The sequence below is a fragment of the Eleutherodactylus coqui genome, chromosome 11 (genome assembly GCF_035609145.1).
Source record: "Eleutherodactylus coqui strain aEleCoq1 chromosome 11, aEleCoq1.hap1, whole genome shotgun sequence".
Classification (NCBI taxonomy): Eukaryota; Metazoa; Chordata; class Amphibia; order Anura; family Eleutherodactylidae; genus Eleutherodactylus; species Eleutherodactylus coqui.
The window spans coordinates 15,506,407-15,567,354 of NC_089847.1; the positions used below are offsets into that span (position 1 = coordinate 15,506,407).

Sequence of the window (60,948 nt, forward strand, 5' to 3'; positions counted from 1 at the left end):
TATCGCAGTGAAAAAGAACTGTAGTGGGCAGTCACCCTAAGGCCGCTCTCACACACACCGCTTTTTACCGCTATTAGTGCAGCATCCAGAGCGCTGCGCTAACCATGGTACAACGCTCCTATTGATTTTAATGGGGTTTCTCAGACCTGCGCCCGAACGCAAACATCAACCATAACATTTATGGGATGTGTTCAAAAACGCTGTTCTAAATCACAGTAAAATGCCGCAATTCCGAGTGGCATTTACCTGAAGGCATATGTGAGAGTGGCCTATGGCTGTATTAACATGGGCAATGCGAGTTGCGGGACACATTATATATTGTATTAGCACGCAAAACTCACACAAAAGTGGGACATGAAGCAATTTTTTTCACATTTTGACTATTTGTCCGAGTGAAAGATTGCTTGTTTTCACGAACCTACGTATTCAAATAGATGGGTTCCTAAGGCAGCTCCATCCATATCGTATTAGTCGCATGAGTTTCTCCCCCGTGTTAATACAGCCTGAAGCGATTTACCTTGGAAGAACAAAAAACTAGGATGGAACCCCTGCGACTCCCGCCGAACACCAAAATGAAGGGGCTGCATTCATCTGGGCCGAGTACTGAGGCTTCAACAACATTTATTTGGTGGTCCCAGGGATAGGGCCCCCTCCAATCACTCATTGATGGCCCCATAATAGGCTATCAATCTGGATTTCCTGTTGTGTCTCCCATCTTCAGGGCACCTACCCACTAGTGATATTTTTTCTTGCGATGCGAGAGTGAGTGAAAACGCATTTTATGAAACCAATGATTTTTAATGGTTTCATACTTATGTGCGATTTTTACTTTCATGCGTCACAGCGCAGAGAAAAAAATCCGCAATATCGCTCAGTGTTTTCAATGGGGCCGGCAACGGCAGCGCCAGCCCCATTGATAAGATAGGGAGTACATTGCAGACTTCTGCCACAGCTGTGGCAGAGGATTCCTTCATCCCCGCAAGTGCGGGGATGTCCGTAATGCTATGCCATAGCTTTCAATGGGGTCGACACTGCTGCGGCCCCATTGAAAGCAGTGGGTTGCAGGCAAGCCCCGCAGCGATGATTTTTGGGGGAGGGGCTTTACATATAATCCCTTCCCTGAAAATTATCCCTAGCATGTGTAAAAAAATAAAAAAAATATATACTCCCCTCTCTGCCGCTGCCGGGGCTCAGCCGCGTCTTCTCCCTGTACTGCTATGTCTTTCTTTAATCAGGCGCCTGTGTAAAGAGCTGTATCTGATTGGCTGAGCGCTCTTTCAGCAATTTTTGCCATATATACAGACTGAGATTGCCCGTTACTGTCTATATGAGGCCTCTTTCACACAAGCCTTCTATCGTGGCTATTTTGTGCCCGCCGAAAATCGCAACGATCTGAAGCATTACATTCCAATGCATTTATTCAGATCGGGGATTTTCCGGTGCGTAAAATCAGCCGGCCTGAAAAGATAGCACACACAGTGCGCATTCCGGCCGGCCGCTGGTACGCGACACCGGAAAAGATAGGATTATTTTTTGCGGGAATGCGCCGTCCATTCCCATAGACTCCTATGGGAGCCTGTCAAAAAAAGAGAAGGGGGTGGGAGTTTAGCAGCGGCTCACGTTGCTAACGTCTCTCCCCCTCCCTTTGCCGGCAGCTCCCATAGGCTGGGGTGAGAGTTTAGCTCCCGCCCCGTCCCGCCCCCTCCCCTTGCTCGCAGGCGGCAAGGGATGGAGAGGGGCAGGCAGTTTAGCACACTAGCACTGCTAAGCTACTGCCTCCTCTCTTTGCTGGAAATGGGCGGAGAAGGAAAGGGGGAGGGAGTTTAGCAGAGCTGAACTCTCTCCCCCTAGCTGATGGTATTCCCGGGCTGCAGCGTATATACGCCACAGCCTGGCCATCTGAATGAGCGAGAAAACGTCATGGCTGCCTCTCATTCATATGATTTTCGTCCGCAATGTGGGCAGCTGAAAATCACAGCGCCCGTGTAAAAGAGGCCTGATTGCGTAAAAACACAGCAAATACGCAGCTGCTTGATGCTTTCACTGAGTTTTTACATGTCGGCAGGAGACGAGTTAAAAGAATAGCGGTTAAAATGAAAGACATAAGCACCATATATATATATATATATGTATAAGTGTATATATATATATATATATAATATATATATGTGTGTGTGTGTATATTATATATATATATATATATATATGTGTGTGTGTGTATATATTATATATAATGACCCGGTGCCGCTATTTATGAGTGTTTTGCTTACAGTGAATAAATGTGAAATGCTGCAGCACAGATGCAAAGTTTAACTTGGACTTGATAATGTACTTTTTTGTTGGGATGACAGAACGAGCGCGGACATCACCGCTAGGTTGTTAGCGCTCTTGCAGAGTGTTTAGAAAATATAATTCACAGAGGCAGAGGGATATAGAAGAAAGGCTTTCTCAAAATATTCACTGGGTATATCCCTTAAAATATAACTTTTATTAATCAATAAATATAAAATGATTGGGCCTCACAAAAAACAGACAAACTGGAACTAACAAACACAGAGCAAGAATTTTAAACCCTGGAAAAGGACCAGAGAAAATACATGCAATTGACACCTCTATTACAATGCAGAAGTATCCTGCAACATGAGACACTCTAATGCACTCTTTTTCAGTCACCATTGGGGATGGATGTCACCCAATAAAGATTAGAGGACCATATTAGGATGCGTCCTTCACAAAAAGATGAAAGGAGGATGATCGTTCCATCAAGGTTAGTGGTTTACGGAACACCTCCAATGGTGACGTACATTCGGGCTCCTATTGTGTCTCATCAACAAGGATCAGAATTATTAGAGGTGAAATGACAAGAGGCCACCAGGCCTATGTCTTCTTAGTACACAAACCCTCTTAAATAAGAGATAAAATCTGGTTCTTGACCAGGTAACTGCCCTATCTGGATAATAGCACCGGGCTAAAGATGCTGAAACAGTAGGACACCAGCAGCAGCCTATGATAGGTCCTTGTCCGTGATGAAAAAAAGAACTGTATATAGTTTCGTTTAGATTAGAATGGACAAACCACAAGCAAAGCTTCTGCTGATGCCCCCCGAGAAAAAATACACAAGTGGCTGATAGATTATCAACCACAGGTTATCAATCAATGAAGAATCAAATTCTGCTAGAAATATCCAGAGAACCACCATTAAGGTACTGATGCGTTCTACCATCAAGACAGGAGCTGCTGTTCTCACTCTTTTCTTCCAACTTTTTGCTCTGTCTCCTACCGGATTAGGGTTTACCTTTGTGTTAGAAGCTTTCTCCACATATCGTGGGGTTGCTGGTTTTCTGTGGATATTGTTCCCAGTTTGTCATTTCTATCCCAAAACTCCCCTTTTTTAGGGGTTTAATCAATTTTTGGGTTATGTGGGACGCGTTATCTTCTATTTTAGTGTCCCGTTTTAATCTGGTTAGGTTTATCTAGAGGAGCGAATTCCTCCTTTTCTCATCTAGGAGGACTTAATTACTTAGGGAAGTTCAGGGTAGCATATTCATTGCCTGATAACAGCATTATTTTCAGTGTATGGCACCTTTGTATCATAGATTAGAGATACGTTATAACTACCAAGGACAATTTCGTGTTTGATGACACCATCATAGATTACGGTTCCTGATGAGTCTGTGTATGACAGAAACGCGTTGAACCAGTACGAACCATTTCTGCATTAATAATTCTCTCAGAAGGTTTTTCTGAATCTCGTCCTGAATGGTTATTGAAGCTATATTCTGCATGAGAACGCATCAGTACCTTAATGGTGGTTCTCTGGATATTTCTAGCAGAATTTGATTCTTCATTGATTGATAACCTGTGGTTGATAATCTATCAGCCACTTGTGTATTTTTTCTCGGGGGGCATCAGCAGAAGCTTTGCTTGTGGTTTGTCCATTCTAATCTAAACGAAACTATATACAGTTCTTTTTTTTCATCACGGACAAGGACCTATCATAGGCTGCTGCTGGTGTCCTACTGTTTCAGCATCTTTAGCCCGGTGCTATTATCCAGATAGGGCAGTTACCTGGTCAAGAACCAGATTTTATCTCTTATTTAAGAGGGTTTGTGTACTAAGAAGACATAGGCCTGGTGGCCTCTTGTCATTTCACCTCTAATAATTCTGATCCTTGTTGATGAGACACAATAGGAGCCCGAATGTACGTCACCATTGGAGGTGTTCCGTAAACCACTAACCTTGATGGAACGATCATCCTCCTTTCATCTTTTTGTGGAGGACGCATCCTAATATGGTCCTCTAATCTTTATTGGGTGACATCCATCCCCAATGGTGACTGAAAAAGAGTGCATTAGAGTGTCTCATGTTGCAGGATACTTCTGCATTGTAATAGAGGTGTCAATTGCATGTATTTTCTCTGGTCCTTTTCCAGGGTTTAAAATTCTTGCTCTGTGTTTGTTAGTTCCAGTTTGTCTGTTTTTTGTGAGGCCCAATCATTTTATATTTATTGATTAATAAAAGTTATATTTTAAGGGATATACCCAGTGAATATGCAGAGTGTTTAGACAGGCAGATCACCGCTGGGTTCTCGCTCATTCTATAAAAGTGAGCGACCAGCGAACTGTAAACGAATAGCGCGCGATGGTTCTGACGCGACAATTGGCTTGCAGATTCATTCTTTAGAACAAATTTTGTGCGATAATCGTTGCGTGTAATTGGCCGTTCACATTCTGACAAGTCATCCAATCTCAAGCCATTGAAAAGCTATTGTTCTCTTATTCTAACAGAACAAAGAGCAGTTGTAAAATTACTGAAAGGGCGAACAAACCGAGTCACAGAAACGTATCAATGCATTAGGGTCAAGTTTAACTTCGCTACATCTGTGCATTTACTTTATTGCTTTATTTTAATCTCCAGTGTAGATAAATGAACAGACTACAATGGAGAACGTTCATCAATGCAATTACTCCAATTTTCTGTTCATCTGCTGCACTATATCTATCCATCTATCAAGCCTTTCCAGGAAAACACATGGGTTGTCTCTACAGCTAAGCTTCACTGAAGTCAATGTAACTGAGCTGCAGGTTTGAGACACAGCATCCATGTTTTCCTAATCCTGAATGTCCCCTTTAACCTTTAAGTGACCGCCCAAACGTATTTTGATGGCTGCCCTTAAGGGGCTTTATTCTGCAGCACCGACTTTCAACGGCAGTTACATTAGAAGCACGGTGCGGGTCTCCCGTGTCGGTATTTAACCGTTTACACGACACGTTTACGCTGCGTGTAAAAGGCTGACAGGGAGGAGATCCCTCTTTGGCCCATCGGACTCCCGCCATATGAACATGGGGTCCCAATGGATTCCTATGGCACCCGGATAGCTTCTGGGTCTGCCAGCTACAGTGGCCTATTGTATGACAAGACTGATAAAAGATGCTGATAATCAAGGAGCCTAGTGGGCCAAAATAAAAAGTTAAAAAAGTATTAAAAAAGTAAAAATCACATATGTGGTATCGCTGCTTTTGTAATGACCGAGAGAAAACCCGCGCAATGCACGTCATGGACAAAAAAGCAAGGAACATGCCGAAAATAGTTAATATTGTCTATCTCGCCTTACAAAAAACATAATAGAAAGTGATCAAAACATCACATGGATCAACAAATGGTACTAATAAAAAGTGCAACTCATCCCCCAAGAAAAAAAACAACTTACACAGCACAAAAAAACAAAAATGTCTTGGAATACATTTTTTTTTAAAGTGTGAAAAAGTGGCAAGAAAAAAAAACGATATAAATTTGGTAATGACATAATCGTACCGGCTTACAGAATTAATTTACATATGATTTATACTACACGGTGAACGCTGTTAAAAATAAAAAAAAACTGTGCTAGAGCTGCAGGTTTTGTTTATCTTGTTTCTAGAAAAAAAATGGAATAAAAAGCAATCAAAATGTTCTAAGTTCCCCAAAATTGGATAAATGAAGACTAGAGTTCATACCGCAAAAAACAAGTCCTTATAGAGCTCCGTTGCTGGAAAAAACAAAAATGTTCTGGCTCTTGGAATGCAGCAACACAAAAGCAAATTTTTAAAAACGAAAAGTTTTTTAACTACAAAAACAGCAAAACATTAAAAAAACTGTGACTACCCCCTACAGTTTTTTTTTTCACTGTAAAATTCGCAGCGTTTTTTTTTTCTGCAGGGGTCTATGGGACTTGTAATGTTAAAATCGCGATCGCGCAAAATCGCGATTTCGCGGTAGCATTACAAGTCCCATAGACACATGCAGAAAAAAAACGTTGCGAATTTCGCAGTGAAAAAAAAACTGTAGTGGGTAGTCACCCTAAGGCCTTAGTCAGACGGGCGTTTTTTCGCGCGATTTGCGCATGCGCATGCGTCCGGCGATTTTTTAAAACCATTGCTTTGCAATGGTATCGGACACATGAGCGCTTTTTATGCGCTCGTCCGATAAATTATAGAACAAAAAATCGCAGATCGCACCTATCTGCGATCTGCGATTCCTGTTCTCTTCTCTATATGCGCTCAATGGGGCCGGCGGCAGCAGCGCCGACCCCATTGAGAACATATAGAAGACAAATCATTCTTCTCTGCCACAGCTGTAACAGCTGTGGCAGAGAAGAACGATGTTTGCCCATTGAATTCAATGGAGCGGCAATACAGCCGCTCCATTGAAAGCAATGGGCTGCCGGCATGCGCGGGGTGAATTGTCGGGAAGGGGTTAAATATATAAGCCCTTCCCTGCAATTCATCCTAAAATGTGTTAAAATAAAAAAAAATTGTATACTCACCTTTCCGCTGCAGCCGGAGTCCAGCCGCGGCCGGCCGGCAGTTCTCCTGAACTGCTTCTCGGCACTATTCAGCCAGCGGGGCTTTAAAATCCCCGCCTGCTGAATGATCTGCCTCTGATTGGTCACAGCCCTGACCAATCAGAGGCAGGTTTCACTCACACACCCATTCATGAATTCATGAATGGGTGAGTGACTGCTGCCTCTCAGTGCTGAGCCAATCAGGGGCAGGTCTGACTCACATCCATTCATGAATTCATGAATGGGTGTGAGTGAGGCATGCCTCTGATTGGCTCAGCGCTGAGCCAATCAGGGGGCAGGTCTGGCTCACACCCCCTTCACACCCACTGCAGGACGGCCGCGCGGAGCTCCGGCTGCGGGGAGAAGGTGAGTATACAATTTTTTTTTATTTTAACACATTTTAGGATGAATTGCAGGGAAGGGCTTATATATTTAAGCCCTTACCGACAATTCATCCAGGGCTCGCCCGCAGCGCATTGCTTTAAATGGAGCCGACTCTATTGCCGTCTCCATTGAATGCAATGCGCTGGACAGCTCCGGCCCGTTTCTAATGAAACACGGCTAGGAGCAGATTTTCGGGCGATTTGCGGGCGACTTGCGCGCACCGGTCACGCGATTTGCGGATGCGCATCCGTCATGCGATCCGCAAATCGTGCGAAAAAACGCCCGTCTGACTAAGGCCTAAGGGCTTATTTACAGGAGTGTATATCGGCCACCGTTTTCACGACCAGCCTATATACGCTACCATCTGAGCTGTCTATTCCCTTCCACCCCCCACCCCCACCCTCGATGACTCTCTGCCTCTTTCCTCCCCTCCAGCTGTTTGCAATGAGAGGGGGCGGGGCAGGTGGAGCTTAGCCCCGCCCTGTCCCGCCCCCTCCCATTGCAAATAGCTGGAGGTGAGGAGAGAGGCAGAGAGTCGGCAAGGGGGAGGGAAGACAGCTCACATTGCAGCGTATATCGGCTGGCCGTGAAAACGGAGGCTGATATACGCTCCTAATAATAAACTGACGCCTCAGGGCCCTGTTATATAAGGAGCCCATTGTTTAAGGGGTTTTTCAGGGAGAATACTACTGATGACGTATCCTCAGAATAGGTCATCAATAGTTGATCGGCTGGGGTCCGTCGCTTGGGACCCCGACCGATCAGTTGAGCGAGCATATGTTGTGCGCCCCACAAATACACAGAGGTTGGAGAAGAAGCAGTGGAAGCCTCTGCGTCAACCTCTTAGTAGTGGCCGGCACTTGTAACTGCAGGCGCGGCTCTCATTGAAATCAATGCAAGCTGTGCCTGCAGTTACAAGCACCGACCACTACCCAGAGGTCAGTGCGGAGACTTCCGCTGCCTCTTGTCCAACCTCTGTTTATTTGCAACACTGATAGCATGCGCTTGCTAATCTGATCGATCGGGGTCCCGAGCGACGGACCCCAGCCGATCAACTATTGATGACCTATCCTTAGGATGGGTCATCAATAGTATTCTCCCTGGAAAACCCCTTTAAGAGCCCCATCAGCCCTCTAGATGATCCTGTGATGGACCAAAGCCCAGCTCCATGCTTGTAAAACGTAAGGGCCAATTCACACGGCCGTGTTTTCAGGCTGTGTGGTGTCCATGTATTCCACCGATAGCGCATGGCTCCGTTATTGCGACGGACCGAGGGTCCACGCGAAAAAAGTTGCTGCATATCCTTTTCTCTCTTTTTAGTGATGAGAATAGTGTAGTGGTCCAGCACAGCATCCTGGTCCGCTCCATAGTTGTCATACATGTTTGTCTTATGTAGATGCACTGTGCAAAGCTTGTCTTGTCATTTCTAGAGTGTGTGTTGCACTGCTGCAGCGAGAGGTTAACTTCAATAAAATCATTGCCTCCATGTACATGTATCAGTTTTTCATGTCATGTTGTATAAGTGAGTGTATAAATAGGAGTGCTTGGGAGCGGGAAAGGAGTTCCATCTTCAGAGAGTTCCAGCTGGTCTACCACCTAACACAGAGCCACATGGAAGCACCTTCAGCTTCCTTGTGGTGAAGATGGAAGAAAAAGAAAGATTTCCCGTAGCGACTGCATTTTGGATCTGAGCGGAGTGAGTCCCAAGTCGAAGAGCGAGAGCCTTCGTAAGTAATCCTGTAAGACGGACCCAGTGCAAAGGTACTAATCTAAGTCCCCAAGTTTTCCTACGCAGCCGTCCAAAGCTAGGATCACCGCGTAGAAGTACGCTCCAAGTCACACGACGCATCCCCAGTGCGGGGTGTAAATCCTAACAAGTTAATAATTACTACCAGAGAGTCTGCGGGGTGACCCCTACCCCCTCCCTCCTCCAGAGTGCTCCTTGTCCAGGAGTGGTACCTGACAGATAACTTGGAATGCAGTACCAGTTTCATCCTGTATATCCTCCCTGACTTCTGACTTCTGACTTCCCTCGTTACCTGCACTGTGAAGATTGTACCTGAGTTACTGTGTAATAATTGTTTCAAGTAAAGTTCATACCGGGCCCTAACCATTCCTAAGGACCCGATGTACTGGATATCCGTGTCTGTGGTTATTCTCCGTCGTGTAACATATCGGTGTGTAGGAATGGTGGCGTCACCCGTGACAACTACTACCCCCATCATCCTGTTTATTAGCATTCCCTATCCTAGGGGTGTTAACGGTGGCCTGCAGTTATACCCTGGCCTTGGCTACGTGTCATCCCTCTGGGAAAGGAGCCTGGTAAGTGCCGACGTGGTAAGCTATCGCTTAACCCTCCCAGCTCACCACATCTGTCCGGGGTACCCCCCTGGGGTGATGCTATAGGTCGTGCACCATGTAGTGTCCAAGCAGAATGGAAAACACACAGACAGGAGCAACTCCCAGTATAGCCTTAGGGCTCTTTCACACTGGTGCAATTGTCCACATTCTGCACCGCACGTTACGGAAAATTCCACACCAAAGTCCACATAGTTCTGTTTGGATATTGATGTGGAATGAAAATGGCTTAAATTGTTTTATAATCCCACACCAAAATCCACAGTTAGTCCTGCAGGTTTTGATGCGGCATTCCACAGCTGCAGATATCGATGCACAGAGTGTTTTCATGCACTGCGTTTGATGCATTTCTGCTGCGGTTTGTGCAAAATTTTGGCAAAAAATTTGCAGTTATGCAAAAGTACAGTACAGATGCTGCATTTTTTTACATCATACCTTCTACTTTGCCAATTCGCTGACGGGGCTTGTAATGAGGAGGGCAATATGTGGCATTTGCAACTTCTTAAAAAATATTTTTGAAAAATCACATTCTAATTGAAAGTTGAATTTGAAGTTTTAACCCTGTGAAGCCGATGAATGTGCAGGGTGTCTCAAAAGTGTGGAAACACCTATAGAGAATGAAAAAGGTTTGGCAGGCAGTGATGCAAAACTGCAGAGAAAGGGGGACACCTTCAAGGCCATGTCATCAAGACGATGCCCATTTTGAATGCCGCTACCTTGGATTCAACTCTGCTTTTTCTGGTAGGAAGATAGGTGTGTGATATATCAAACTGAAAGAAAATTTTACCAGAAATACAATGGTTTGTGTCATTTTAACATAACTTTATTTGTTCTCATGTTAAGACAGTTATTTTTCTTCATTGAATGATGGCGTTCTCTCAAGCAGAACCTGTTGAGATGTCAGGTGAAAAAGCACATGTGCTATTGCAGATTTCAATCTCTTGGTCATTAAGATTTTAGTTTATCAGTTACAGAACCCCTTTCTTTGAACTTGGGAAGAAGTTTGGCTAATGCACTGTGGATAACGGGAGGTCTGGTTGGGTGGCGTTGACTGAAATCTGCAGTGATGGCACATGTGTTTCATTCACTTGATATAAGGGGTGATTGCATCACGTTCTGCCTGAGATAAGGCCATCATTCACCTTGCCTGTATTGATGTAAAATCACTGTGTTAACATGACAAATAAAGTTGCGTTAAAGTGTAGCACACCATTGTTTATCAGTACAGATGAGCGAGTATACTCGCTAAGGCACATTACTCGAGCGAGTAGTGCCTTAGCCGAGTATCTCCCCGCTTGTTCCTAAAGATGCGGGGGGCGGGAAGCGGCGGGGGAGAGCGGGGAGGAACGGAGGGGAGATCTCTCTCTCCCTCTCTCCCCCTTCGCTCCCCGCCGCAACTCACCTCTCACCCGCGCCGGCCCTCAAATCTTTAGAGACGAGCGGGGAGATACTCGGCTAAGGCACTACTCGCTCAAGTAATGTGCCTTAGCGAGTATACTCGCTCATCTCTAGTTATCAGGTGAAATTCTCTACTAGTCTGATATATCACACACCGACCTTTCCAGTGGAAAAATCAAAATCCCAGATAGCGACATTCAAAATGTCCGTCATCTTGATGACATGGTGTAATAATTTGACCCTTTCCCCCACAGCTTGTATGCAAATCCGCCAAACGTTTTTCACTCTATATGGGTGTTTCCACACTTTTGAAACACCCTGTAGATTCCATAGAATAAGTTGTATATGACCAACCGAGGAGAATATCCCCCTAGCATACGAGCTCCCAATTGAATCCCGGAATTAGTGCCATGCGGTGGCTTCCTGTGGCTTTACCATCTGATGGCAATACATTTTATAAAATTGTAAATGTGCTAAATAAGTGCTAGACTGGAGGTGCTGACAGAATGAGGGCGATCTCTGGGGAGAACCAGCGCCGAATGGATATTAATAATTCTGAAGCTAATGCAGAAATCTCTGAATGAAAAACATCATCTATAAATAATAAATAATAGCGAAAAGATCCATTTAAAAGGCAGAATAAAGGGGCTTTCATCCCGGTGTGAGATGCTGGGAAATCAATCCCATTGAATTGAAAAATATAAAAATGTTCTAACTAAATAAATCCGCATTATTATTAAAATAAATGATGCTCCTATAAGGCCATAAGACCCCCCGATCAGCCACAGCAGAGAGCCAAAACAAAGGCCTCCCCTCCGGCTGACCTGCCCCTTCCCTGCATTACATGGGAAGCCATTCCTTTTCCTGTGCTGGACAGCGAGGGGGATTATATAGTTAGACGCGGCTTCCCCTTACAATAACCGCTGATCACGGGGGTCAACGCTGATCAACTGAATTTAAAAGGTGTTCTCAATGTAAAACATCCCAATTAAGGCCTTTTTCACATGATCGTTGTTTTAATGCTCCGATACCCGTGCTAAAAATCGCGACTATTTGCACTTAAAATCGCGTGAACGTAGAATAGGTGCGACCAAGACACGGCTATTCTCCGCGATTTTATCGTCCATTCACATGCCTGGCTGCGGTGACATAACGGCGCCGCCCCAAAATCCCTCGGTCAGCAAAACAGTCGACTAGAGTCACATGCCATTATTTAGCAGCGTTCGCCACTGCAAAGCTCTCTTTTAGTGTTTTTGGTGTCATTTTTAATTCTGTTACATTTGTAATGCGCATTCTTCAAGTCCTACAGAAAAGCCCATGGAAGAAAATGACGGAAAAAATGCCGGAGCGTAAAAGTGGTAAAAACAACACAGAAACGAAAAGATCAAAAATTCAGTACACTTTATATTTCACTCAAAACTAAATAACATCCGGTCGCAACGTTGTTGCCCCCCCAGCACAAAAAACGTAAGGCTGCCTTCACATGGGGGCTAAAATCATGAACCTCATCTTATGATACAGGAAAGATATCGCAGCATGTAATATCTTGTGCATGCTTTCGCGTCGCACCGCCCATTGCTTTCAATGGGGCCAGTGGCAGCAGCTGTGGGCCCGTTAAAAGCAATTGGAGGAACTCCACGAACCTCCGGCTCGTCTGTTAGTCACGTCTGTTAGATTCCTCCTTCCCCGAAGTGTTGCTAGGCTGTTTTGCTATAAAATGCCTCACATCCCTAGGGATTTCACATGGTGAGAAGCGCATTATGGGAGTGGGATTTATGGCGCCATATCATACTCACCTGCGTGAAGTTAACCTATGAGTATGTTTGCACGGTGCAATCACTGCGGAGCTTTACATAGCGATTTCCACCTCATAAACTGCATCAAAATCTGTGGCTTTCTGCTGAGGGTTTTTTGTGCAGATCAGTTTGCAGAATTTGCCCTCCAAGGAGAAACAAGCGTTTCCAGGTCAAGAAGTGGCATGTCACTTCTTGGCCTGGAAATGTGATTTTCCGTGTTGGAATTCCACACACAGATTTTGCCCACTGACAGGGCAAATTCCACGTGCGCTCCATGCCAAAAACCGCGGCAAAAAGCTGTGGATTTTGACACAATTTTTTAGGTGAAAGTCGCCACTAAAAAATTCTGCACCAATTATGCCGTGTGAACATACCCTAGGGAATGCCAACACAGGGGGATTTGCCATGGATTTTTTGTGCATACCCTTTTCACAGAAAATCTGTGGTATTTACGGCAAGGTGGACTAGATCTTCAAAATCTCGTTCAAATGCTGCGCAAAAAATCCACAGTGGAAATTGACCCGGAGAGCAGATTTTCGACCTGCAACATGTCAATTTTAGTGCCGAAAATAAGTGCATTCCCGCCTTTTTAAATTGAGTGATTTCTGCACCAAAATCCGTGTTGTAATTCTGCACATGATTGTGCCCATTGCCAGAGCAAAACTCTGCATGCAGATCCAAGCTAAAAGCTGCGGCTTCTTCACACGCGTGTATTTGGGAGCGGATTTGCATGTACAGAGAATAAAACTCATTGATTTCAATTGCTTCTTCTTCATCACTGGAGATGAGCGAGCGTACTCAGTTCGGGTGTTTTTGCACTCGAGCACCGCTTTTTCTGAGTGACTGACTACTCAGACAAAAAGATTCGGGGGGCGGCGTGGTGGAGCGGGGGGTAGCAGTGGGGAACAGGGGGGAGCTCTCTCTCTCCCCCCTCCCCACTCCCCTCTGCAACCCCCCGCTCACCCCCGGCGCCCCTCGAATCTTTTCATCCGAGTAATCAGTTACTCGGAAAAAGCGGTGCTCGAGTGCAAAAACACCCAAAAAGAGTACGTTCGCTCATCTCTATTCATCACCTTTTTTTGCGCGCTAATTTTGCACACACTAAATAAATGTTGCAGGTTCTACTTTTGTGTACATTTTGTGCACCAAAGGTCCCCATAGAAGTCTACGCAATGGGATGTGCAATACTCTGCGCAATTCTGCAGGAAAAAGAACACATCTGGAAGTCATTAGGCTAAATAGTAAATTAAGTTGGGATGTGGTTGTGTCCCGTGCGCAAAAACATGGCCTGCGAGCGCAAAACGTACAGTAAAATACCCCGTTACACGTGCAAAAACGCCTCGCACATAACGCAAATTTGTTGCTCAGGGGCATGCAAAAAAAACACTTACACCTGTGTAAAAAATTCCATGCTGAATTCCGCTGTCTGGACGCACCCCGAGGACTTACATGACCGCGGTATCTTAACGTTTTATGGTCGTGAAAATCACAGCTGTAAAAACGTAACAAAACCATTGATTTCCATAGTTTTGTTTTGGCTGGCGGGATTCTCGCACGATATTACTACACTTGAGAACAGATGGGACTTGTCCTATCTTCCTGCTTTTTTTTTTGCTGCGCGCAATAGCGTGAAATTTAAACGGTTAAAAAAAAAAAGAATTGTGACTTGTCTTTGCCCATGCGCTCGCCTGTTTAAGCTTCTTACAGAATCCGGTATGCAAATCTGAGTCTGTGTTACATGCAGAAAAAATAAGTCTTGCCCTATCTTTCGGCCACGATCAGCTGGGGGCTCCCATAGGCTTCTATTGGAGCTGCCGGCAAAGGGAGGGGGAGGGAGTTTAGTAGCGGCTGGCGCTGCTAAACCATGTCAGCTGGCTCTATTTAAATAATAGAAGCCATGCTGAGGATTTATGCCAGCTGAAGAAATTTTGGGCTGCGGCGTCTATATGCCACACCCGGCCGTATGAATGGACAAGAAAACGCAAATTTTAGCCGCGGCTTTGCCTCGTCCACGTGTTTTTCAGTTGCGATGTGGCTGGCTGAAAAACTCATCGCTCGTATGAAAGAGGCCTTAAGGTTAAGTTTTCTGTTTGAATGGATTGTAGAATTAATTAATTATGCAAATCTGAATTAGGGGTCATTCACATCAGAAGCCTTGCTAGAAACCAAACAGACCCCATTCTAGTCAATGGGGTCTGTTCAGCGTTGTTCAGTTCCATCAAAAGATGTATCCATTCAGCCAGGGGGGGCATTTTCCTGCTTCCCAAATGAAAGGGGAGAACGGAACCCGCGAGCGCTGAAGTGAGAGAGCCCTTAAGGCCGGTTTCACACGGTAGAAAAAAATCGCGCAAGATTTGTGCATTGCGAGACGCACAAATCTCACACGAATATGAACCCCATTCTTTTGAAGGACCGATGTTTACCCGCACTGCGGTATGGCCTATCTTTTGGCGTACACTCACATTGTCTTCAATGGGGCCGGCGGCAGCATGGCTACACATGCTAGGTATATGTGAGTGTGATGCAAGGTTTCCCCTTGATACAAAAACACCTTCCATCCACATGTTCCAATTACATGTTGGCAAGCGTGGTATCAGGATGAGTTTCACAGTACAGAGTCACGGTCAGCGGTGGTCGTCCATTGGTAAGGGCTGTTTGCCTCTCTTCAAAGTTGACGAGTATATTCTGCAATTATTGTGTTTTGCAAACTAGGCACTTATATTATAAATACTGTTATACATAGTAAGGCCTCATTCACACAAGCCTGTTTATGTGCGTACATAGGTGTGCACAAGACCGCGTGCCCACGTACGTGCAAACACATGGGTAAATGCAGCTCTGTGCACCATTGCTTTCAATGGGGCCATTGCTGCTGCCGGTGGCCCCATTGAAAGCAATGGACTGCCGGCAACCCTTGCAATGATTTTCGGGGAAGGGCTTAAAATATAAGCCCTTCCCTGAAAATCATCCCTGGTGGGTGTAAAAAATAAGAAATATATATACTCACCTCTCCACCGCTGTCAGGGCGTCTAGCCGCTTGCTCTCCCGGCAGTGTAGTGAAGTTCTTTCAGCAAGTGGGGATTTTAAATCCCCGCCTGCTGAAAGGGCTGTATCTGATTGGCTGAGCACTCAGGCAATCACAGGCAGCGCTCAGCCATTCATTGAACCAAACAGAGAAGACACGCCTGAGCCTCGACAGCAGCGGAGAGGTGATGTATATATTTTTTTATTTTTTACACCAACCAGGGATGATTTTCAGGGAAGGACTTATATTTAAAGCCCTTCCCCGAAAATCACTGCAGTGGTTGCCGGCAGCCCATTGCAGCAGCAGCGGCCCCATTGAAAGCAATGGGAGGACGTTGTGATCCTATGCCACAGCTGTGACAGCTTTGGCAAGGGATTTTTTTACTCCCCGTGGGGAGTCCCCTTGTCATTGAACACTGTGACAGTGCACCCGTGTCCTATGTTTTGCAGGTACGTGCATTTGCAGACCTGTAAAACATAGACATGTAAACACAATAGGGAACCAATGGTTCTAAATAGATGCGTGGCTTTGTGGCGCGTATGTGCGCACCTAAACACACTCGTGTGAATGAAGCCTAACATAGTGTGTAAGGCTGAAGAAAAGACATATGTCCATCTAGTTTAGCCTTTTACCCCTAATGTTGATCCAGAGGAAGGCAAAAAAAAAACTCATGAGGTAGAAGCCAATTTTAATTTTAGGGGGAAAACATTCCTTCCTGACTCCAATCTGGCAATCAGAATAATCCGCGGATCACCGACCCTTTGTACCGGCTCAACCTCTGATATGTTCTTCTTGAGTACCGGTGCCCAAAACTGTCCACAATCCATGTGTGGTCTGACCGGTGACTTGTAGAGAAGAAGAACAATGTTCACATCATGTGCTGCTAGACTTCTTTTAATTCCCCCATGATCCGGTATGCCTTGGCAGCAGCTACTTGACACTGGTTGCTCCAGTTAAAGGGGTTGTCCCGCGCCGAAACGGGTTTTTTTTTTTTTCAACCCCCCCCCGGGGTAAGCTTACCGGAGCGCTTACCTGAATCTCCGCGCTCCGGTGACTTCTATACTTACCGGTGAAGATGGCCGCCGGGATCCTCTTCCTCCGTGGACCGCAGCTCTTCTGTGCGGTCCATTGCCGATTCCAGCCTCCTGATTGGCTGGAATCGGCACGTGACGGGGCGGAGCTACACGGAGCCGGCATTCTGCACGAGCGGCTCCATTGAAGAGAGCAGAAGACCCGGACTGCGCAAGCGCGGCTAATTTGGCCATCGGAGGGCGAAAATTAGTCGGCTCCATGGGAACGAGGACGCCAGCAACGGAGCAGGTAAGTAAAAAACTTTTTATAACTTCTGTATGGCTCATAATTAATGCACAATGTATATTACAAAGTGCATTAATATGGCCATGCAGAAGTGTATAGACCCACTTGCTGCCGCGGGACAACCCCTTTAAGCTTACAGGTAACTAAAATCCCCAAATCCCTTTTCATGTCAGTGTTGTCCAGTGGTTTCCCATTTAGTGTGTAATGGTGACATGTATTTCCTCTGCCCACATATATAACCTTACATTTATCAGTGTTTGTTTTTATTGCAATTGAAAACACACGCGTCGCAGCGCAAAGAAAACTCTGCAATATTGCTAAATGCTTTCAATGGGGCCGGCAGAATCAGCGCCAGCCCCATTGAAAAAATAGGGAGTATATCGCAGACTTCTGCACAGCTGTCACACCTGTGGTAGAAGTCCAGGATACTATCCCATTGCTTTCAATGGAGTCGGCCCAGCCATTCATTGATGAATGGTTGTGTGCTGCCTGTGATTGGCTGAGCTCTCAGTGAATCAGCACAACCCTTTCAGGAGGTGGGGATTTTTAAATCCCTGGCTGCTGAAAGAGCTTCACAGCATTGCCGGGGAGCCAGCTGGAGGAGAGGTGAGTATATAATTTTTTAATTTTTTTCACCAGCTAGGGATGATTTTCAGGGAAGGGCTTATATTTCAAGCCCTTCCCTGAAAAATCGTCGCTGCGGGAGTTGCCTGCAACCTACTGCTCTCGGCAGCACCGACCCCATCGAAAGCAAGGGGATAGCATCCTGGACTTCTGTCACAGCTGTCACAGCTGTGGCAGAAGTCAGCGATATACTCCCTATGTTTTCAATGGGGATAGTGCTGCTGCTGCTGGCCCCATTGAAAACACTGAGCGATATCGCTGATTTTTTTCTCTGCGCTGCAAGACTGCAGTGAAAAAAAAAACGCTAATTAGTATAAAAACATTGCAAATCATTGGTTTCATAATCATCACTCTCGGATAGCAGGAAAAAAAAACCCTAGCGGGTAGGCACCCTTACACCTCATTTGCCACTTTTCTCCCCAAAACACAATTTATCCACATCCTCTTCTGTCCTCTCTTATGTTAATTTCTTTAGATAGTTTTGTATCATTATATATATATATATATATACTTGAAGTTTAAACATAACAGCAAAAAAAAAAAAATCTTTATCTGTACTGCTGAATACCTTGAAATTGGATACATTTCTTGCAGTGATCCATAATAATAATCAGCAGCATTATAATAATGTAGACTGAAAGTGACAGCTGTGCTGAGAGGCACCCGTCACAGGTCAGTGTCACACAGACCCAGGGGGGTTCCAGATGAGCTCAGTGCAAGGACAGTGGGGGCTGGTGAGGGGCAGTACTCTGTCTGACCAGGAGAGGGAGCTAGAGAGAGAAGTAAACAGAAAGGGGGCTTCTGCTGGAAGGTGTATTGAGATGAGGATGCCCTGCAGCTACAATAAGGGGGATTGGTACTGAGGACAGGAGAAGAAGAGGTGGGGATCTGGCCTGTGTGCTAGGAAGTAGTGTCATCAGCTGCAGCACTATGAGATGCTTCCTTCTCTCCACCTCCTCCTCCTCCAGCTGCACTCCTCCTCCTATACAGCATACACACAGAGAAAGCCTCACTTAATGCATGTGCCGCCGCCGCTGCTGCTGGAAATGACAAGTGCTCATCCCCTGTCTAACAAAAGACCCAGCTGATGTGGAGCCTCTCCCCTCCTGCACCCCCCTGGCTGCCTGACAAAGGAACGCAGCCCCCCAAACACCATGCACAGCACCGCCAGGCTGGACTTTCTCCATCATATCTCTGTCATCTGCTTTGGTGAGTACCTGTGGCCCCTGTCTGCCTAGAACCAGCCCAGGTGTTGCTTTTATTTTTGGGAAGAATGACAACCATGAGTCCAGACAGCAGAGTATAGGGGGGTGCGAGATACTGGGGGGTCTGTTCAGTGCAATGAGAAGAACTTCTACTGTGGTCCAGCTCAGCGCAGTTGCAGTAGTTTGTATTGCTGTATTTCATCAGCAGAGTCTGTACAGTCTGCATTTGCTTTCAGTCCAGCAATGATAGAGGTTAATACTATGATCTCATCTGCTAAATGTGCCACTCAGGACTTGGGCTGCTCCTGTGGCCCTTCCACCGCTCCTGTATCCATCGCTTTATCCTCTTGGCCATAGCGGCCGGCAACAGCTGACAGCAGCCAACGCAAACCTCTTAGAATGTTATTACAGGTGCAGATCATTTAGCATTGGCCAACAGGGAGGTTGTATATTGTTGGGGCAGGTGGTACGGGAGGATACATAGATATGAGATATTAGAAAGATATGAGATATTAGATAGATATGAGATGTTAAAGAGATATGAGATAAATATGAGATATGAGATAGATAGATAGATATGCAATAGATAGATATGAGATAGATAGATAGATATGAGATAGACAGATAGATAGATAGATAGATATGAGATAGACAGATATGCGATAGATAGATAGATAGATAGATAATAGATAGATGTGAGATAGATAGATAGATAGATAATAGATAGATAGATATGCGATAGATAGATAGATAGATAGATAGATAGATGGATGTGAGATAGATAGATATGAGATGTTAGAGAGATATGAGATAAATATGAGATATTAGATAGATAGATAGATAGATAGATAGATAGATAGATAGATAGATAGATACATAGATATGAGATATTAGATAGATATGAGATGGATAGATAAATGGGCCTTATATCAGCAACTAAACCATTATTTTTAATGGTAATTGGGCATGAATTCTGATGCCATATGTATCATTGTTGTATCATTCTAGCACATTGTACAATGTATCATATTACTACTTTAGTTGTACATATATGACAGCAGTTCTGCAGGATCAAAGATAACTCCAGATCACTGCTGACCGCAGAATGACGACCCCAGCAAACAAGCTTTCCCCATATCTTATCCTCCTGGACCTCCGTGAGAGGCAGAGGGATATTAGATTTTAACTGCAGTCAGCCCTGAATTACCAGGTTTTAAGTAAACTAAGGCCTTATGCACACGGCCGTAACGGGCAAGAGTCCATCACGGCGCCCCCCCCCCCCCCAAAGACAGTACAGTACAGCGCATGACGCGCTGGCGGTGTCACATGACCCACCGGCTGCGTCATATAACGCTTCCGGCGGTGGGCGTGGCGTGTATTCACTCTATACTTCCGCTGTGCTACAGCGGAAGCATAGCGTGACGGGTAGCTTCCATTGACTACAATGGACGCCGTCCGCGCGTATACCCGCAGCATGTACATTGAGCTCTTAGGTTCAATAGAACCTAATAGCTGCGGTGAAACGCCACAATGGGAGAACTCTGCGATCCTCTGCCGTGGCTGTGACAGCCTCAGAGGGGATTCCTTCCATCCCCACAGTGATATGAGGCTAATTTCACATGAAAACACCTTGCATCCACGGGGCTTTTACATGGTGGCAAGTGCAATATCACGGCCCGATATCGCCCTCGCCAGTGTGAAGGAGCCCCTAGGGTGGTATAAAGCCTTAAAGGTGTCTTCGCACAAGGTATATTTGCTGCCAACTTTCCACAGCCGAAAATCCGCAGCAAATCCGAAGTGGACAAATTTGCATCTGCTGTTGATGTTGGTGCGGATTTGTCACGGGTTTCAACATTTGCATTTCAAAGGTTGAAATCCACTGTCAAAAGACTCAGCACATGGTCAGCACTTTCTGCTTCCCCCGCTGGCATCCCAAATCAACTGATTGGAGGGGACTGAGTCGCGAAACCCCACTGATCATCTATTGATGAACCATCAGTCATCAATAGCAAAAATTAAAAAATGTCCCAGAATGCCCTTCTAAATCATAATACAACCTTATAATGATCTAGTTTTGGTTCACTAGAACCGTCAGGGGGTCTCAGTGTTGTATCTGATACTATGGACCCTAAAATACTGCATTATTACAGCCATATGCAACTGCCCTGACAGTAAAGGATGAATGTTGTGTGACCAGATGTATGTGACAACACAAGGACTGCATATCATAGCCTATCCAGTCTAAAGAACAGCAGCCACCTTAAAGGGGTGTTCCCATCTCATCCAGACATGGCCAAGATTTGAACACCCCTGAATTTGAGGTGGCCAGACTGACGGAAACAGTCAAGCTCGACTGAGCTACAGAAGTTGATGGGACTTATGTAAACGGTGTAATACAGCAACCTGTGCTGTTTCCACAGCTTCCGAGTTACAGAAATATGTTTGCCTAACTTCCATTGACTTCTATGGGAGCTGCGGAAATAGTATAAGGGGTTAAGAGAAGTTGGGGGGCCCCAAGATAAACTTTTGGACATGGGCCCATGAGCCTCTGGCTACGCCCCTAAGTGTAGCACAGGATGATCAGCTATCTCCATCCTCTTGACTGCTGCACTCAGGGTGGCCAAGGACAGTGGGGACCAGAACAGAGGATCATAACAGTCTAAGATGGGAATACCCCTTTAATTGGTGTAGCAATAGGGAATATCTTGATAGTTTTGGTATTATTCCCATATTTCTGTATACAAATACAAGTTCTAAAGAAAGACAGCTATACTGGTTTCAAAAGTTTACACAGTTTGTAGCTTGAGTTAAGGATGGACTCTCAATATCACGTGGTGCCTCTTTGCTGCCCCTTTTGCTCCTGAATGTAAAGGGGTTGTCCAGGAATTCTTATGGACCTCTACTACTGATGACCTATTGATCTGCACTGATAGTGGGAGGGCAATCAGCTGATCAGCGGGATCCCGAGTGGTGGATCCCTGCCAATCAACTATTGCTGAACTTTTCTAAGAATAGGTCATCAATAGTAGAAGTACTTAAAATTCCCCTACCGCCTGTTTAAAAAACACCTGTCATTCAATAGCTGAGTGCTGCCTCTAATTGGTCACAGTGCTCAGCCAATCAGAGGCAGCCCATTCAACAGGCAGAGATTTTAAATCCCCGCTGCTGAAAGCACTTCATGACAGTTCAGGAGAAGACCCGGCTAGACGTGCCTGAGTCCTGACAGCTGTGGAGAGGTGAGTATATATATATATATATGTATATCTTTTTTTTTATTTTTACACATTTTAAAGATGATTTTCAGGGAAGGGCTTATATTTAAAGCCCTTTCCCGAAAATCTCTGCAAGGCTTGCCGGCAGCCCATTGCTTTCAATGGAGCCAGCTGTAGCGCCCGCTCCATTGAATTCAATGGGAGAACATTGCGCTCCTGTGCCAGAGGATCGCGATCTTCACTGTATGCGCCGACCCCATTGAGCACAAGGTGAATCCCCTAGTTGTGACAGCATCCAGGGGTTTCACATCCAAAAAAGACGGATACCGCAGTTACCCGCGTTTTAAAATTCGCTGCCCCTTATTTACTGCTGCACACTTTTGTTCGCCGCAGGTAAATATTGGGCATATGACCGCTGCCATTGAAAAGCATTGATTCTTAATACATGCGGATGGCAAACGCAGGTAACATACGCACATAAAAAGACCCATCTGACTGAGCCTTTAAGGTCTGTACACATAGGATGTGAATTAGAGATGAGCGAGCGTACTCATTAAGGCAAAATACTCGAGCGAGTATTGGCATTTTTGAGTGCATGCCCACTCGTGAGAAAAGATTCGGGGGCCGGCGGGGGTGAGCGTTGAGTTGCAGGAGTGAGCATGGGGGAGCAGGGGGGAGAGGGAGAGAGATCTCCCCCCCCTTTCCTCCCCGCTCTCCCCCGCCGGCCCCCGAATCTTTTGGCACGAGCGGGCATGTACTCGAAAATGGCAATACTTGCTCGAGTGTTCTGCCTTAACGAGTACGCTCCCTCATCTCTAATGTGAATGCATTTTACTTCATCCCTTTTCACCAGACAGATCAGTGCTGTCAGGAACCATCTCTAACATTCACCTGTCAAATGCAACATAGACTGTGCATAATACGAAAATGACAGTGTGCATATTAACCCTTTCCAATCCAATTTGTATCCTGGTTTTCCTAGGGGGCTTACTCTTTTTCTGCCGTTATACAACGGCGTTATCTGCTGGCTAAACCCAGTACTGCATGAAGTGACACGTTGGATAGGCTCTGACAGCAGAGAGGCTGGCAATATACAGTAAGAGAACCCCAACGGACGTCTTCCAACATCAGAGCTGCACAGCCTTAAATCATAATGTCTTCAGATGTCAGATTCAGTGGATTAGAAAGGGTTAACCCATTAAAGTGCCTGTTATATAGGAATATCACCATACATTCCCCTCTTGCATCTGTTGTGTTATGTACAGACTTTTTCATTGTTGAAAACTTTCAAACTTCTGCAACTTTCTAATATATAAATAGATAAATGTCTTTCATTTCCCTATCATTAGCAATCTTGATTTCCTGTTAGTTTTGACTACTACGGCCCTAATTAATCTCACGCTTCCGTCTTTGTTGGATTTTTTTGCAAAATTGCACGTACTGGTGATAACACACAATATCCCACCGTGAGCGGACAGCGCCATCACCGGAGCTCGTATCATCACTATGCAGCTCAGTTCTTGTCAACTTGTAGCAATTTTAAATTGGCCCTTTTTTGAATGATTGGTTCCTATTAGAGATGAGCGAGCCTACTCGGTAAGGCAGATACTCGAGCGAGCCTCGCTCTTCTCGAGTAACTGCTTAGTGATCCGAGCAGGCTCGGGTGGGCTGCGGGGGGCGGGGGCAGCAGAGCGGGAGGAAGAATGAGAGAGATCTCTCTCTTTCCCCTGCTCCGCTCACCCCCGCAGCCCACCCCAGCCTGCTCGGATCACTAAGCAGTTACTCGAGAAGAGCGAGGCTCGCTCGAGTATCTGCCTTACTGAGTAGGCTCGCTCATCTCTAGTTCCTATGCAACTGATTGGTTCCTATGGGCTATAACACCAGCTTTTGATTAAATCAGCCCCAATATGTCAAATCAAAGAGGTCAGAACTCGTCACTGGGACAGAATTGCTAAGTCTGCCCTCTGGTGCACCACTATATAGTCATTCAGAATTTCCTATTGTTTTATATATAACATCTGGCTGTTGGGACATTTCATATGTCGAATAACATTGAGTGAAGACTAGAGATGAGCGAGTATACTTTCTAAGGCATATTACTCGAGCCTCGAGCGAGTAGTGCCTTAGCCGAGTATCTCCCCGCTTGTCTCTAAAGATTCGGGGGCCGGTGCGGGTGACAGGTGAGTTGCGGTGGGGAGCGGGGGGGGGGGGGGGGGAGAGGGAGAGAGAGATCTCCCCTCCGTTCCTCCCCGCTCTCCCCCGCCCCCGCCGGCCCCCAAATCTTTAGAGACGAGCGGGGAGATACTCGGCTAAGGCACTGCTCGCTCATCTCTAGTAAAGACCCCTTTGTCCAATGCCATCACTTATTCCTCACATCTTAATTCTTACCCCCAGCCTCTTATTGGACCCATAATACCAGCTAGTCGCACTGATACATGTAATTCGCTTCCCACGGAAGACAGACGCGCTGCATGTAGCAAGTACGCAATGGCATTGCATACTTGCAGCGTTCTGCCAATCATCATGCACTATCTTGGCGTGTATGCGAATACTGGGTATTCCGTGCGGCACACTGCATAGGTGCAATCGGGACATACGCGGCCAAGAGAAAAGCAACACTGAGCAGCATCGGTTGGATGCAGGAAACCATGAGCCATGAGGTCGGAGCGCTGAGAAGTCACTAGAGGCCCGGGGTGGTGTACAGCTGCAACGGAGACTTTGGGTCACGAGAGGACGGATTGGATGGAACTCATTAGGCTAAGTAGCCATTTAAATTGGGACATGGTTTGCGCCATGCGCAAAAAACATCCCTGCCGGCACAGAGAGTACGGTAAAATATGTCGATACATGCACAAAAAAGACTCGTTCATAGCGCAAATACATTGCAGCGCACAATTACGCATACCTTCGTGTGAAACCGCCCTTAGACACCACATGCAGCTCTGACCATTAAAAATGGCGTAATACTTTTGGCGTGGAATTCCACAGGGCCTGATTTGGCCGCATCCTGCGGTGTAAGTCCATCCCGTGTGAAAAGTCCCTCGCGTTGTATCCAGACCCCGTGTGACATTGTATTATCTGCACATGTATATTGTGTGTGAAGCGTTGTGTAACATAGCTCATAAAGCATTACATCATGTGTGACAGCGCTGGGACCGGGGTTAGGAGCGAACTCATTATATTGTGTCGTCTTCCCTAATGATACCAGACAGCTTCTTTATTGTCAGCGCACTCATACATCGGCAGATAGTATTAGGTTTTGTCACTGGTCAGTCTACTGACAGCGCCACATGTGGGTGATCCAGCTTATATACACACTCAATGGCTACTTTATTAGAGACCCCCATCTAGTGGCGCGTTGGCCTCCTTTTACCTTCAGAACAGCAACAATTCCTTATGGTGTAGATTCCACTAGGTGTTGTTACTATTATACATGAATATCGGCCCCTGCGGACAGGAAGCTTCTTGGAGGCACTGCAAATAAGATGGAAGTGCTGCCATGTTCTGATCAGCTGACAGGAAGGGGTCATCGATTCATGCTGCTTGCGCCAAATTCTGACCTCCCATCAGCACGGTGCAACATGAATCTGGATTCATCTGACCAGGGATGTTTTTTGATTGCTCACTGTCTAATTGTGACGCCCTTTTTTCCCTAGAGGCCTTAGACACAATGGCGCTATAACTGGTTGTCTGCTGTTATAGCCCATCCGTGCTAAGGAAAGATGAGTTGTGCTTTCAGACACATTATTTGGAGCACCAACGTTGGATTTGGTTGTTCTTGACTTTGTATCACCTGTTTTTCCTTACAATTGTCCTGACATCCTCCTCTGACCCCTTTTGATGACTGACAGTTTCCATTCATAGGATATTCTTTCACTGGATGTTTTCCTTGATCACGCCATTCTCTGTGTATTCGCCACACCTTTACACTAGAAAACCATACGTGGTTGGCAGTGAAATCTCGGCCCCAGCTAGCCTAGCACCGATGACCAGGTCTCGTTGGAAGTCACTCAGATTGCTGGATTGTCCAATCTAATGTGGATTGACACCAAAACTGATCCACAGAAAACTTTTACTTAATTTTATGTTGCACTCCAAGGCCACGGGGATAATTTTCATATAGGGAGGATCCAATCATAAATGGGCCAGGAGCTCTAATAAAGGGGCCTTCAGTGTAGTTAGGAGTCCATTCTCAGGTTTCCTTAGCAGAAGACCTGGGGTTCATGCACATGATGAGCACAGAGCCTGTATGGTGTCATAATACACAATACACATGAATGCTTAGACCACTGGATGGCTTCTACGAAGAACTGTAGTGTGTACCCTATGCAAAGGGACCTTTCACACGGAACAGAATGGGGCGCATGACGCACCGCAATTTGCGATAAATTCTGCACCAAATTCCACAGGATACCTGCCGATTTTGATGTGGAATTAAAAATGGTTTAAAACCTGCCTGCTATTCTGCATCCAAATGGGCAGTTAGACCTGCAGATGCCGTTATGTGGGCACTCTGGTTGTGGTGGATCATTCTAGCTTTCAGTGTCTGTCATTGAGGAGCACTCCAGCTGTCACTATTATGTGGGCAGTCTGGCTGCCATTGAGGAGCACTCCAGCTGTCACTATTATGTGGGCAGTGTGGCTGTCATTGAGGAGCACTCCAGCTGTCACTATTAGGTGGGCAGTCTAGCTGTCATTGAGGAGCACTCCAGCTGTCACTATTATGTGGGCAGTCTGGCTGTCATTGAGGAGCACTCCAGCTGTCCCTGTTATGTGAATACTCTGGCTGTCATTGAGGAGCACTCCAGCTGTCACTATTATGTGGGCAGTCTGGCTGTGATCGAGGAGCACTCCAGCTGTTACTATTATGTGGGCAGTCTGGCTGCCATTGAGGAGCACTCCAGCTGTCACTGTTATGTGGGCAGTCTGGCTGTCATTAAGGAGCACTCCAGCTGTCACTATTATGTGGGCAGTCTGGCTGTGATTGAGGAGCACTCCAGCTGTCACTATTATGTGGGCAGTCTGACTGTCATTGAGGAGCACTCCAGCTGTCACTGTTATGTTGGCAGTCTGGCTGCCATTGAGAGCACTCCAACTATCACTGTTATGTGGGCAGTCTGGCTGTCATTGAGGAGTCCTCCAGCTGTCACTATTATGTGGGCAGTCTGGCTGTCATTGAGGTGCACTCCAGCTGTCACTATTATGTGGGCAGTCTGGCTGCCATTGAGAGCACTCCAGCTGTCACTGTTATGTTGGCAGTCTGGCTGCCATTGAGAGCACTCCAGCTATCACTGTTATGTGGGCAGTCTGGCTGTCATTGAGGAGCCCTCCAGCTGTCGCTATTATGTGTGCAGTCTGGCTGTCATTGAGGTGCACTCCAGCTGTCACTATTATGTGGGCAGTCTGGCTGCCATTGAGAGCACTCCAGCTATCACTGTTATGTGGGCAGTCTGGCTGTCATTTAGTAGTAGTCCAGCTGTCCCTGTTATGTGGGCACTCTGGCTGTCATTAAGGAGCCCTCCAGCTGTTACTGTTATGTGGGCAGTCTGGCTGTGATTAAGGAGCACTCCAGCTGTCACTATTATGTAGGCAGTCTGGCTGTGATTGAGGAGCACTCCAGCTGTCACTATTATGTGGGCAGTCTGACTGTCATTGAGGAGCACTCCAGTTGTCACTATTAGGTGGGCAGTCTGGCTGTCATTTAGTAGTAGTCCAGCTGTCCCTGTTAAGTGAATACTCTGGCTGTCATTGAGGAGCACTCCAGCTGTCCCTGTTATGTGAATACTCTGGCTGTCATTGAGGAGCACTCCAGCTGTCACTATTATGTGGGCAGTCTGGCTGTGATCGAGGAGCACTCCAGCTGTTACTATTATGTGGGCAGTCTGGCTGCCATTGAGGAGCACTCCAGCTGTCACTATTATGTGGGCAGTCTGGCTGTCATTAAGGAGCACTCCAGCTGTCACTATTATGTGGGCAGTCTGGCTGTGATTGAGGAGCACTCCAGCTGTCACTATTATGTGGGCAGTCTGACTGTCATTGAGGAGCACTCCAGCTGTCACTGTTATGTTGGCAGTCTGGCTGCCATTGAGAGCACTCCAACTATCACTGTTATGTGGGCAGTCTGGCTGTCATTGAGGAGTCCTCCAGCTGTCACTATTATGTGGGCAGTCTGGCTGTCATTGAGGTGCACTCCAGCTGTCACTATTATGTGGGCAGTCTGGCTGCCATTGAGAGCACTCCAGCTGTCACTGTTATGTTGGCAGTCTGGCTGCCATTGAGAGCACTCCAGCTATCACTGTTATGTGGGCAGTCTGGCTGTCATTGAGGAGCCCTCCAGCTGTCGCTATTATGTGTGCAGTCTGGCTGTCATTGAGGTGCACTCCAGCTGTCACTATTATGTGGGCAGTCTGGCTGCCATTGAGAGCACTCCAGCTATCACTGTTATGTGGGCAGTCTGGCTGTCATTTAGTAGTAGTCCAGCTGTCCCTGTTATGTGGGCACTCTGGCTGTCATTAAGGAGCCCTCCAGCTGTTACTGTTATGTGGGCAGTCTGGCTGTGATTAAGGAGCACTCCAGCTGTCACTATTATGTAGGCAGTCTGGCTGTGATTGAGGAGCACTCCAGCTGTCACTATTATGTGGGCAGTCTGACTGTCATTGAGGAGCACTCCAGTTGTCACTATTAGGTGGGCAGTCTGGCTGTCATTTAGTAGTAGTCCAGCTGTCCCTGTTAAGTGAATACTCTGGCTGTCATTGAGGAGCACTCCAGCTGTCCCTGTTATGTGAATACTCTGGCTGTCATTGAGGAGCACTCCAGCTGTCACTATTATGTGGGCAGTCTGGCTGTGATCGAGGAGCACTCCAGCTGTTACTATTATGTGGGCAGTCTGGCTGCCATTGAGGAGCACTCCAGCTGTCACTATTATGTGGGCAGTCTGGCTGTCATTAAGGAGCACTCCAGCTGTCACTATTATGTGGGCAGTCTGGCTGTGATTGAGGAGCACTCCAGCTGTCACTATTATGTGGGCAGTCTGACTGTCATTGAGGAGCACTCCAGCTGTCACTGTTATGTTGGCAGTCTGGCTGCCATTGAGAGCACTCCAACTATCACTGTTATGTGGGCAGTCTGGCTGTCATTGAGGAGTCCTCCAGCTGTCACTATTATGTGGGCAGTCTGGCTGTCATTGAGGTGCACTCCAGCTGTCACTATTATGTGGGCAGTCTGGCTGCCATTGAGAGCACTCCAGCTGTCACTGTTATGTTGGCAGTCTGGCTGCCATTGAGAGCACTCCAGCTATCACTGTTATGTGGGCAGTCTGGCTGTCATTGAGGAGCCCTCCAGCTGTCGCTATTATGTGTGCAGTCTGGCTGTCATTGAGGTGCACTCCAGCTGTCACTATTATGTGGGCAGTCTGGCTGCCATTGAGAGCACTCCAGCTATCACTGTTATGTGGGCAGTCTGGCTGTCATTTAGTAGTAGTCCAGCTGTCCCTGTTATGTGGGCACTCTGGCTGTCATTAAGGAGCCCTCCAGCTGTTACTGTTATGTGGGCAGTCTGGCTGTGATTAAGGAGCACTCCAGCTGTCACTATTATGTAGGCAGTCTGGCTGTGATTGAGGAGCACTCCAGCTGTCACTATTATGTGGGCAGTCTGACTGTCATTGAGGAGCACTCCAGTTGTCACTATTAGGTGGGCAGTCTGGCTGTCATTTAGTAGTAGTCCAGCTGTCCCTGTTAAGTGAATACTCTGGCTGTCATTGAGGAGCACTCCAGCTGTTACTGTTATGTGGGCAGTCTGGCTGTGATTAAGGAGCACTCCAGCTGTCACTGTTATGTGGGCAGTCTGGCTGTCATTGAGGAGCACTCCAGCTGTCACTATTATGTAGGCAGTCTGGCTCTCATTAAGGAGCCCTCCAGCTGTTACTGTTATGTGGGCAGTCTGGCTGTGATTAAGGAGCACTCCAGCTGTCACTATTATGTAGGCAGTCTGGCTGTGATTGAGGAGCACTCCAGCTGTCACTATTATGTGGGCAGTCTGACTGTCATTGAGGAGCACTCCAGTTGTCACTATTAGGTGGGCAGTCTGGCTGTCATTTAGTAGTAGTCCAGCTGTCCCTGTTAAGTGAATACTCTGGCTGTCATTGAGGAGCACTCCAGCTGTTACTGTTATGTGGGCAGTCTGGCTGTCATTTAGTAGTAGTCCAGCTGTCCCTGTTATGTGAGCACTCTGGCTGTCATTAAGGAGCCCTCCAGATGTCACTGTTATGTGGTCAGTCTGGCTGTCATTGAGAGCACTCCAGTTGTCACTATTAGGTGGGCAGTCTGGCTGTCATTGAGGAGCACTCCAGCTGTCACTATTATGTGGGCAGTCTGGCTGTCATTGAGGAGCACTCCAGCTGTCACTATTATGTGGGCAGTCTGGCTGTCATTGAGGAGCACTCCAGCTGTCACTATTATGTGGGCAGTCTGGCTGTCATTGAGGAGCACTCCAGCTGTCACTATTATGTGGGCAGTCTGGCTGTCATTAAGGAGCCCTTCAGATGTTACTGTTATGTGGGCAGTCTGGCTGTCATTGAGAGCACTCCAGCTGTTACTGTTATGTGGGCAGTCTGGATGTAATTGAGGAGCACTCCAGCTGTCACTGTTATGTGGGCAGTCTGGCTGTCATTGAGGAGCACTCCAGCTGTCACTATTATGTGGGCAGTCTGGCTGTGATTGAGGAGCACTCCAGCTGTCACTATTATGTGGGCAGTGTGGCTGTCATTGAGGAGCACTCCAGCTGTCACTATTACGTGGGCAGTCTGGCTGCCATTGAGGAGCACTCCAGCTGTCACTGTTATGTGGGCAGTCTGGCTGTCATTGAGGAGCCCTCCAGCTGTCACTATTATGTGGGCAGTCTGGCTGTCATTTAGGAGTACTCCAGCTGTCCCTGTTATGTGAATACTCTGGCTGTCATTAAGGAGCACTCCAGCTGTTACTGTTATGTGGGCAGTCTGGCTGTCATTGAGAGCACTCCAGCTGTCACTATTGGTGGGCATTCTGGCTGCCATTGAGGAGCCCTCCAGCTGTCACTGTTATGTGAGCACTTTGGCTGCCATTAAGGAGCACTCCAGCTGTCATTGTTATGTAGGCACACTGGCTGACATTGAGGAGCAATCCAGCTGTCACTGTTGTGTGCACACTGGCTGTCATTAAGGAGCACTCCAGCTGTCACTGTTACATCGGCACTGGCTGTCATTGAGGAGCATTTTAGCTGTCACTGTTACGTTGGCACTGGCTGTCATTAAGGAGCACTCCAGCTGTCACTGTTATGGGGGCACTCTGGCTGTCATTGAGGAGCACTCCAGCTGTCACTGTTATGGGGGCACTCTGGCTGTCATTGAGGAGCACTCCAGCTGTCACTGTTATGTGGGCACTCCACCTGTCACTGTTTTATAGGCAGGCTGACTGTCATTATGAAGCGCTCCAACTGTCACTATTTAAAAACCCTGCTGTCTCCCTGAAATCATTCCTTACAAGTTGGCCTTATAATAGTGACCGAATGCCAAAACTGCAGATCTAAACAGAGTTTTACATGTTTCGTAGCTGCTTGTAATTCCGTTGTATGCCATGTCTTGAGTTGCTAGGAAATAACCTCTCAGATGAATTCTGCACTCCACAGCCGATTCCCTTTCATCTTCAGTGAACCCTGCTCGATGCCGGTGCTCACAGGGACCTGTGTACCCGAGCGTGCCCGCCTTTGCCAATGCAGCTTGCATCATAATTTTATTTTTGACAAGAAAGTGGAGACATTAATAAACCCTGCAATGATGTAGAAGTTTCAGCTTTTTCTTCTTCTTCTAGTCATAACACAGGGCTCTTTAAGGCCGGGGCCATGTGGTGACTTGCAACTCCATGAAAACCGCTCTTGCAATGTAACTTCTATTATTCTCTATGGGGAAAAAACTTGCAGCTGTCCCTGCGACACCGCATTTGGGTGAGGATTATAGAACTTTTTCACTATTCTTCACATCTATTTTTCACATCTTTAAGATTAAGTATGGGAAACAATTAGTGTGGAAGTCTAGCAAAATGTTTCTGCAGATTTCTGCGACATATGAACCAGATGAATACTGATATAATGGGGGTTATATATAAAAAGACTGCGCATGGAGTCTAGCTATGCTTTTAATTCCCAGTCATTGTTACAAGGCTTATATAAAGAGTCTAACTTTGGCTTGAAGGAATGCTGCCTTCCAATAGGTGGCACTGTGGAGGTATTATTCCATCTCCCTTATTTGCATATTACCCAGAGGAGCATGCATGGCCTTTTGAGTCTCCTCACTCACCATCTAGGTGCTCTCCCTAAGGGGAAAAGATAGTGCTTCTGACCCCTATATAAAAAGTGGCACCGATAAGATTCATCAAGTTCCAGCATTTTGCTCATGAAGTTGATTTTGCCGGCAGCTGTCAAGCATGAACCTGTATTAACGTAGAGACGTGCATGTTACTTCTTGGATAGAAGTGTCTACTATATACAACTGGCGCTGCTTATCTTTGGGAGTGGCAGGAGAGATTAGTTGTATTGGCTTTAATCTCATTGTTCCACTTTCCCCAAACATGGTACATCAGGGAAAGGGTCACGGTCACCACAGCAGCCGCCATCTTTGCTCACCTGCTGGGTTTGGTCATCGTTTACATTCTTGCAACAGATGACATATTCTTTTCTAGTGCACACTAGTCACTTGCTTCTGCCCTTAGGGCTCACGCATGCTCCCGCCATTATACTTAAAGGGTCAGCTTGTGATCTACCAAACTGTCTCCAACCAGTCCCCTGTCAGCTCTGGCTATATTAGGAGTCCTCTTCCCTAACGGAGGTTCCTAAGCAGTTTGGTTCCACATGTTTTGTAAGCTTGTTGCAAGCGATTATTATGATTTCCTGGTTTCCTGACCTTGGATTACTCTGCCAGCTGCTTGCCCTGACTCGGACTGTTTACCGTATAGTGCCTGTTCTGCCAGCCCCGACGTCTTGCATGTTTCCTGTACTGAACTCTATGCCACCTGCCCTAACCTAGGCTAAGCCTTTTGGTTACGTCTGTGTTCATGCCCTTGGGTAGAGGAGCATCAGGTGCCACTCAGCTATAACTACTTCTGTGGGTCACGGCATCGGGAAGATACCAGCTCCCACTTGAAGAGGTAAAGGGTGAATACCAGGGTACCCCAGGTGCTGCCCAAAGCCAAATCAGCAAGTAGGAAAGCAGATGGACATCCGCTCTCTGATGAAATGGTTTATTCTCTTTAACTTTGGCTGAGGAACAGCTTGCTTCATCAGCAACCTCCTTCCCTTCTCCACTGCTCGGTCTGTAGAAGAGGCCAGGATCCTACTCAGTCGTTTCTGCAAAATATTTTAACTGCCATTACATCTGATTGGTTCACTTCCAAAACGCTTGTCCAAATCCGTTTATAAATAGTGAATTCTCTGAGGCAAATTGGGTCACACAACGTCCCTATTTTTATACACAGTGCAAGAATTTCGATATAACAAGCAAAAGAAGCAAATCTTGAGTTAGATGACAGTCAGTCTCTGTTTTGATGATCCTTCAGGCTACACATTGTCTCTGGATACACAATGATGTGCGGTCTCCAAAGTTGCTGAAGTGTCAGGCCCTTAGGGTAGAATCATACGTGCCGGAAGTGGTCCTGCAGAAATTCATACCAAGACTGCAAAAAAACATGGTTTAGCTTTGTGGTTCACTAAAAGAAGCAGTTCTAGGAAATGTTCTCTGAAAAAGCCACAATTTCCATTGCCGTGGCTTTCTCTTTTCAAGTTAATGAGGCACAAACCACAGCAAATCTTAGAAGTATCTGCCCTAATTTATGCAGGGAGTCACACAATAGGTAGAGTTCTATGCAACAGCAATGACAACTGCAACTTTTGTGCATCGTGATTGGTGACCAATCATGTATGTAGAAGATGGAGGGTTAAAGGGGTTGTCTCGCGAAAGCAAGTGGGGTTAAGTACTTCTGTATGGCCATATTAATGCACTTTGTAATATACATCGTGCATTAAATATGAGCCATACAGAAGTTATTCACTTACCTGCTCCGTTGCTAGCGTCCCCGTCTCCATGGCTCCGTCTTATTTCGGTGTCTTCTTGCTTTTTTAGACGCGCTTGCGCAGATGGGTCTTCTCCCTTCGGCTCGGCAGCAGCGGCGTTTTGGCTCCGCCCCCTTGTACGCGTCATCGCGTAGCTCCGCCCCGTCACATGTGCCGATTCCAGCCAATCAGGAGGCAACGGAGCAGGTAAGTGAATAACTTCTGTATGGCTCATATTTAAGGCACGATGTATATTACAAAGTGCATTAATATGGCCATACAGAAGTACTTAACCCCACTTGCTTTCGCGAGACAACCCTTTTAACCCTTTCTAATTCAATTTGTATCCTGGTTTTCCTAGGGGGCTTACTCTTTTCTGCCATTATACAATGGCGCTATCTGCTGGCTAAAGCCAGTACTGCATGAGGTGACACGTTGGATAGGCTCCGACAGCAGAGAGGTTGGCAATATACAGTAAGAGAACCCCGACAGACGTCTTCCAACATCGAAGCTGTACAGCCTTAAATCATAATGTCTTTAGATGTCAGACAGTGGATTGGAAAGGGTTAATGCAATGATAAAAATGAGAACCCTTTCAGTTGCTGCTTGACACCATCATGCTCCTAACCATCCAGTTTCCTTTTGCCCATATCCCATTTTCATGACTTAGGCATGTCTTCCATCCCCGTGTTTGCTAACATTGCAGCACCTCTGTAGACCACATCCCTGTGCAGGTTCCCACCATCCATGAAAATGAGGACAAGATGAACTTTGAACATGCCACCACTAGGGTCCATGGACATAATTACAGACCCAAGAGCAATCCATGTGACGTCATATGCATATACTCTCCCAGAAGAGATAGTTCTAGGCAAGAAGAACAGCATAATACATTACCAAAGTTAATTGGACACCTGAGCAAGAATCAAAAATAGTATTTATTTCTATATGTTAATACTTAGTGGGTCTCCTTTGGCTCTAATGACATTAGACACTCTCAGTAGATACTTTCTACTAACATCTCATACACTTCAGCTGGTATTTCCCTCCATTCATCCTGCAAACATTTGGTGAGTTCTCTGAAAGAAGATAGACACTGTTCATATTTCCAGAGATGTTCAGCAGGGAGCAGGTAAGTCCAATTGTGGACCAATGTAAAACAGCACTGGATTTGTGACAAGGTGCGTTGTCTTGTTGGAAGTATGTCCGACCATTCCCAGAGTATTACCACATTGTTGGTAGCACGTTATTGTCTAGAATGTCAGGGTCACCTCTGTGTTCATGGTTCTTGTCACTACAACCTACGGACCGAGACCATGCCACATAACACATTCCCAGACCATAGTGGAACCTCCTCAGTACTTAACTATTGGCACAACACACTTAGGTAAAAGGTGTTCCCCAGGATCCTCCACACCCAGGTATATCCATCTGATATGAAGATGGAGTAGCGCGATTCATCACTCCACAGAACAATCTTCCATTGCTCAACTGTCCAATGACAACAGCCCTTGCATCATTGTAGATGGGCCAGTGTATTGCACTTTTGTGATAAGTAGCATGTGTGTAGCGATGTAACCCATATATTCAATAGCATGCAGTTCCTGTCACAAAGTATGCTTAACACCTCCAAGGTTCTGCATCTCATGTAGTATGGTCTAGGACAGGGGTCCCCAACTCCAGTCCTCAGGGGCCACCAACAGGTCATGTTTTCAGGATATCCTATGATGAGTACACCTGTGGCAATATCTGAGGCACCAACCATAATTACATCACGTGTGCAACACTGAGGAAATTCTGAAAACATGACCTGTTGGCGGTCCCTGAGGACTGGAGTTGGGGAACACAGGTCTAGGACACAAAATTTTCTAATAAGAAATTATCTACTCTACTGATAGGGTGTCCAAATATTTTTGGTAGGACAGTGTATAGCATGTGTTGTAACAGTGTATGGCATAGGTCCATGAACTCCATAAGTCCAGGTACTCAACACATCTGTAGAAGACGTTACATGGCTGAAACATCCATCTTTGAGAACAAGCATGTTTATGCTAGTACAGCACTGCAAGAGTTAAACATTTGCGCTGCTATAGAACAGCATTAAAGACAGTTATTTTGTCGGTATCACATTGGCACCAGCAGCGAGGGGAGAGGCGCTTGTGTTTTTTTGCCTTGCGGTGTGCCTTTTATCATTATGCAAATCTACATTCAGTCTTGTCTCCTGACGTCCCCCCCACCTCACGCCCCAGCTGCCTCCACTTTCGCAGGTGGGCCCAGACGTCTTCCATGAACCAATAGAAGAAGCAGTTACTTAGTCGCTTGAAATCCTGCAGCAATTTGGCAAGTGTCTTCTAGCTGGCAATACTCTAAAATCAATATTGAGACAGCTTCTCACTTCCATCTTCTTGTATTCCTCGACTGTTGAGAAATGAATTCAGGCTGATCATTATCCCATTGATGGGAAGAATTAGTTCGCTTTGTGAGCAGATCGCAGAATATTTACTGACTTGATATAGAGATGGATTCTCCGGATTAGCCTTCGGGGTCTGCTAATTAAATTCAAATACAAATGAAAGAGCAGGACTGGAAGATAAGAGCTGGCTGGCCCACCTCCGAAGCCGCCTGTAGTCCCTCTAACGTCAGGCTGGAGTTTAAGGTTTTATCATCCGGTGCTATCTGGGTGTTCTGACTGCTTCCGGATATAACTAAACCTGAGAGCAATAGTTATGTAGTACAGGGATGACTTGTCCATGATGATCTCAAGTAGCAGTCTGTTGGATGATAAGTCATCTTAATGAGGCCCTTATTACTTCTTCACTATGATAGTTAACTCTTATGGGCTCCGTCAGACGAGCGTGGTTTACACGCTGCTAAGCAACGTGTAAACCACGCCGCTATCATCCTGAAAATGATTGCGTGACCGGGCTGCTTCTAGCTACGTGAAGGAGCCCGGTCAAACATCAGTGGTGCGGACTGCGAGCTTCCACGGCTCCCATAGGAGCCTATTGAAAGCACCCTGCAATGCTGCGCAACACGGAGCTCACAGGCGAATCTGAACTCGCTGTCCATTCTTTTTAGAAGCGCAGATTTCTGTACTTCTAAAAAGGATCTGTATGAGAGCTTCTATAGGAACCTATTGGTTCCTATAGCAGCGTGGTTTACACGCTGCTGTAGCAGCATGTAAACCATGCTCGTCTGATTGCGCCCTAAAGAGTAATTCTCCCCACGTATTATTCATACGCGGGGACAACTGGGGCAAGAATTGGGGAGCTAATGGGCCAGGAAATTCGCTAGGTCAGGAGGGGTGAAGTTGGTAAGAGAAGACATTATAGTAAATTCTTGTACATAGAAGGCAGTATTATAGTAGCTATATTCTTGTACATAGGAGCAGTATTATAGTAGTTATATTCTTGTACATAGAGGGCAGTATTATAGTAGCTATATTCTTGTACATAGAGGGCAGTATTATAGTAGTTATATTCTTGTACATAGGAGCAGTATTATAGTTGTTATATTCTTGTACATAGGAGCAGTATTATATTAGTTATATTCTTGTACATAGAGGCAGTATTATAGTAGTTATATTCATTTACATAGGGAGGCAGTATTATATTAGTTATATTCTTGCACATAGAGGCAGTATTATAGTAGTTATGTTCTTGAACATAGGGGGCAGTATTATAGTAGTTATATTCTTCTACATAGGAGCAGTATTATAGTAGTTATATTCTTGTACATAGGGGGCAGTATTATAGTAGTTATATTCTTGTACATAGGAAGCAGTACTATAGTAGTTATATTCTTGTACATAGGAGCAGTATTATAGCAGTTAAATTCTTGTACATAGGAAGCAGTACTATAGTAGTTATATTCTTGTACATAGGAGCAATATTATAGTAGTTATATTCTTGTACATAGGGGGCAGAATTATAGTAGTTATATTCTTGTACATAGGGGGCAGTATTATAGTAGTTATATTCTTGTACATAGGAGCAGTATTATAGCAGTTATATTCTTGTACATAGGGGGCAGTATTATAGTAGTTTTATCCTTGTAGATAGGAGCAGCATTATAGTAGTTATATTCTTGTACATAGAGGGCAGTATTATAGTAGTTATGTTCTTGCACATAGGGTGCAGTATTATAGTAGTTGTATTCTTGTACATAGGAGGCAGTATTATCGTAGTTATATTCTTGTACATAGGGGGCAGTATTACAGTAGTTATATTCTTGTACATAGGGGGCAGTATTATAATAGTTATTTTCTTATACATAGGGGCGGTATTATATTAGTTATATTCTTGTACATAGGAGCAGCATTATAGTAGTTATATTCCTGTACGTAGGGTGCAGTATAGTAGTAATATGCTTGTACATAGGAGCAGTATTGTAGAACTTATATTCTTGTACATAGGGGGCAATATTATAGAACTTATATTCTTGTACATAGGGGCAGTATTATAGTAGTTATATTCCTGTACATAGGAGCAGTATTATAGTAGTTATATTTTTGTACATAAGGAGCAGTATTATAGCAGTTATATTCTTGTACATAGGAAGCAGTACTATAGTAGTTATATTCTTGTACATAGGAGCAGTATTATAGTAGTTATATTCTTGTACATAGGGGGCAGTATTATAGTAGTTATATTCTTGTACATAGGGGGCAGTATTATAGTAGTTATATTCTTGTACATAGGAGCAGTATTATAGCAGTTATATTCTTGTACATAGGGGGCAGTATTATAGTAGTTTTATTCTTGTAGATAGGAGCAGCATTATAGTAGTTATATTCTTGTACATAGAGGGCAGTATTATAGTAGTTATGTTCTTGCACATAGGGTGCAGTATTATAGTAGTTGTATTCTTGTACATAGGAGGCAGTATTATAGTAGTTATATTCTTGTACATAGGGGGCAGTATTACAGTAGTTATATTCTTGTACATAGGGGGCAGTATTATAGTAGTTATTTTCTTATACATAGGGGCGGTATTATATTAGTTATATTCTTGTACATAGGAGCAGCATTATAGTAGTTATATTCCTGTACGTAGGGTGCAGTATAGTAGTTATATGCTTGTACATAGGAGCAGTATTGTAGAACTTATATTCTTGTACATAGGGGGCAATATTATAGAACTTATATTCTTGTACATAGGGGCAGTATTATAGTAGTTATATTCCTGTACATAGAAGCAATATTATAGTAGTTATATTTTTGTACATAAGGAGCAGTATTATAGCAGTTATATTCTTGTACATAGGAAGCAGTACTATAGTAGTTATATTCTTGTACATAGGAGCAGTATTATAGTAGTTATATTCTTGTACATAGGGGGCAGTATTATAGTAGTTATATTCTTGTACATAGGAGCAGTATTATAGCAGTTATATTCTTGTACATAGTAGGGCAGTATTATAGTAGTTATATTCTTGTACATAGGAGGCAGTATTATAGTAGTTATATTCTTGTACATAGGAACAGTATTATTTTAGTATCAACTTGCAGTTTAGGCTTTATGCATTGAAAGATGTTTCCTGTGTTAATTGATAGGAAATCAAAATAAAACTACATTTTGTCAACAGATCTGGGCATCTTTCACACAGCATCGGTTGTCACACGGGATCTTTGTGTGGCTTAGAGCCTTTGCTATTTTGCCTTCTCTTACACTAAAGAACCTTTAGTGCTGATGACGAGTTAAGGCTCATTTAGACGGGACGAATATTGGGCAAATGATGCCCGACACTCGTCCCGTCACATACTAGCTCCGGTGCACCTGTACGGGAGATAGTATCGCTGGCTCACAGTGGGGCGGCAGGAGGAGATTTCTCTCCTCTCGCTCCTCCACCCTTCTCCATTAATTTAACATAGCGGCCATTCAATATTGAACGGCTGCTATTTACAGTGAACAATGAGCTGAACGCTGATCGTTCAGTGTAAATAGCAGCTGTTTAGTACTGAACTGCTGCTATGTTAAATCAATGGAGAGGGGTGGGGGAGTGAGAGGAGAGAAATCTTCTGCAGCAACCCCGCCCCCTGCTGGCCGCTCTGTGAGTGAGCCAGCGATACTAGCAGGAGCACGGGAGCGAGTGTATGCGGTTACGGGTGTCGAGCATTGTTTGCCCGACATTCGTCCCCTCTAAATGGGCCTTTAGTCCTCAGTCCCTTTCTTTTAGCATAGTCATAGTCATAAATAATTAGTCTGCTGTTTGTCTTGACCTTGTATGCATTTTGAATAGTTATTTTGGCGCTTCTAGAATGCGGTTTTCCAAAAGTAAACATGGCGGGTCCGGTTTATCCTTCATGTGAAATGTTAATATTTTACAACCCCACTTTTACAGGCTATTAATTTCTGTTTTATACGCAATGAATTATATGCTTTGTTGTACAAATTTACCGAATCCCTTACTTTTGTTATCGGAGGCTATTTTTCTTTTGAGTCATTTATTCAATTTATGATTTGAATCATATTCAGAGTTTCTGGAAAAATATATTATCCTCCTGCGTGTTATTTTTCCACCCTATTAATAAAATTGGCAAAAGCCCCATTTTTAGCAAGCATGTGACAACCGTAATCATACTGTAATCCTGTCCTGTCCTACACAGAGATTTGTATCAGTGACATATGGTGTTTATGCTTATTTTTCTGGCAAATGTACGGCATCAGAGTGACCTCAGCGATTCTGTAATACCGCCCCAGTAAGAAGAGTGAGAGTGCTCAGTTGTTGATACCTTATGATGGCTGACTGAAAGGATAATGGCGAAGAGAGGGCTTGTAAATGACTTAGATCTCTTCAGCATGCAGGGTTTAACACAAACTGGGAAAGAGTTTCATATACGCAAAAGGACATAGCAATAGTGTGGGAAATATCGTATTTTTCGGACTACGAGATGGCCCCCAGGTTTAGACAACAGAAAACCGGGAAAAATATTTTTATACTAATTTAAATGTCTCTGGGGGTCCAACAAAGTGGAGGGGCTACCGTCATTAACTTTGGTGTTCCAGTATAGAAAAGGGGGTTAACAGTAAACAGTCAGCTAATATTCAACCTATGGTGTCCAATCAAACAATGACGCAAGCTCAGAAGTTCACATTATACACAGCACTGCTGCACGTACACATAGCTTTGCAGCATGCACAATTACATACACACATACAGCTCTGCTATTTACATGCACACACACACACTGCTCTACTGCATGCACACGCACATCTGCAGCTGGCATGATAAACACTGATTTTTTTAAGGCCAACTTCGGATGGGCAAGCCGCATTCCGCATGTATTATGTATATTGCCGTTGACCGCGGCGGCTCGCCGGCAGTCATGCACAGTACAATTTTTTTTCTCCAATATTTGTATTTTCCACATCATCGCTAGGCAATGATGCGGGTACCTGCGGCCCATATGAAATGTTAATTGCGTATGGCCTGCAGGTTAGCCAACCTCCATTGACTCATGTTTGACTTTGTCTAAACATTAGTCTAAACATTGACATTTGTCTAAACAAGCACATGAGCGTGTAACGTTACTGCTTATTGTTGCACTCATGCAGAATGTTTAGACAGTCAGATCATTGCTGAGAATCGCTTACTTCTCGCTTCACATTCTATGTGCACATATGGGCAGTATTATAGTAGTTACATTCTTGTACATAGGAGCAGTATTATAGTAGTTATATTCTTGTACATAGGGGCCAGTATTATAGTAGTTATATTCTTGTACATAGGGGGCAGTATTACCGTAGTTATATTCTTGTACATAGGGGGCAGTATTATAGTAGTTATATTCTTGTACATAGGGACAGTATTATAGTAGCTATATTCTTGTACATAGGGGACAGTATTAAAGTAGTTATATTCTTGTACATAGGGGACAGTATTATAGTAGTTAAAATTTTGTACATAGGGGGGCAGTATTATAGTAGTTATATTCTTGTACTTAGGGGCAGTATTATAGTAGTTATATTCTTGTACATAGGGAGCAGTATTATAATAGATATATTTTTGTACATAGGAGGCAGTATTATAGTAGTTATATTCTTGTACATAGGGGCAGTATTATACTAGTTATATTTTTGTACATAGGGGTCAGTATTATAGTAGTTATATTCTTGTACATAGGGGCAGTATTATAGTAGTTATATTCTTGTACATAGGGGGCAGTATTATAGTAGTTATATTCTTGTACATAGGGGGCAGTATTATAGTAGTTATATTCTTATGCATAGGAGCAGTATTATAGTAGCTATATTCTTGTACATAGGGGCAGTATTATAGTAGTTATATTCTTGTACATAGGGGGACAGTATTATAGTAGTTATATTCTTGTACATAGGTGCAGTATTATAGTAGTTATATTCTTGTACATAGGTGCAGTATTATAGTAGTTATATTCTTGTACATAGGGGGCAGTATTATAGTAGTTATATTCTTGTACATAGGGGGCAGTATTATAGTAGTTATATTCTTGTACATAGGAGGCAGTATTATAGTAGTTATATTCTTGTACATAGGGGGACAGTATTATAGTAGTTATATTCTTGTACATAGGGGGCAGTATTATAGTAGTTATATTCTTGTACATAGGTGCAGTATTATAGTAGTTATATTCTTGTACATAGGTGCAGTATTATAGTAGTTATATTCTTGTATATAGGGGGCAGTATTATAGTAGTTATATTCTTGTACATAGGGGGCAGTATTATAGTAGTTATATTCTTGTACATAGGAGGCAGTATTATAGTAGTTATATTCTTGTACATAGGAGGCAGTATTATAGTAGTTATATTCTTGTACATAGGAGCAGTGTTATAGTAGTTATATTCTTGTACATGGGAGGCAGTATTATAGCAGTTATATTCTTGTACATTGGGGCAGTATTATAGTAGCTATATTCTTGTACATAGAAGCAGTATTATAGTAGTTATATTCTTGTACATAGGGACAGTATTATAGTAGCTATATTCTTTTACATAGAGGGCAGTATTATAGTAGTTATATCCTTGTACATAGGAGGCAGTATTATAGTAGTTATATTCTTGTACATAGGGGCAGTATTATAGTAGTTATATTCTTGTACATAGGGGGCAATATTATAGTAATTATATTCTTGTACATAGGGGGCAGTATTATAGTAGTTATATTCTTGTACATAGGGGGGCAGTATTATAGTAGTTATATTCTTGTACATAGGGGGCAGTATTATAGTAGTTATATTCTTGTACATAGGGGGCAGTATTATAGTAATGATATTCTTGTATATAGGGGGCAGTATTATAGTAATGATATTCTTGTACATAGGAGCAGCATTAGAGTAGTTATGTTTTTGTACATAAGGGGGAGTGTTATAGTTGTTGCATTCTTTTATCTATGCATCAATATTAAAATAGTTATATCTGTACATAGGGGGCAGTATTTTAATATTCTTCTAAACAGGAGGAAGTATTATAATATATATCATTGAATCATCTGTTTTCTCTTCTAGTTAATGCACTCTCACCTGGATGGGTAGATAGCACTTTCCCTTTTACAGGTAAGGCACATGTTGGCTTAATTCATCTACCAGTCTTTGTAATATATATGGTGATCCTCCTATGATAAATCATTAAGTTATTAGAAGTGTCATATCCTCGAATAAAACATCAGGATTATAGTACTGTGTTTTGTTTAGCTCCTCCCCCTTTAAATAAAGCATGACTTATACCTTCCGTACTGAGGCATCATGTCAGGGAAATTCAAAATAAAAAATAGGTATTGATTAAAACGTATCTTTTTCAAAACAACTTTGCATTATAACTCATTGTTGTCCGTGACGCTGATGTTGACATTAGTTGTGACTGTGCATTGTCCTTTAATCTAGACATGCTGCATGTGCAACACAGGAGGCAAGGGGGGCTATTGTCAAATGGAAAGCAGTGCCATTCTGTTTATTAGGCTGTGTAAAGCTTCTGCTTGTGGAGACCATCAAGTTGACTTAGACCAGCAATGCTTCCTGGGAAACTGGGTATTTAAATAAGCTCTCGTCATGGAGGAAGAAGGTTGGTTGTCTTGTGCCACCTATTCAATAGCAACCCTGTGAGTCAATATCCGACCCTTTAACAGGCCCTGTATATGAGATACTGTGCTATAGAGACTTTTATCAATCAAGATTATGGGGACCCTTATACTGTTCTTGCACAGTGGTCCTATTCTGTCTGCGTCCATCCTTGGTTTAATCAGTACCATGCAGATGGTGATTCTTCACTTTCACTTTACCGAGATTCTGCAGTGTCCCTGGAGACCAGAAACTTGTTCCCAAAGCTATAATAGCAAGACAAGTTTAAAGACCCCTGGGAATACTAGGGCTGGGCTGAAGTCATGCTGATTTTTTTTCCTTATATTTGCTGCATTTTGCACTTATGAAGCACAGCAGAAATGTCAGCTGTGAAATCTGTTTTATTTTTAGTTATGAACTGTTTTTCATAGAGCTTCATAAGGTTACTTTATACATATAGGGTGTTACACTCGTGCAGCGTTTACTCACCTGGCCTACAAAAACATCACCAACACGTCACACTGTGACAAGGTCATGTTCTTTAATGGACCAACATATATACGTAACACTAAAACGTATTAAAATGTCCATAATAGACCACTACAAGAATGCGATCACTATCCCTGAAAGGATGGGCTTGGCGGTCCCTGCATATAAGCAGGGTGATCAGCCTGACAAGGACATCCCCATGTCACGTACTTAAGAACTTAAGCCTATCCCTAGATAGAATATAGGAAAGGATATATGTAGCAGATGGTAAAGCTAACTGTTACATCATTCACACTCACGAACTGGCGAAACTTCAACGAAACAGACCTAAGTCATGACTAACAAAGTCTGAAAACACTCATGTGTATACCTGCTGACATAGCCAGATGGAATAACTACAGAATGTACGAGGTATTTGTTTGTATTTTGGCCAAGATACTTAAGCCCGTGAGCCCACTTCAAGGGTCCTCGTTGTCTTGTGGGTCCCTACTTTAACAAGACAGCTTCCACATGAAACCTGCCTGCATGCAGGGTATTTTTCCCGACGGGGACAGCCCCATGCTGGAACCTAGGGATCTACCTAGACCTAGATGACAAACGAAACACAGCAGGACTGAACACAGCCCACACCAACTCGCCAGGGATTTGCATAAAACACAGAACACCATGCACCCTGAACAAAACTGTTCACATCACACATCTGGTACCCTGCACAGACACACAGGAACATGACACTGTTTACACTGAACAAACAGAGAAAAGCCCAGCAGCCTCTAGCAGAGAAGCTAGTATGTATGAGCAACAGACCTGGGGGATTGGCTGGCTGGAGTAATCCAGACCCACCAGCTCAATCAATCCCCACCTGTGGCTGTTGCACTGCGCTTGAACCTAACAGTACCTTCCTCTAAATAGGGGCCTCCGGAGACACAGGCACCCAACACACAGGGGTCTGCTGCAGAGTCAGGGCAGATCATGGTGACACATCCAAACTGGATGCGCTAGTTCTGAACCAGAAATACTGTGCCAATGCGCGCAGGAAACACCAAGTGAGTGATGGAATAATTATCCAGAGCACCACCTATTGGAATGGTAGGTACCCTATGAGTCTGGGTGTGGGGGAGCTAATGTTTCTCTCAGTGGAGAGCACTACAAGGGTGTAGAGAGTCTTACTTAGGCCAAGCAATGCTCCCTGGAAAAAAGCCATGCAAATGAGTGAGGGAATAATCCTCCACTGTGCCACCTATTAGAATGGTAGCTACCTTATCAATCAATATCCAACCTTTTAGCATGCTTTGAAATGTGATTAAGGGTATAGGCCAAACCGAATATCAATGCACAGACAGCTGTTTTAGGGTTCTTGCCCCTCATCAGTGCACAGTAGGGTTCCAGTTGGCTGGTTAATGTTATTCTTGTGGAGAGCACCATGAGTGTGCAGGGAATCATATACACCATGCAATGCTACCTGGGAAAAAGCCATGCAAATGAGTGATGGAATAATTCTCCACAGTGCCACCTACTGGAAGCAATTACTGACTGATCACTCCACCTCTCCTCCTTTGAGTGTAGAATGTGCTTGGACAAATAGTTCCACAATACTAGCAAAAAACTACCATGCCAGGTCATGGATAATTCAGCTCAGGTTTTGTTAAATTAGTATGCAGCAAGAGTCGACCACAGAGACCACACGTCTGGACTCGTTAATAACACAGCCATTTCTGTTTTGCTCATTACACTGTACATACTGTAGGTCATAGGAGCTAATGGGTTATCTACTCCTTTGGCATCTGCAAGGCTGAGGACATCAGTAGGGTTGTCAACTTGTTTTTTTTCTTTTTTTCTGGACAATATATCCAGAAAATCACGGACAGACAACATTTTTTACAGGCAAATTGGAAAGCCATATTGACTGAGATCATAAATAATACATGTCTATAGCTTAATATACCCGTTATAGCACATTACCAGCATCGACTGTGAACTGTAAAATGCTAATTACAGTCTCGATGACCTACTCAAGTACCACCAACCTCTCAAAGAAATCATGGACGCATCTGTTTTTTTTCCCATGGACACTGAAAAAAATTCCCCTGTTCTTGCAAACTGTCCAGAAATTTACAAATGGTTGGTAACGCTGGTTGTAAGAGCGGACATTGTAGTTGAACAAATATGAAGACTGAGCAGTGGCACAACCTCTTTTGGAACAGTCCTTAGAAAGGTTGTGCCAATGTTAGCAATGCTAGCAAACTGCTAGCTAGATGCCCATCCTACTGTGCCTACCTGCTTTCTGAGAGGCTACTCTTTGCCAAAGCCTGCCTCGCATTTATACACCGCTCATAAAGAGTACTAGTCTTGTATTGATGCTCCTCAGTCCCGGCAGTCCACTACAGAATGCAGGCTCTACAGTAGGTCTTGGGCAACCAATGATTGTCCATTTTTCCATCCGACTCTGGTCAGGCACTCTCTCAGCTCATGCTGTACAGGTATTGACTGCCAATGCCCTTCAGTCTCTGAATCCAGCCCACCGCCTTGTTTCATAGAGGCTGTACATAGACCTGCATGGGATATATAATAAATTGTTTTTATTAACCCCTTAAGAATTGGAACGTAAGGATACAACAATTTTTGGGATTTTCACTTCTACTTTTTAAGACCCATAACTGTTTTATTTTCTCCATTGACATGGCCGTATGAGGGTTTGTTGTTTCCATGGCAAACTGTAGTTTTAAATGGTACCGGTTTGGGGTTCATAAAATATATAACTTTTATTAATATTTAGGCCTTAGTCACACGGGCGTTTTTTCACGCGATTTGCGCATCGCATGACGGATGCGCATGCGCAAATCGCGTGACCGGCGCCGAAAAATCGGCCCAAAAATCGCCCGAAAATCTGCTCCTAGCCGCGTTTCATTAGAAACGGGCCGGAGCTGTCCAGCGCATTGCATTCAATGGAGCCGGCAATACAGCGGCTCCATTGAATGCAAGCGCTGCGGGCGAGTGTGGGATGAATTGTCGGGAAGGGGTTAAATATATAACCCCTTTCCTGCAATGCATCCTTAAATGTGAAAAAATAAAAAAAAAGGATGTACTCACCTGCTCCCTGCAGCTGGAGATCCCGGCGGCCGGCCTGCAGTGGGTGTGAAGGAGGTGTGACTCAGACTTGCCCCTGATTGGCTCAGTGCTGAGCCAATCAGAAGCAAGTCTCAGTCACACCCATTCATGACTTCATGAATGGGTGTGACTGAGATCAGCCTCTGATTGGCTCAGGCTGAGCCAATCAGGGGCAAGCCTGAGTCACACCTCCTTCACACCCACTGCAGACCGACCGCCGGGATCTCCAGCTGCCGGGAGCTGGTGAGTACATCCTTTTTTTTTATTTTTTCACATTTAAGGATGCATTGCAGGTAAGGGGTTATATATTTAACCCCTTGCCGACAATTCATCCCGGGCACGCCGGCAGCCCATTGCTTTCAATGGAGTCGGCTGTATTGCCGCTCCATTGAATTTAATGGGCAAACATTGTTCTTCTCTGCCACAGCTGTTCCAGCTGGGGCAGAGAAGAATGATTTGTCTTCTGTATGTTCTCAATGGGGTCGGCGCTGCTGCCGCCGGCCCCATTGAGCGCATATAGAGAAGAGAACAGGAATCGCAGATCGCAGATAGGTGCGATCTGCGATTTCTGTTCTCTAATTTATCGGACGAGCGCATAAAAAGCGCTCATGTGTCCGATACCATTGCAAAGCAATGGTTTTAAAAAGTCGCCGGACGCATGCGCATGCGCAAATCGCGGCAATAAACGCCCGTGTGACTAAGCCCTTAGGGGGAACAGGGTTAAAAAAAAAAACCATCAATTTGACTTATTTTTTGCGGCATTTACTATGTAGTATAAATTATATGATAACAATTACAATACCACCAGAATTATACATTTTTATTTTTAGATTTTTTCTACTTTTGCACAATAAAAATCCTTTTTTTTGGAAAATATATTTTCTTGGTATCGCTGCATTCAAAGAACCAAAACTTTTTTATTTTTCCATGGATGGGGCTCTGAGAGTGCTTGTTTTTTGTGTGACAAGCTGTAGTTTTATTGATACCATTTTGGGGTACATTTTGATCACTTTAATTGGGAGACAATGTGTTTTTTTTACCTTCTTTTTACCTTATAGGAGAAAAACTATGGTCAATTTATTGTATAGGTCAACGGATGTGGCGATACCAAACATAATTTCTTATTTATTTATTTTGCTTAAACAAAGGGAAATTGCTCAAAAAAAGGTTTTTTTTAAACTTTGTTTTATGTGGGTTTTTTTTTACGTCTTTCCATGACCCTTTAGCGAACTCAATCTCATGATCACTCATCTAATACACTACAGTACTTCTGTACTGCAGTGTATTATCTATATACTTTAACTGTTACAGTCCATGGTGACATACAACAAGATACATTTCCCAGACATAACCAAGATTTTAACCCATTCAGTGCTGCAGAGGTGCAATACACATCAAATTCACACAAATATAAGACACTGACAATACAATTGCACAGGACAAACACATTCATACTTATGGAGGGGCCCCCGTTAACTCTGGGCCACTACAAATGTATTAGACTCAGTGTATTAGTATACTCCTATCAAGTTTGTTTCCAAAATAGGATAAAGAGTCATAAGACACAGAAGAAAGGAAAATAAGAGCAGCCGGCCATGGAATCCGTTCATATTACTGCAGTATGTTAGGAAAATTACAGCAGTAATGTGATTGGACGCTATGGCGCAGGTCGCCGTTCTCATATTTGCACTAGATTATATAACATGCCTATACGTTTTGTTGCCTCTATACTCTTTGACGGGTGCTTATGTTTTGCATCTTGGCAGCTGCTTGCAGTGGTGATCCAGAGCCACATACAGAACGAAGAGGCGTCATTTACAGCCCCGCGTGGCCCCTGAATTATCCCCCTACCATGAACTGCAGCTGGTTTATACAAGGAGACCACGGAGACGTCATAACAATTAGGTGACTCACTAATTGACACAAACAGTCACTTTCATCACAGATATGTCTCATCATTCCTATTCTTTCAATTTTTGGATTGTTTCTTTAGGGTAAGATGAAGATTTAAAGGGGCTAACTCATCAAGACGACCCATTTCCTATTAGCGCGTATGGATGTCATAGAGGACAGTAGCTAAGATATAGCAGCTGTGGCTTACTGGGTTCATCTATATTACTATGTGGATAACCATTCATTTAAATGCCCAGCATGTTATACTGCATTGATCGCTGAGTGTTTCTGGCACAGTGCTAAAAAAGGTTTCCTCGATGAGACTTTAAAGGGGTTGTCCGATCGGTGGCAGTGGAGAATGAAATAATAAAATAAAAAAACTCATCCACTGCCCACTGCACCCCCACCGCCACACCCGTCCTCCTGGCAGGTCTGTGTTTACATTGGCTGCAGTGGTGACGCAGTTGTTTACCCATGTGACCACTGCAGCCAATGTCAGGCCTTGAAACGAAATCTCATGCACAGGCCCGGGCTGACTATCTACCAACCCATAAAGTAAAAAGAAAAAAAGGTGGCAGCATAAATGGGTAAAAAAGCAGTTGGAATCTTTATTCTTCCATGCCAAAGTCAAACAGCTACATTTCGACCCCATGGGTATTTGTCAAGCTTGACAAAGACCCACAGGGTCGAAATGTAGCTGTTTGACTTTGGCATGGAAGAATAAAGATTCCAACTGCTTTTGCACCCATTTATGCTATACCGCCACCTTTTTTTCTTTTTGGATCTGCTTTGGGAACGGTGGTAAAAGCCCCTGGATGGCTGTTGCATTTTTCTAGTCCTTCCGGTATGAGTTTAATGAGGTGCTGCTGGCAACCTCTTTTTTTCGAATATCCACAAACCCATGTGACCTGTATACAGGATGTCACTGGGGCCAGAAGACCTGGTGATGTCACGGGTGACATCACGGGGCACTGGAGAACCAAATAGTCACTCCTCGCAATAGTATGCAATTTAATAAATCATTATTTTGGAAGGGAGCTTAAATTAAGGAAAATTAATCTGGAAAACCCCTTTAATGATAATTGTATGTTAAAATGAACTACTGACTTGGAAGTACTCGGAATAAATGTATATGGAATTACTTGCTGATGGGTTCCAAGACCAATAATAGAGAATTTAAAGGGATTGTCTGAAGAACCCCTGTCCATATGCCCTATTTAAGCACATAAACATAGGAAGGGATCTCTTCTTGAGCTCTAGCCATTATCGAGAGTTGGGACCCACTGCACCAACACCTCTCACTTTGGAGGATGTCATGTGACCATATATTGCATGTTTGCTCATTCATTTTATTGGGCCCCATGCTATACTACATTTATGGCCGCCAGCAAGTAATAACAGCTGATTGTCAGGGGTTATAGCTGCTTGACCCATGGCAATCACTTGATCATCAGCGGGCCTGGATTTTGGAAAGGGGTTGTCTAGATTGGACAAGCCTTTGGGACTCCTTGGTGCTTTCCCTGCTAGGTAAGCTAAAGTCCCCTGATGCAAGCACTGAGTCATGACTGACTCCTCGGGGGACGTCACATCGTGCGTTTTCTTGGCAGACTGGTTTTGCGGGGTGGTTTGCCATTGCCTTCCCTGGTCATCCTTGCTGGGTGACACCAATACTTGCCAGTTGTAACAAGTAACAAGTCAAAATGCTGCCAGCAATTAGCGGTGAGCTGCAGTGGATCAACCATAGTGTGCACTGGCACCCTAAGATGAAGTGATTAGGCTGATAGGTACATATTCAGGAACTACTTGTAATGTAAACTCCCACGCCAGGTAAAATGTTCAACATCTTTAATAGCCTCTTTCTTCTCTCTCGTTTCTTTATATTTTACAGTTTTAAGAATTTTGATATTCAAGATTCCCACAAGTGCACTATTGACTGGTTACTGATCGGTCCCTCTTCGAAAAGAGAAGGATATAAAGTCTGCGGATCTACTATCCCCCCGGCCTTCATTTCATTGCGGGATCATGTCTGGATGTTCTTTCATTCAGATTCCTTAAGTTCAGGGCAATCTCAGGGATTCCGGCTGTCATATATCAGAGGTATGAATAATCCCATACAAGGGAATGTCTTTATACCCTAAATATCTGTCTGGAGACCAAGTTGTATAATTCATAGAGGACTGTCTAGACTGGGTACAATTGTAGCAAACCATCAGCTGTGAGAAGGTAGCTGTTTTAAATTTTAAGTAAAAATGTTCTCGTTCACTGACAACAAGCAGATATATTCATTTAGTGGAGAATTTAAGCAAAATATGATAAAAAGTTGCATCACTTTTTATTACAGAATGATTAGGTTTTATATACATTATTTTGTAAACCCCCTTTAAGGTCTGTGTTGGGTGACCAGCTATTTAAAGGGGTTATCCCACTTCTAGCAGTGTTGCTGCAAGAAACAGAGAGCTCCTCACGTTGCAGAGTGGCCCAGGTTGGTACTGCAAGCTGAGTCCAATTCACTTCTATAGGACTCAATACTTGCAATACCAACCTGGGCCACTGTGTAGTGTAGAGAGCTGTCTGCAGGAAAACGGCTAGAAGTGGGACATGGCATACCTATAGGAGATGTCATTATAAGTCAGATCCCACCTTTGGAGCCTGCACCTATCTCTAGCTGTAGTCTCCACTGCCGCCCTGACTGTACGAGGTGGCTGGCAGTGGTCGGGTTTATGGAAACAGCTGAGTGGGCTTCGCTCTCTTAACGCACATAGCAGTCAATGGGAGTTACGCAAATAGTGTAGCACAGCAAGCTACGCTGTTACAAAAGCAGGTAAAATTCCCTGGTGCAAGTCATGACTGAGTCTTAGGGTGATGTCATATCTTGTCAGACTGTTTATCAAGGGTGGTTTGCCATTGCCTTCCCCAGTCATCTTTACCCCCCACCATGCCAGGTACTTATTACTGAGCTCGGAAGGGGTCAACCTTGAACCAGCTACCTGATCCATGTGGGGATTGAACCCACAACCTTCAGGTCATGAGCAAGAGCTTAGGACTGCATTTCTGCTGCATTAACACTTGGCACCACACAAGGCCCTTTTGCTGTGCTATAATGTTTGCATAACTCCCATTAACTTCTATGGGCGTTACAGAAATAAAGTGACACTCGTGGCCACCTCATACAGGACATTGTTCTCATCTTGGACATGTTTGGTCGAAATGGGAACACCCCTTTAAGTACAGTATGGGTCTACATATCAGCACCGGTATAGAGATGAGAGGCTATTATTATATAAAGCACGGCTTCATGAGGCTGACATCATGTGTCCACCGGCCCCTGGGCATAAAGGGAGATTAAACCCCCAAACCAGCTCTTTTTTTTTTTAATCCAGGCATTTCCAGCTTTATAAAATATTAACCTGATTTTCTCCTTTGCATGCAGAGACTGAAAGTGCAGCCCGTGTAATTGCATTCTTTTGATTTCACTGCAAAAAGCTTCCATTTTCTTTTCCATGAGAGGTTTCCTCCTGTGTATACCCAGAATCACTTCTGTCCATTTCATATTCCATTACCATCTGCGTTGGGGCTGTGTTCCCTCCGTCTCCTCTCCTTCCGTATCTCTCGCATTTCCCGTTAATATCCATCTGGCAGAGGAGTGGAGGTGTTGTAAATCACAGGACGTGTCTGCATGAAATCTCTTAAGTGAAGTGGAATTTGATAGAAATTATCTCTCAAGCCGTGAAGATTAAGCAAAGTACTCCCAGCAATTGTCATTACAGTTGCAACTACAGTACCGCTGGTTCAGCTAATGGGATCACCTCGCATTAAATGCTTTTTCAATCTCTCTACCGAAAGTCGTTACCCATGTCCTTCTGAGCTGATAAATGTTAGGATGAAGGTGCGATAATTCTCATGGCTGCCTGCAGAGTAGCGTTTACTTACAGGTTAAAGGAATTTGCAAACCATAGTAAGGGGGGGGCTACACATCTAAGGCAGGGTTCCCATTTTACTGCTCCATTCGGGGAGCAGTAAAGGGGAATCCCCGCAGCCAAATGGTTTTGTCGCTGGAAGGAACCGAACAGCATCGGGCGGACCCATTGACTATAATGGGGTCTGCCCGTTGCCTGGCTTTTGGATGGGAGAAAAAGCGCTGCATGTGACGCTTCTTCTCCTGGTATTTCCAGCTGGATCTATTGGTGGATCCAACGTAGATGTGAAACCAGCTTAAGTAATGGCATATCACTAGGATCTGTAGGGGTCCACTGATCTGAAAGATGAAGGTTTAACATTTTTCTAGCTAAGGGTCCTTTCATACATATGTTGCAACTCGCATTGGACAGCATGCCCTGTGGGTGGGATGTCTAATACCCTCAGACTGTGAACATTGCATGTCTGATTTTGGTCCATGATACAGACCAGAATAGGACATGCTATGCTTTTCTCACACAGACCATTGGCTATAATGAGTCTGTGTGCTGATCATGAAATACACAGACAGCACACAGATAACAAATACCCCCATAGGATTGGGCCTTAAAGGTACCTTTGGGGCAATTATCACCTGAATCGCTGGAATTAGCAAATTCGGACAATAGTCGTCCCATGCCCAAGCACCCGCCAAAGGACCTTGAGCTGTTAATTGCTCACTTGTTGGAGTTTCTTGGTTTTTAGCAGATTTAAAAACTAAGTGACTATCGGCCCGTGTAAACAGGAGCCGCTCAATGTTGGAGCGACCAGCAGTTCACTGTGAATGGAAGTGGGCAGGCCGGAACGAACCCGAACCGCTCTGCCTCCATTCACTTGAATGACTTGCTCATCGTTACAAGTTAGGACAAAAAGCTCAAGGTAATTGGATGCTGCTGTGTTGGTGGACCAAGTAGTTGGAATCAATGACCAGCTGATCAAAGATTCTTAAAGAATTTACGCCAACATTAAAGGGGTTGTCCCACTTCTGGCTTCTGAATAATGGAATATTGGTGGGGTCCACTGGCTGGAGCTGTTTTGCTACCAGAATCAGACAGCAGTGTACATTATGCCTAAGTTGATATTGCAAACCATCCTGTTCACTTCGAGGGCCAATGAAGGAAAAAGGAAAAAATCCTCTGCACTCTTTATGACCAGAAGTAGCTCCTTCTAGCTCCTAGTTGCGGGATCCGCGTCATCGCCAGCAAGGGCACGGCATAATCTGTACCGCGCATGTGCGCTGGCACAACAGCCAACGCTTCTGTAGTACAGATAAAGAAGAATGTGAACAGGTAAGCGGGGTCAATGGCAGGCACAGGGTCGGATTGCGCTGCCGGATCCTGCATACCAGATCCAACCCTGTCGTGTGTAGAAGGCCTGGATTGTTTTATTAGTAACATTGTTAACATTTGAAAAAAAAGTAACATTGAACCAGTGTTTTTCATATTGAATTTTTGAGCCTTGGAGTTTTGATGGACGGGGCTAAGGGGAAGAGTTACGTTTTTAAATTGGAGTAGGATAATAGTTAAGCCATATGTTCCATTTGTCTGTGAAGGCCTCTAGTATACTGCCTTGAATTGCTCTTCTATGGAAGATATTCTATTGCTTTTCTAGTCTCGTGCTAGTGTAAGACGGGAAGAATGGAGAACATGGCATGTGATAGTTCTGAAATTCAGTGGGAAGTTATCAATGCCAAGCAGCAAAAGGGCCAGGCCCGGACTTCTTTTTATTCGGGGTGAAGGGGAAAGTGACTTTCAATTCCGCATCAAAATCTGCAGGTAGCATGTGGATTTTGGTGCGGAATTTACCGCGGCTTGTGATGCGTTGTGAATAGAGATGAGCGAGCGTACTCGGTTCGGGTGTTTTTGCACTCGAGCACCGCTTTTTCCAAGTAACTGACTACTCGGACGAAAAGATTCGGGGGGCGCCGGGGGGTGGCAGTGGGGAACAGGGGGGAGCTCTCTCTCCCCCCTCCCCTCTGCAACCCCCCAAATCTTTTTGTACGAGTAGTCAGTTACTCGGAAAAAGCGGTGCTCGAGTGCAAAAACACCCGAACCGAGTACGCTCGCTCATCTCTAGTTGTGAAGCCTAATCCATCCTGTGTGAAAGGTCCCTTAAAGAATACCTGGTGCAGATTGTCGGCAATACAACTAAATAAGATGCATTTTATATAGAGGTTGCTTTGAATGGAGATAAACCCAAAGCTGCTGGACAATGCTCACCTCCATGCCACCAGTTTAGATGCTTATAACACACTATACTTGATTTCTATAAAGTATTAAATAATATTTTTTTTTTCTAAAAAGGAAAAATGGGGCTAACTTCATGTCCAACCGATGAATTTCTTTGTGGAAATGGGAAGTGTATCCCAAACACCTGGAGGTGCAATTCTGTAGATGAATGTGGAGATAGCTCAGATGAGCAGAATTGTACAAATCCTTCTACAGAGATAAGGACCAGCCTGTGTCCTATAGGAACCTTCCCCTGCAACTTCGCTCACTCCACGCAGTGCATGTCTAATGAATTGAGGTGTAACTCAGTAAAAGACTGCATGACTGGCGCCGATGAAGAGAATTGTCCTGAAGTGACTTGTGGTGGAAAGCTCAGCAACTTCTATGGCTCCTTTGCGTCACCAGACTTTTTCCGGCCAGATCATAGCCGGACGGATCTTCGTTGCATTTGGTACATAGACACCCAAGACAATCGCCATGTCATTCTACAGATTGATTTGCTGTTGGGTTACAGTGATTACGTGAAAATATATGAAGGAATCGGTGAGAGAAGCGATAAACTTTTGCAAACTCTTTCGTTCCGCAACAATCGCCGCACGGTCAGTGCCGAGTCTGCCAATGGCCAGCTGACCTTATCCTACCATGCACGTCCCAAAAGCATGGGCCACGGTTTTAATGCCACTTACCAAGTCAAAGGTTACTGCTTGCCATGGGAGCAGCCCTGTGGAGTTGATGACATTTGTTACTCCGAACGCCAGACTTGTGATGGATGGTGGCATTGCCCCAATGGCAAGGATGAAGAGAACTGTAAACCTTGTCAGAGTAACGAGTATCCTTGCGAGGGAGGAAGTGGCCTGTGTTACTCCTACCTTGACCGCTGTAATAACCAGAAAAACTGCCCAGATGGCTCTGATGAGAAAAACTGCTTCACATGCCAACCGGGGAATTTCCATTGTGGAACCAACCTGTGTATTTTCGAAACATGGCGCTGCGATGGGCAAGAAGATTGTCAGGATGGAAGTGATGAGCAGAACTGCTTGGTGATTGTACCCAGAAAGGTCATCACGGCTGCTCTGATCGGCAGCTTGGTGTGCGGTCTACTCTTGGTCATCGCCTTGGGCTGTGCCTTCAAACTATACTCCCTTAGAAGCCGAGAGTACAGGTGAGACTATTAATTGCTCTACTTTAGTGGGTGGTTCTATTCTGGACAAGGGCAGTAATTGTCTTCTGCTGTCATAAAGGGATATTCTGGTACTTTAACTACTGATGACCTATCGTCGGGGCCTGACACTCGATTTCCCTGTCAATCAGCTAATCCTTCGGCTCTCTGTTAGTCCAGCATACCGGACGTCGTCCTAGCTGCTGAAGAGATGAAGTGTAACTGCTAGCTTGACTCCCATTGAAATCAATAGGAGTGCTGCCTCCTATTACACTTCCGTCCAGCTCTGACCACACTGAGGATCCGCACATGTAATAGGAAGCAGCGCTCTTATTAATTTTAATAGGGAGTGAAGCCGGCTATTAGACTACCTCTTCTGACTACCGACGACGGCCTCCACCCTACTGCACTGACAGCAGGCCGAACAATTACCTGATTGGCGGGGATCCCAAGTGGCATGCCCCATCGATTAACTACTGATATCTTATTCCCAAGATAGGTCATCAGTAGTTGAAGTCCCACAATACCCCTTTAAGGTTTATAATTAGAGTCATGAAGTAGCATTGACATCATATTTGCTACCAATGTGTTTTCATATATAATTCTATATGACCTTCTTAATGCACGTTTCCATAATTCTTTTTTGTAGGGCATTTGAAACACAAATGACCCGCTTAGAGGCAGAGTTTGTGAGACGTGAGGCTCCACCGTCTTATGGGCAGCTCATTGCACAGGGACTTATTCCTCCTGTTGAAGACTTTCCAGCCATCAGTGACTCTCAAGTAAATACATTTCCATGTTTTCTTAAGGGGGTTTTCCAGAAGTAAACTATTGATGACTATTCCTCAGGATAGGTTATCATTAGAGATGAGCGAACGTACTCGGATAGGCACTACTCGTCCGAGTAATGTGCCTTATCCGAGTACCTCCCCGCTCGTGCTGAAAGATTCGGGACGCGCTGCGGAGCGGGGAGCTGCAGGGGAGAGCGGGGAGGAACGGAGGGGAGATCTTTCTCTCCTTCTCTCCCGCCCGCTCTGCCCCGCTCCCCGCCGCAACTCACCTGTCAGCAGCGGAGCGCCCCGAATCTTTCAGCACGAGTAGAGCGGTACTCGGATAAGGCACATTACTCGGACGAGTAGTGCCTATCCGAGTACGTTCGCTCATCTCTAGTTATCATTAGTTGATCGGTGGGAGTCCACTGCTCGGGATCCCTACCAATCAGCTAATTGAAGAGGCCATGGTGCTCAGGAGAGCACTGCAGCCTCTTTTTAGGCCTGTGATATCACGTCCATTGGTCACATGGTCTGAGAGCAGCTCAGTCCAATTCAAGTGAAGTACTAAGTACAGCCACTATACAGTGTACAGCACTATGCCTGGTATGGATTGAAGAGATAGCGTCGCTCACCCAGGCACTGTTGTCATTTTAATCCCATCAGCGGACCTCCAACTATCAACTATTGAGGACCTATCCCAAGGATAAGTTATCAATAGTGTAGTTCTGGAGAGTCCCTTTAAATTGCAGATTTAGTGACTGGCAGATTAAAATACATCATGGTATTATTCTGTTCCCATGATATTTCCAATCTTAACCAAGATGTCAAGTGATCCACTACCAACAGAATAGAGGATAATGTTATGATCAGTCGAGTCTGACTGCTGGGACCTTCACCAATCCCGAGGACCACAGGTTTTGATGGTCCCCACAAGAATGAAGCGAAGGATGCAGATGTGCGCCACTGCTCACTCAATTCAATGACAGTGCCGGAAATTGATGAGCATGTGAGACAGTAGTCTGTTCAGTTATTCAATTAGTTTCATGTTAACTAGTATTCAATTAGTAATACATCTTATTTTTCAGTGTTTATCCCATATTTCTGTTTTCCAGGTGTCCATGCTACAAAATATTCGTACTGCAATGCGTCGACAGATGAGGCGACATTCTTCAAGAAGGGCTTCCTCCAGAAGACGATTGGGGAGACTTTGGAACAGATTATTCCATCGTCCACGTGCAAGGGGCCAAATTCCTCTCCTGACCTCATCCCTCCTTGCACAGGCTCGGTTCGGGGAGACAGACTCCTGCAGAAGTGAGGACCCCTGGCCGAGTCCTCTGACCCCTCTGGAAACATTAAACACAGAAACACAGACTTCTAGTCAAGAGGCAGAAAGTTCTGACATTGACGACGGCTATTTGCCTCCGGAACCCGGAGCTGCAGAGCAGCTTCCATTAAATGTTCTACCACAGACTTGCTCCGACACACACATACAGCTGGAGACGGAATGGTCTTCTACATTGTCAGACTCTGAAAATCCCTGCCACTGTTATTTTAACCCAGCCATAAGGGAAGACTCAGGAGTATCTCCCGGACAGATATCTTCGGCTGAACTCTTGGACACTTTTTATTTAGTGCCTGTATCAAAAAGGACTTCTGCTGGTCTCAGCAGCAAAACACATAGCCATAAACATAACGAGGACCCATTACAATTGCCTTTTAAAAACTCCGGCCCCTTAGACAGCTCAACGAATGTCCAAATTCAGGTGAACGAGCAGCCCCATGGCTGTGTATCTTCTTGCCATGAAGAGCCTTTGGGGGTCCATGACCATTTCCAACACTCAATGGTAGTGCCAACACCGCAGACCTCTCATCCCCTGTCAGATAGCAGCACTAGTGATGACGAATCCTTATTAATTTGCTAACTACATTGCTTCCTATCAGTGGCTTAGGTTTTTGTACTTTTTTGAAAAGATCTTATTTCAGCACGAACCGTATATTTTTCTATCATATATGTCCCAATCTATGTGAGGATCTTCTGTGTCGAGCTAAGGTGGGAGTCTCAAACCTGTTACCAGGGGCGTAGCTAAAGGCTCATGGGCCCGGGTGCAAAAGTTTATCTTGGGGCCCCCCAACTTCTCTAAACCCCTTAACACACAGACGTAACTTGAAGCTCCTGGGCCCCAATGCAAAACCTGTAACAGGGCCCCCAACTATAATGCTTTATTCATAGTACTGGGCTCCCTATATGGAGAAGAAAGGCCTTATGGACCCCCTAAGGCTCCTGGGCCCGGGAGCAACCGCATCCCCTGTATCACCCTATAGTTACGCCGGTACCTGTTACCCTCCACCTGATGCAAAACTTAACCTCCCAGCAGATTCACTAGAAGGCATAGTTTTGGAACAGCCGGAGAGTCACATGTTGGTGAAGACTGAGTTAGGGGTTCCTTCAGAAAGTCAAAAAATAAGGTGGTTCCTTCTGTTTTGCCTTTGACGTGGATGGTATGTAAGTTTTCAGTACCTCATTAGATGAATAATGATGGTTTTAGCACTTTGCTCTGGGATTTCTTTATAAGTTATGTTGTATGGCATTTGGAAGAAAAAAAGAATTCCGATTAAAAAACAAATTACAAATTTACTGATTTGTCCACTGAAATAAATGTGCTTTAATGGGAGGATGTTGTGTAAACAGCGGTTCAGTTGCACCAAAGTCATTTAAACATTAAAGATTTTAGTTGATAACCCTCAAAAGGCTAACGCTCAATTTACATTAATCGATGTGCCGGTGATGATGAGCGCTGATCACTGAGATTGGTGTTCGTCTACCGGCCCTTCACATTCAGAGGAGGACAAACAATCATTCATATTGACACAACACATCAACATGGCTCCCACTGCCCGCCTGCAGCCAGGTGCCATTACCATCCACGTGCTGCACGCCATGCTCTGTCTTTCTCTGTCTCTTTGGTATCTGCCCATAGGGCTTGTGCCTGTTCCCGTCCCCTTTCGTAAAGGGCCAGTGCATGCTTTCCTATTCTCTCCTCCTCCAATCACCCAGCTATATTAGACATCCTCCCATCATGGAGAATGCAT

General features: G+C 44.7%; 1 protein-coding gene across 1 annotated transcript; it reads left to right on the forward strand.

Annotated features, from left to right (window-relative positions):
* The first annotated feature begins 18,599 nt into the window (after positions 1-18,599).
* On the forward strand, positions 18,600-60,222 carry LRP3 (LDL receptor related protein 3). Its single transcript, XM_066583104.1, has 7 exons — positions 18,600-18,934; positions 43,706-43,753; positions 49,618-49,756; positions 51,633-51,841; positions 56,002-57,088; positions 57,735-57,867; positions 58,971-60,222. The coding sequence occupies exons 1-7, from the start codon at positions 18,880-18,882 to the stop codon at positions 59,778-59,780; spliced, it is 2,481 nt and encodes an 826-aa protein (XP_066439201.1). The 5' UTR covers positions 18,600-18,879; the 3' UTR covers positions 59,781-60,222.
* Positions 60,223-60,948: the final 726 nt, after the last annotated feature.

Bases quoted from the DNA above. Each gene is read 5' to 3' on its own strand.
- LRP3 (XM_066583104.1), top strand. From the start codon at position 18,880: ATGCACAGCACCGCCAGGCTGGACTTTCTCCATCATATCTCTGTCATC. The intron at 43,754-49,617 runs GTAAGGCACATG...GCATCTTGGCAG, and splicing joins TAGCACTTTCCCTTTTACAG to CTGCTTGCAGTGGTGATCCA. The intron at 57,868-58,970 runs GTAAATACATTT...TCTGTTTTCCAG, and splicing joins CAGCCATCAGTGACTCTCAA to GTGTCCATGCTACAAAATAT.